A 70783-nucleotide genomic window follows, 5' to 3' on the forward strand; every position below is an offset into this window, starting at 1 on the left:
GTGAAATAACCTTTGAAACACAATTTTTGTTAATTCACAGGTGCTCGAACCGGCACCAGACGTGACATTTCGTTTAGGTGCTACGAATTATAATCATATTTTTTGCCAATTATTACGCACGCATTGTATTCATGTATACATAAATAAGTATTAGTAATACTAATTTAACTTATTTTCAGTCAGCTTTATTTAGTTTGTCAATGAAACAGTTTGTCGTTTGTTAAACGGTTGTTAAATGCTAGAAATATGTAAGGTGTTTTGCGTTACGATCTACAATGTCGAGCATGTGTCGGTAGATGGCGCCATATTTATCTCTGACTCGTGTACGGACTTCGCAAGCAATATTAGATTTGCTTCTGTATATGTGCATCGTATGTGGTCACACGTATTCGTGATTGATGTATGGTATACTGCAGAGTTCTCTGTTGAATAACACTCCTTTTGTAGTACTCATTGTTTTCGATGCAGTGACATCTGAATCGAAACAAACTTTCAATGTCTACCAATTGCAAGGGTCACAGTTGAATTACCACTGGGAGTAACAACTGTATTGAATATTTCTTTAAATAATGAATATATTCTACAAAGTCCTGATCTTATAAGTATATGTTAAAAATAAAGTTAACGTTTACTTTATTTAAAATTCACTTTTTATTGAACGCAGTGTTTTTATTGTTGTAATTTGCTTGATTTTATTTTTTATCTTTATTAGAAAGCGAAAGTCCTTACTCATCGACTTAATATTTTCCATCCAATCAGAATTTACATTGGTTTTCAGCAAAGGTATTTCCTTGGGCCCCATAATTCAGTCAACGTTATGTAATGGTTATCATATTATATAAAATAGAACGTGTTCACTGGACTTCCTTTTCGTATATCTCCTTAAACATTTGCTGAACAATTTGCAGCTATAATCGTTCTTATTTACGGCATATTAATTCATATCGTACACTTGTAACGAAGGTGAGACAACTTAAAACCTGTTTTTTTTTAGTTGTGTCACTTTTGTCTCATGTGTGCGATATGCATATTTACATACAGTCGGGAATAAAGACTAATTGTTACAATTTTTTTACTTCAACAAAATACCTAGAGATTTCCTCATTTTTATTATTCCAGAATTTGACCATTCACCATTAATGTTACGGGGAAGATATTCATCTAGTCAAAATTAATTGGTAGGGATATTTAGACCAGTCAGTTCGAACGATTCTACGCGTATGCTATAAGCTGTCGTACAATATAGTGCGTAGCGAAAAACACGTAACGGCGTTGCAGCAATCGTTTCCCTGTAGTCTTCGATCTCTCGTCTCTTGCCGTGTAAACACGCGACATGTTTCAGCGAAAGGACCCCACACATTTAAACTTCAATTAGAAAGCGCAAGTTGAAACAAGTTTGCCTGTAGTTGTTTGATGATACAGACGTAACGCATTACGAATATTTTACGACAACAGCGTACACATTCACTTCCGGTACCTTCTTATTACACATACGTAACGTATACGTTTGAGAGTACGTACCATACTAGAAGTATGCATTTTTCTCTCTTACTTTTCACGATCTTATATCTGTACATTCATTTTGTACTATTCCCACGCTACATCATACACTCTCTACTTATTTTCTTCCTGATGACAGTATTCTCGGAAACGTAAGATGAGGTACGTGTACATAGTGACGATAAAAAGAAGTTCATCGAGTATTGTTTTCAAGTATGTTGTCACGTCTAATTTTATACTTGGGAAAAAAAGTTAAATCACTGTTCACGATCTGTTGTTATGAACTGTGGAAACGATATGAATATAATATGTACATACATAATGCTGTTGTAGACACGTTACATGCATTGACGTAACTAGGTAGTCTGAAAGTTATGGAAATATATAAAAAAAAAATTCGTCAGTTAGTAAAATCTTATGTTATAAAAAATAAATACATGGGTCGAAATGCAATACGCAACGCCAGTAAATAGAAAAAATACAATACAATTCTCATTACGTTAACGTATTAAGTAAAATTGTATTAGAATTAAGCTATTTAATTTTTACATTCTACGTAACTAATAATGCTGCAACATCAATTGAAGGGTAGGATACAATTAAGGGAACTAGCGCTCGAGAGTGTGCTAAATACTTTTGCAGAAAAAAAAACAGCAAATTGAAACTTATATATGATAAATTTTAATTATAGGTATCTCCATATACCTAATATACTCTTGATTTTAATCAATCTCAAATTTCTCTTATTTTTAAGAATTAAATTTATATTCTTCTATTCTAAGTTTTAGTATTAAACAAATTTGTAAATAATTATTGTGTATATAAAATGTGTAAATTTATTTTGTGCAACCCACACACGTGGTACAAATTACATAGATGCCTGATGGGGAGTGTTATGGGCGAAAGTCGGGGGACTTGGGCCCCTCCAAAAAAAGTTCTAATTACGCCAATGCTTACGTGTTAGTCCTGTTAATATCAGGGCATAGAATTGCAATATGATTTTATTTTAGCCACTGAAAAAAATAATACCAATATCTAATTGTAATTTTCTTGCTAACAGGAAAACTACAAACTTTGTTTACAATTTGCAACATTCCTTTTTCTACGTGAATACCTCCATTCAGATTGTATACAAACAGTAAAAACTTAAGTAAGTGTATGACTCAAAGTTTAGACTAAGTGAGACACAAGTCCCTTCACACTCGGTATTTCTGTTCATTATTTTATCCGAAACATGAGTAATGTACGTTAGATCGGAGTTCATTTTACGGCCACAATACATTTATCTTTGCCAAGTATAACAGATACAACGAACGCGATAGTAACGAACTTGTGGTCACACACATTGCCATCGGATTTTTCTCCCGCCTCGCGTGCCTATAGTGCCTATACGGTTTCGTCTCCTCCCTCTCTACCAACCATCTGTCTGGTCGTACTTTCGCCCATAATAGCGTGAATCTCTTGTGCCATCTCGCTTCCTCTGGATTGCAGACTCACGCACATGCCGAACTATTTCCCTCGTTCTCTCGGCTGTATTTTCGCCTATCCGTTAGTAAGTCGGAGACCATCGTCGCGGTCGATACTGTTGTCGCGGGCCGTACATGTGCTCGAAAAAACCGAAGTGTTATTCTGTGAAAAGTGGCGAATTTTCATCGCAACACACGCGTAATTGATAGAACGACTCGTGGATCGACTAAAAATTGAAAACGCATGAGAAACGGTTGTTTCCGAAATACGAAGGTATCTCGACTCGTGGACGCTATATCGACGAACGACATCCGTTGATAGATGACTGTTAGATGACTTTTGACAGAACGTACACATCTATTGGAAAATATTCTTATTCGTTTCTGGACAGTGAAGTAGCATATTAAAATTGGATTTCTCGTGTTCATGTACTTCACGGACTTTTGTTTTCATTTACCTGCTTCGAAACTTAATATTTTTATCGAAGAATAAAATATGCATTGGGATATTCAGTGTTCAAATTACATATGTCAATTTATTTATTTTTTTATATCAATGGTCAGATTAGGGAACAGACATTATTGGAAAAATGTGGACTTTAATCGTGAACCATATTATATTCATACATTTATAAAACAACAAAATAATTTTATAAAACTGCTTTATTGATAGAGATCTTTTAATTAATACATGTTGTATTTTTGTCGGTAAATTCATCAAAAGTCGAAATGGAACAATTTTTGTTCACTACAAAGAGTTACGTTTGATTGTAAATGAAATATAAATTTAAAAATATAACATATATAAAAGTTAGGAATGCTTTGGAACGAATATAAAAGTGCAATTTTATGTACTTTTATTGTAATCATTAATAGTCCACGAATTCTTAATAACTAAGCATTATTTAGTTTATTTTATGCTATGTCGAATGCAAATGTGTGTTTATTTACTTATCAGTGCATATACTTTTTAATCTATACATTATGTGAGTAAATTATGTAGTAGAACATTCAAAGTGTATAAAAAACACTTTTCGGTCGAGTATAGGTGCGAATAATGCTACACTTACAGCTCAACACAGTATCTCATGTGATACAACTTTGTTACGTACAATTCACGTAATTCGAGAGCAACTTCGTTACGTAAATTGTAAACATAATGTGCACCTGCTCATGTGAAAGTTTTTTCATCTTACACTTACATTTTATTTTACATATACCATGTAAAATGTTTCGTAGTATTAAATGTTCAGTAATATTAAATATTAATATAAATTCACAATATTGCCATACGCCATACATATCTGAAAGTATTTTATTATTGAAGAAAGGTGCTCGGAAAGTTTCAATCCATTTTAAAGAAAGAATGATACGACTGAAATGAGATAAATATATTGCATATATATGTATATGTACAAGGTGGTTTTTAACGATGTCAATTTAACCCCGCTTGCTATCTAACACTGCTGCCAACGTTCCAGTGTAGCACGAAAGACGTTGCGAACTATGTCAAATGAAATACGTTTTGTTGCGTCGGTAATGCGATGTTTTAGATCCTGACATCCCTAACATTAATTTTGTACACATTTGTTTTGAAGTATATCCAAGTATAAAAATCTAACGGTGTTAAGTCTTTTTTGTGCGACAATAGTTCTATATTTAAATTCATGAATTCGCGATCCGATGTTTGCTGCCGCGAAAAGAAGTCTCACCATCATGAAGACGAGTTATCCAAAAGAAAAACATATTAAGACATGCTCTCATGCTCGTGTAATTACCAAGTAAACCAGTCAGTCCTTTCTTCTTATCTGTCTTATTCATGCTACTGATGGACTAGAAAGACGACATTAAGATAGTAAGACATATTGTAATGACTAACGGCTTTTATTGAACTGTATCAACGAAATTGTTTAATACTGTTGAAAACTTTGACATTAGGACAAGAGTTTTTTTTAAGAGCGTTTTAGCTAATTTTCCAGAGTTTATTCCTACTTATCGTCTCCTATTTTTTTTTCAATAGATTTCGACAAAACGAGTACTTATCTCGCTCGTACATTTCTCTTGATTGAACGATCGTTGTTATGGAAAGTGGTTGAACCATTTTCAGAACACGGAAATCTGAGACACCTTTAAGATGCGGGACAGTCTACTGATTGTAGTCCACGTGTTCTCGTGTGTGCAATTCACTTTCGCAGTGTATTACGATTACATGCACGTAGTCGTGCCACACCAGGTTACCAAAATGTTCAGCGGCTACGGCGGGAAATTCAAGTTTCTTACATTCTGGGACGCGGTTAGTATTGCGATATGCAATGACGTAGATTTTTATGTAATTGGATGGTTGACACTATCACCAATCTTACGCAACCAGGTAGCAACTTTGAATAAATTTCACAGTTAAATTGACCGTTGTCCTTTTTGATCTTGGTAGTCGGTAATTTGTGAAAAAATTTGCATACCCGTTCTTTTTCAAATCTGCTGTTATTAAACGATAAATAAATAAAAGTTCGATAATTGACGTTTTATGACTAGTGGTTACGATGAACTGTACCGTATCATTACAATATTTTTTTTTTTTTTTGCGTAGACCGCACGATGATTATAACAGCGATTGTACCACGTCCTTATTACGGTGTTATGCAATGACGGTTTCTATACTTGATTAGGAAAACTGGGGAGAATTAGAGTTGTTATAATAATGAGTAATTGTCTTTTAGAGAATTTAATTAATGAACCCCGTTAGTATAAGTACATAGATGATTTTTGAGTATACGGATACATGTAAATTGAAGAATGAATTAATCGTAGGAGTAATACCAGATATTTTGTATGAACATTTATTCAATGTTGGCCTTTCCCTCGAATTAGAAGTGTTTGCGTTTCAGAAACTCTAATAATTGAATTAATTATTATTAACAATATTTGTGCATCCCTTTCATTCCTGATGTTACGATCAAATATTAATGAATACCCTATATAAAAGTAATGCAGAGTTTTATTTTCTTCGAATAACAGGATTTAGTTAATTTTAAGAAAAAGATTCAATTAATTCATTTGGTACAAATATGAATCAAAAAACTACATATTATTGTGGCCATTCGTTTACAATTAATGACCCCATGACCATTTCACGTTCAACTGCAAGAGCTAAGTAATTTAGAGAAGAGTGACGAGTTCAATTACTTGAGCACTACTACATGTCATCTCCAAATTACAGCACGCGTCACACATGTACCTTGTCTACGACCAAGTGAATGTTGAATGTTAGTACTTGAAATGTTTTCCTTATAATTGACACTACACTTCATAATTAGAATCTTATTTTCCTTTTGCAAAAAACATTTATCAAAGCATATATGCATTTTGTATAGTCACGTTCAGTATAGTCCCCAGATAGCGCATGACGCCTTAAAGACGCCCATTTTACGGCTATTATAGGTCTAAGGCGCCTTTAAGTCGCCTTCAAGGCGTCGTTAAGCGTCATGTGCTATCTGGGCTGAGTCTGAAGAAATACCATTTTTCAATTTTTCAGTAAAAATACGTTTTCCAATGATGTTGATTGTTTGTAGGAAAATCATATTTAATCCGTTCATGGTCGTGTGACCTGACTAATCCCAGATAGCATAAGACGCCCAATAACGCCTTGAAGACAGCTTAAATGCGCCTTAGACTTAAAATAGCCATAAAATGGGCGTCTTTAAGGTGTCTTCTGCTATCTGGGATATAAATAAGCTATGACTACCGTAGTTATAATATCATCAAGCAGTCATGAAATAAGTAATACTTTAAAGACAGAGAACGTAGTATTTTGTATATCGTAACGGTCGCAATTTGGATTCGTATTTTTTTACAATACAGTAACTATATTCAAGTTATCTTGTACCTTCACTCACCTGCACCATCAACGAACGATATTGTTTCTTCGTACACGTGTGATGTACAATTATAGTTCCCACATTGGTGGAACTATAATCCCCGCTCGGTATGAAAGTATAGTATGCCAAATGCATATTATACATAAGTATAAAGAAGTTTTATCTAGATCTCGGTCCAAACTTCGGAGCTCGAGTACTTATCCTGCGAGTGCATTTAAATAACTTTTGGTCGTTATAGGTATATCTAAAGCATAATAATTCGATTTTTTTGGAGATGGTATATAAAAACATTTCATAATCAAGTGTGATAATTAGGATTTTTCACTAAAGGCAAAATTCAAGCAATTCGTAATTGGAATTATTTTACATCCTTTTATGCGTAAAACACAGAAAGAAATGTAGTAATGAGATCTTGAATATTAACATCAATTTTCAAGAAAGATTACTTGGTTGTGTAACATTTGCATCGGACTTGCAAGATTGTCTCACCGATGAAATCGTGGTATTTACATAACTCTTCCTCGCGATTCAGCCTAACCATATTATTGTGACAACTAGTTATGTAAATTTCCAAACAGCATTCATTCGAAGAATGTCCCGAAAAGTTCCAAACTGATTCTGTGTTGGTTAGAGACAGTTTAAGGAAAAAAAATATTTTCTCAAATTACCTGTGGTTTCCGCACAAAACCACTAATGTTGATACACTTCTCTATTGATTCTCTAAAAAATGACACCTTGCTCATGGGTTTCCGTCCCCAGATAGCACATGACGCCTTGAAGACGGCTTAAAGGCGTCTCAGACGTAAAATAACCGTAAAACGAGCGTCTTCAAGGCGTCATGTGCTATCTGGGTGACCACAACCAAAAAGTCAGTTGAGGGTTTTAAGTGAAATCTTTTTCTTTTATTGAAATTAAATGAAAGAATTTTGCATTACTTTCGCCGTTAATTCATGTTGTAATGCTTGCACCTACATGTTTCAGATAATTCAAGCGGTATTTTTCTTCATATGTATGCTGAACGATTGGTTCGGCACGAATGCTGTAAATCCGAAGAAACCGCCGTTTATACGGAAACTAAAGGATTATACGTTTGCGTCCTTCAGTTTTCCGGTCGCAATGGTAAGGATTCACCATACGAAATAAATGACCTTCCACTTGAAGCATGATTTCGCGAAAATACCAGCTATAATCCCAGATAGCACATGACGCCCAATGACGCCTTAAAGACGGCTTGAAGGCGCTTTAGACATAGAATAGGTGTAAAATGAGCGTCTGCAAGGTATCATGTGTTATCTGGGATATCTAACTATTATAATGATTCTCGTGTTTACATACTTTATGTCCTTGGTTCACGTTACAGTTTGTAGGAATTGTGTTCTGGGGATTGATGGCCGTAGATCGCGAATTAGTATTCCCAAAAGCCGTTGACCCTTACTTTCCATGGTGGTTAAATCATTTAATGCACACAATGATCATGGTCTCGACGATGATAGAGATAATACTAGCGCCAAGAAAATACCCAAGTCGATCGAATGGACTGTTTGGACTTTGTATCTTGCTAAGCTGTTACATGATTTGGTATGGAAATTTTACTACTAAATCTGTATAACACGTAGATTTCTCAAAAGTTATGCATGGCATTACCATGATGCCTGTAGTAAATTGAATTATAGGCACTAACACTTTTTAGAAAGTTAGGACTCATCCTGGATAGCACATGACGCCTTGAAGATGTCTTAAAGGCTCCTTAGACCTAAAATAGCCGTAAAAGGGGCGTTTTCAAGGCGTCATGTGCTATCTGGGATTAGGTGCTCTTGCCGAGCTGATCAAATTAACTGTTATCAACCTTATTAACGAATATGTATTTCAGGATGCACATAATCTATTACAAGAGTGGCATCTGGGTGTATCCCATAATGGCAGTGCTGACAGTGCCATTGCGAATTATGTTCATGGCGTCAGCGGTGTTACTCACTGTAATCCTGTATCTCCTTGGACAGACACTGGATAACCTAATTTGGGGTAACGAATACACTAAACACCAAAAGTCTCATGCCAAGAGCAAGTAGCCTCGCCCGGTGGTTAGATACTGCCTTCGATCACATTCGACCTCCTCCAAGGTGGTGGTGGTGGTGAATAAAACAAAACTAAATAAAATATTCTCTACCCTCTCCATACCCCATTACAGCATGCACGTGTTACTCGGATGAATCACTTGAAAATATAATACGCTCGTAACGTGCATGCAAAAAGAAGCGCGTATTTCAAATGGAAAGCTCAAGAAACGATACAATGCAGTCTCGGTTATTCGCTCGCGAGGGTTGGGTCGCTGAAGCATGTAGGTTATGATTCCTTGCGCGGCTTGTTTCTCATATACGCGTTGCAAAAGGGGAAACTAATTGTAACTCGACACACTACACATTGAATAGTGCCTAATGTTCATAGCGATGTAAATAAATAGAAAACACCATGTACGTACACTCCTGCCCAGAAATGTTAGAACATTTATCGCATGTGAAGTAAACCCGGATGACTTATAAAAGTATCAAGTCTCGAATAAATATTACTTAAACAATATTAGTTTAATATGCAATGTCATACTGAGATAACGTTCTGACACTTAAAGGTGGAAGTTAAATTCGTACACACGATGCAATACACAATTACATTTTGTACGGTCGATTGACCTTTGTTATCATGACAATAAACACGAAAATAAATGAATTAAAAATGAAAATCGAAGGACACATGGTACAGAGGAACAACAAATTGTGGTTACATGTGTGGATTATATTATGTATGATACACGCGTGTTGGGAGCGTATGTTATAGACTCATTCTCTACATGCTTTTTCTCGACACTAAAATCGGGATCTATTTGTACCGAGTATAGGAAAAAAATACGTAGCTGAGAGTGTCGGACCAGATTTGAAAGCGTGAAAGGATGAAGCAAGAGGACCGGGATATCGCAGACCGATCAGAGAAATCAGTAATCTCATTCACTGGGGTGATGACGCCGTCGTGAGCTTGAGCATGGAGGATTCACTTAAAGCGAAATAACCTTTTTCTGTCGCTATTGCTGGCGAATCACTCGCAGATACTCGCAGAATCAAGTTCGACAGTTCCCTTTTTATATAGAGTACAAAAATAAGACACTTAGCCGATGGAAAGTACAGAGTTTGTTAATACTTTTTGTTATCTCTGGACAGAGTTGAATAAAAATTGTTACTTTCGATGGACGTTTGTCAATTTGGGAAGTATGCGATATTTATCCGTTAACAGACTCGAAGGACTTGAGTTAAATTAAGGTTCATGGTGTAAGTCGATGTGGGATTGCGGTTTTTATGGATAATTTAGAGCAGAACGGACACAGTTTCCTTGGGTATCAATTATCGATAACGGGTAGACCTTTTCTATAATTATAAAGGGTGAGGCATATATAGCGTGGTGAATGAATATATTTCAGAATATTAATGATATCGAAACATATTGTTACATAAAATTGGAAAATTTTAAATGTGTTTTTCATTATTTTTTTAATGCCTGAAAGTTTGAAGATCCTAAGGCAACTAGTTTTTCTTTTAATTTTATCTTCTAATATTTTTTGGTGTTATTATCTTTAGAGAATTCAGTCAACACTCTTTATATCACTCACACTACATGTGTAGTGAATCTTAAAGTAAATTTTTGCAGGTATTACCAATAGAGTGCAAAAATCAAAGCACTTATGTATATTTAAGTTTTTTTTATTTTTGCAAAATTATTAATTAATACCTTAACAAATGGTGGCATTTTGACATTTAATACGTCATATTTAGGGAAGAAAATTACTTTTTATGAAAATGAATTGCTGATAAATGCTTTTAAAGTAATCTTTAGAAATTTAATTATTCGTTTGTAAGAGAATTTGTTATCTCCAAATGTTGTATTTCATGTAATTTTAAACGAATTTACCATTATCATGATAGGTAGTAATAAAAAATCTAAAATGTTCGTAAAAAATATTTGTATATAATCTAAGTACTGTAAGATGTACACATTGCAAAACTGTAATGTACATAACAATATTAAAGCTAAATTTAAATTGTTCTGTATACAAAAAAAGACTGTTGTGATACATGTGTACTCTCAGTGTCATGGATATCGAATTATTTTACTTTACTATTAGATCGAGATCTTATTTCTATTTCAACAGTAATAAAACGTATAAAAGTTATAAAATGCGTGGCTGTATCCGAGTTATTTACATATCGAGGTTATTCTATTGCACGTTTAAATATACACAATCGCGAGTTACAAATAAAACTACAAATATTATACGATTTTGGCACTAATTAAACTGTCGTACGGATTCGATTTCGTCGATAGAAAACACTGTCACCGCAGGTAAAAGTCAGGAAAGGAAGATTCACTGTAGTAATTAAGAAAGGAAATAGCAGCGCAGTTAATACAAAATATTGAGAGGAACAGTTCGTCGAGTCTTAATCTATTTCGGAGTAGTCAGTTACACGGCGATGTTTTTGCTCTTGCCTAATTGTGGCGAAATCTGTGTTCCTTTCGAACTACAATGCCGACTGTTGATGATTTCGTCGATGCTTTGCTTCAACTCCTCCATTTCTAAAATGTCTAACGGCAGTGATGTTTGCGTCGCCATTTCTCGAGCAGTGGCGGACTGCAAATCTGGCTGTTTCAGTCGCGTCAGCTCTGGACAACACGAGTTAAGACTAGACGCCAAGTTTCCCATTCCAGCCTTTTTATACGCTTCTATTATATCGTTATCGTTTTTCAATTTAATATCGTTGGACTCTTGAAACAGGTGTTTCAAAATGCTATCATCCTGGAGGAAATATTTACTCCTACGACCCTCTCTACTTCTTCTAACACTCTCGTAACTTTTGGAGCTCTTATTGCTAGTTTTACTCTTGCTACGCTCGTGTGGTTCCTCAGGCTCCAACATTTTCGTTTCTTCCTCTAGTTGACTCTCATCGCTGTCGCTTTCTTGGTCCTCCTGATCATCCTTTTCAATGTTCCCTCCTTCGATGTCTATGTCCTTTCCTGTGAACCCCTGGTGTTGCTTCTCGCTGCTGGCGTCTTCGCTATTGCTGTGTCTTGGGAATAAGAACGGCAAAAGTGTGTTCACATTCTTTCCGTCGAATAATTTTGGATTCAAAGTACGTTCGTCCAAGCCAGTGATAGCCGATCGTCTCTTCATATTCGGCACCTGAATCGCTGGTACTCTCGAGTCACCGCCTATAGTTAATGCTGATAATATCTGTGCACCAAGTTGACTTTCTTGTGACGTGGTACTACCTCTTCTAAACAACGGGCCCACTTTCCCTGATCTTGACTTTCTGAAGTCTCGACGGCGTTTTACACGCCGACCGCGCGAACTGCTCGCTACCTTTCGTGTTGTCTTTAGCTCAGCTATTTGCACAGATATCTGAGAATCTAAAGAGTTCCTTCTGGATTCCACCGATACTCGGCGCACACTGAAACTGATTTCAGAGTCTATAGAGTTCCTTCGGTTGCTGGACACGGAACCTGTTCCACCTACCAAAGCGCATCTACGTGTAACTAATTTTGGCAAAGCGGCAGCCCATGTCGAACTGAAATCTTGAGAGGCCACAGAATTTAGATCAAAGTTCAAGCCAACCGGATCCTCGTGTGTATTGTGAAAACTGATGGACAGGCGACCAGCGTTATTAAATGTTTTTCTCTTTGCGAATGCTTGAGCGATTACTTTATGTTTCTTCAGTCGGATTGGTTCTTCAGTCTCGCAATTGAAAGTACTGAGAAGTAATAGATCAACAATGTAGCAGAGAAAATAGTATTTTAGTAGATGAGTGTAAAAAGAAAGTAGAGTCTTACCGTCTAAGAAACCTGGTCCATGTGTCTACGGTTGAACTAGTCCAAACCCAGGAAGACATGAGAATACCGGAGAAAAAAGGCAAAAGTAAGTGCAACTGCATTTTTGCGGCACTTGGTCGGACCTCCATTTTACATTCAGAAATGTCTAAGCATTTTGTCGTTATTGCACATCTGTGGATGACCAATGCAACGAAGATTAGCAGAGTTTTTATTTTATCTACAATCTCGTGACAGTAAAGTCATTCTTACATCATATAATTTCTGAAACTCTGACGCCATTTCCAGGAATGTTGGAATTCATAAATATGACAATAAAATGTCACCAGAACCGCAGCAAACGTGAAAATTGAAAATAGACCCATGCGCACAATAGTCTCGCGTATTTTGGCGCTTGCTCTTTCGGATATAATTTCCTGGCTGGTAATCTTCAATCGAATCAGGGTAATCAACCCTAAAAATGTTACAATATTAAATCTGTTCTTATTGAAAGAGGATTTGAGTCTTGAGCAATTACTGCCATCAAACAAGGAAAGTACTTACAGACTACAGTCTTTAGGAAAGCATAGAAAGAAAACAAAAAGAACTCATTACCCAAAATAAAAAGTTCATGTAAAGAAAAAATAAACATAAAACCTACCTCTGGATAAGAAATATCCTCCAACTAGTAAAACAATCAACACAGGACCAAGTAAAAACCAGGCTCTAATTGTATGGTTAGCGTAACCGACGAAACATATACCAGTCACGCTGTTGCCATCTATTTCCCCTAATGCCATGATAGTAACAGTTAGGACAAGTGGTAAACACCAGGCAATTAAATGGAAATAAGCACCCTTCTTGTCGATCCTGTCTTGAATTTTGCCCAGTGCTTGAAAACTCATGTGCCAGGCATATGTCAGTATCACAAACCACACCATAGCTGCCGTAAGAGAATAATATACGAGAACAAATACTACAACGCACATTAAATTTTCCCCACTGAAAGTACATTCGTAGTTTCATTAACGCTTAATCTGACAATCTTAAAAACGTACAGGAAATTGTTGTACATATAGCTGGTAGTTACCTAGGTTCGCTCATTCTTAATGTTCCATCTTTACGACATACAATCACTTCTCTGCTTCCTGACATGAATTGTGCAAGCCAACCAATGCAAGATACCATAAAACAACAGTTTATATAGAATATGACTAATGCCGGATACTTATTTGCACTTCTCCAATCGATTAAAAATGTTACCTGAAATGATGAGAATGCTTGAGATTGACTTATACAGACGAAATTCCTTTTTTTAGCTATACTTACAACTGTAAACAAGTTGAATGAACCACAGATTCCTGCAGCCCAAGCAACGAAGGAATGAATCTGCTTGTGCTCATCCGGTGTAAACAGCGGGTCATTGCATTGTGTTCCACAACTTTCGACTCCTTCAAAGATTGCAAGTGCATTATCGGTTGGAACTAAAGGCTTCAGGCATTTGCCTGAAATATTAAATTTCAGTTCTCTAATATCATTTTTACATAATTTCGGAAACAGTTCTGTATTTTCACACTTGATAAAATTTGGCCATATCGTTTGATTGAACACAATTCTGCAAGGTCCCGAAACAATCTTGCACATTTCTTGAGAGGGCAAGTCTACTGTATCATTGATACATTTTGGCATGAATATTGAACATAACAAGGGTTGAACAACTGCCCAGCACTTTGGTATATGTCTTAATGCTTGTAACACATGCAATCTTTCCTGTAATATAAAATAACAATATGTTATGACAATTCAAGTCTAGATAGACAGATACTTCTTTAACAAATCATAACTAATTGTGAAAAGCTTACTTCAAAGAAGATTGCAAAGGAAAATAACTGTAAATCATGTGGGTATAAGAACTGCTGAAGCTAAGAAATACCTGAGATGGCTTTAAATAAGGCCCTTTTATACCTGAGCCATCAGGTACATAAGTACAAAAGAAAAAAGTATCTTTTCTCTTTTATTGGTTTGCCTTTTGATCCCAATAAATAAACCATGTAAGAAGTATAAATTTAATGTAAAACTACTTATGTTCTTTTTAATATACCTCTATCATGTCCTGAGTTATGTGTTCAGGTATAAGATCTAATGTGGTTGAAGTATATGGTAATCTTGTACCCATGCATGTGTTCTTCTCTAACTCCACACATTTTGCTGGTCTTCGACAATTCAAAGGATCAGATGGTAATTCCCTTATAGGATACCTGTCTAACAGGTAGCTGGAGTCCTTGATCCTGTGTCTGGGACTTAACTCCATGCTGTTCCATGTTTTGTTTTCATCATTGGAATTTCCAGCGAAACCGTGCGACAATTCCGACGAAATTTGATGGAAGATTAGAAAACAATAGACCACCAGAAATGTCATCTAAAACAAAAAGAAATTTTTATTTTTTTTTTATATTTAATTATAATGTTCAGCAACCGATAATACTGTACTAGTTTATAGTAATTCATTGCTGGATCTTGTAATTAATGCGCGAGTTCCCGGCACACTATCGGCACTATTAAAAACAAAACGTAACACGCACGCAGCATAAATAAACAACGAATGCGTTTCGTGAATAAAAATAATACCTTTGGACCCTTTGTTCAAGACCAGACGCCGATTATATTCCGCCACGGAGAAAGCTCTCCGGTCCGTTCGAACAAAGCGTCTTGCATCCTCTACGCCTGCGACAGCCGCATTCAGCATACGAACGCTCGGAGTGGATCGGACCACACACACGTTACGTTCGCTCGCAGACCACCCACGACCACCCACGACGAACCCAACAGCTCGTTCATACCTCTTTCCGGTGTTCGATGGTGTTCGAATGCACGGCCCCAGCCGACTCTAAATAGTAACTAGCCGTGCTGCAGGTAAAAATGGCAACAACGCGAGAATCCGGCTTCGATATACCCACAGCTTCTATATAATACACTAGACTGCGAACATACAATAGTACGTTACGTACAAAAGTGAAGCACGGCGGCCATTTGCCAATAGGTACAAACGGATAGCGTGAGTAGTTGGTAGTATTTGTGTGGAGAATAGCGTCAATAGCATCAGGTAAGATTTTCCAAAGATTTATTTAGCGTGATTGTTGTTTATCAGTGAACAAAATTTGAGTAATGTAAAATATTAATGTGAACGATTAAGCAGGAGCTAAAAATGCGTCAAAAGTGCGGTTTTTCGAATTGTCAGCAGTATTGCAAGCTTGGAAGTGACATCCAATTCTTTAGATAAGATTTTTGAAAAAATTTATATAAGATACTACTTGTTTTAAGATTTGCTTTAATTGGATTAAGAATATAGTATGATAAGAAAATACAAAATGCATATAAGTAAGGTACTTAATGGTGTATTATATATCATACGAAGCCTAACCTAACCAGTTTCAGTCTTTGTTCGAAATGGTTGGAAGTAATGGGAAAAGAAAATAACAAACCTTCTAAGTACACAACCGTTTGCAGTTTACATTTTACTGCCGATGATTACTTAAAAAGACCTGGCATGTATGTAAAACGTTTAAAACCAGATGCAGTACCATCTATAATTGTAAAAGGAGCTACACGTGTTATGCCCATAGTTCAACAAGAAATCAATGTTACAAACATTGATGGGCCATCAACTAGTTCCAACACTATAATGGACCCATTAGAAGCTATTGTACCATTTATAGCAGATAACACAGATGTATTGACAGGTAATAAAATATACATGTAGTGCACTTATACTAACTGTCTTAGGAGTAACTTTCAAACTAGCATGTCTCTTCTTGCAACAATAGATAAACCTTCCAACGAATGATGTTTCTCTATTATATTTATAACTAACAAGCGTAATATTTAATTTTGTTTATTGAAACAGATTGTATTGTTTTGCCAATTGAATCGGCTGAAAATAAGTGACAGCTTGAAGTAAATTCTGATGACAAACTACCTAAAAAGAAAAATACCAGTGACACACCACGGAAGGTGAAACTGAAAAGCATTGTGAAGACTCTCTGGCAAAAAATCTTGTGATAGGAAAAAAAAATCAAGAGCATGAAACAGTTATTAAGCACTTCAAAAGAAAAAGAATTATTAGAACAGGATCCAATGTTTTTACTAGAACAAGGATTTCAAGATTTACCACTTCACATTTTTAAAACTGAGGTTAAAAATAAGGGCAAAAGTTCTTATGGGAAGCGGTATGAAATAGACATTAAAGAGTTTCCTTTGTCTTTGCATTATCATTCTCTAAGAGTATATAATTCCTGCAGGTGTGCTTGTGTTTTTGTTGCGTTTTATGTTTTCCAATTTGGGCAAATTTTATATTATATGTACTTCTGTATATACATGTTCTATATATGTACTTTTGTAAATACATGTTTTGAACAAGACATGAGATATTTTTATTTTGACTGTGGAATACACGGAACATATACATTATGCAAAATATGCAAAATAAGAAATAGTTTCAAAAACCCTCTAATAATTTCTACTTTAATCCTATTTTTCTATATTATGTAAGCCGAATACGTATTTCCATAAACATCCGCAGCCCAGTTAACACATTTTATAACATTTATACTGTTATTAATATTGAAAAGTAACAAGGGTTTTGTATGCTGCTTTCCACCTTATTTGTAATCTATATATTTCAAAAGTGCTATAGTTTGGTTCTCTAAGTTTGTACCTATTGACAAATGGCCGCCATCCCTACCACGCTACCAATTTGCCTCACTTGCTACGGCCAGGCTCGCAGTCTAGTGTATCATATAAAAGCTGTGTATACATGATACTGTCTCCACGTCACTCGACGCGTGGGTCCGCCGGTAAGTGCGGATGGCACTCGGCGGGCCGGTAAATGTAGAAAGTACCTGGCAGAGGTCTTCGTCGCGCTGCGTTTCTAACAAGTACTCGTTCCCATAGCATATATAGACGGAATATAAGTTACTACTTTGGGCGCGGGGACCGTAGGATTGGAGAGGAAAAGACAGCGGTCGTTAGATATACGTCGGTTACCTTCGGTTCGATTCGGCTCGTTATTAATAGCTGGTGGGCTGTGTGCCGTACTGTTATTTAATGCTTTATACTATTTATTAATTTTGTTACATACATATATCTATACAAACTACATGACATACAGAATTTTTAACGTATAATAAGTATATTCATTTCATCTCTCATAGCATACATGTATGTAACGTGATTGTATACACGAATAGCACCGAAAAGGAATGAACACCGAAAGGAACCACCTCCTTACCGCGAATCTTACTACCCCGCTCAGTTCATGCTCCGTCTATATATGTCCTATGGAGGGAGGAGGGATTGCGACTAGAGTGAATTCTTTTGAAAACGTAGGGATTAGTAAAAGCACAGGCCTTTGCTGTGTCGGTACTACAGTTTTAGGAGGTGGGCCACCAACGCCACTAACTTCTGTAATGTGTAACCAGGTGTAACGTCTACTCTTATTTGTATGTACTATATGTATCTACCTGATGTACCTCGTCTGTGATAATAGTAATGAAATAATTACGTTTAGCGATTACAAATACAGTAGTGAGTAGAACATATACATACTACTTCGAAAATACACTATTCAGATAATAGAATATGTGAATAGTGGAACGTTTGGATACTGAAGGTTCGACTGTATCTGAAAACGAAATTGCAAAACTGACAATGAGAACTAATTCTTCCCCATTATTATTCAATAGGTAGAAGATTAAGATCCATAAGCTGTCTCATTTACATAATCAATATAGCTAAGAACATAACGTTTTTTTTAATAAACCTAAAGAAGACAAATGGTGTATATACTATACCTTCATTGCATCATTTTCAACAAATTTAAATATGAAAAATTACCTCCGCTTTAATCCTCGTCCAGTGGATGTAAGGTGATGCAGGGTCATTTTGACCCAATGACGATGGTAGTTACAACTATTTTATGTATCATTTTCTTAAAATGTAACAAATACGTACATATTTACAATGCGTACGCTGTCAATTTATCTATTAATTATGTAAATGTAGGGATTTATTCGTAGACTGTGTGTGAAGTATGTGGTTTTGCGCGCCAAATTTAACTGCTGAAGTTTGATACTAATATATTGATTAATTTAGGAAATCAGCTTTTATGTTTATCGCTGCCATGCTTTCGTCGAGAATGTTATCGTCGAGTTTAGACGTATTGCATTTATCTGCAAACCATTGATTCTCTACAATTATTTTTCCTAGTGTCGACATCTGTATGTTAGTGGAGCGCAGGTTATTCAAGCGTGCAAGTAGTTAGACAATAGTGGCGTGGAGTGGAGGTTTCAATCGAATGATTTGTTTTCATGTGTTTGTTGAACGTCTGGTGTCAATTAACAGTATAAACAGTATAAGTTTCTTCTGGGTGATGTGCCATTAACACGCGAAACTTTATCTTCATTTAGTCGACCTTTCATTATTCCGGTGCAACAGGAAATATGATAATTGCCCCTATAGTTGATTAGCTGCTGCTGTTGATAATAACATGCTGCTAATATACGATAAGCCTGTGCCGTGTACATCTGCACACCACTCGGAATTAATACCAGCTGATACCAGCGAAACGATCCCTCGACAGTTTGTAGTTGATGTTTGATGGCGAAGCAATTCACAAGGTAACAGATGTTTCATAAAATAACCTGAAATATTTGCTAGGATCATCTTAACCTTTGATATTTACCCACGTATATAGTATACGAATAACCAGGTAGGAATCTTCTGTAATGTAAACATTCATTTTTATCTTACTACATATACATATATAGCTTTCTACGTAGTTCTATGAGTAGTACCGACTATTTAGACTGGATTTTATAAACTTATAGTACGTGTAATTAGGTAAAATTCAATAAAACACATATTTTTAATGAAATACAACATAGACCTTATTTTTTTCTTTACTTAGTAAAACCATTTACCAAGGTGATTTATTCATATTTCATTGATACTTTAATTAATCAATTCAATAAAATATGAAATGCCATAAAAATCTATAATCTGGTAATACCCATTTCTTAATAAAAATGTTTCATTAGTGTAATAAATTATATTACCCTCATTAAAGATAACAATGTTCATGTTCATATAATCATTTTATATTGTTATATTTCAACTACATATGTAGAATATATTTCAATTTACCTACTTCCCTAATTTGTTCAACAAGAATATAATGAAAAACATTAATGTGTATTTTTTAAATAAATGGTCAATATATTTTTTTTATATATAGTGAGTCACAAAAGTATTTGTACTGTCGCAGTTCTTGAATTCGAATGACTAATAATTCTTCAACAATATATACACTGAAATGTTTGTCAATAGGCATATGTAGTGCAATAAGTAAGCTTTCGAATGATGTGTTGCTTAGTGAAAAATAACATTTCATAGTAATGTAAATGAAAACTCATAGTACTGAAGTAATATAATATACAAATTCAGAGTAATATAAATCAAGCCCATAAAAGTATTCGTACTCGTATAAGTTGTATCCTTGTGGAATCAAAATATTTGTAAATATTTGTAAATTTCCTATGGCCCCTTAAATTGAACGAATTAGAATACTTTGATGAGATTACATTTTCGATAATTTGCTTAAGTTTCCACTTACGTATATTATTATTTTCAATTAATGATAAATCATTCAAAAGCTTAGTTATTGCACAATATATCCTTATTGATAAACATTTCAGAATGTATATTATTAAAGAATATTAATCATTCAAATTCAACAATTGCGAGGGCACAAATACTTCTGTGACTCACTGTATTTAATATATAAATATTTTATTTAAAGCACAGATGCTTTATAGGTATATATTTAATTCTTGTTTCAGTTAAGATGGTTGAATTCTTTTACCTGGGATTATACTTATTACTATTTGGAAACTGCATTGGTGATTATTCTGAATGGGATACAAAATGGCAAATGGTGTGTCCTGGATTATATCCCAGGGTATTCACAAGTTATACACCCAGAGGAAATCTTTCCAGTGGAATATATGCTAGTCAGCCACATTTGAGTGGCATTCATCATTGTGTGACTGCTTGTTGCACTAAACCTAAATGCAATGTAGCCCTTACGCATAACAGTACCTGTTATCATGTGCAATGCGAAAATTCCCAAATATGTTTACCATTGTACAGAGTGGATTTAGCCAATGAAAGTCCACCAAGTATGGTCTTGGTTAAGCCTGTAGAGGAGGATGATATGTGGAGTGAATTATTGAAGATGAAGAAGATAAATGAAGATACTGGGTATAGATCTAACTTTCTATGGGAATTTTAGGATTGTTTTCTTAAATATATGCAATATGTATTCATTTCATTTTATTTTTTAGTACAGTGCTGATGGATGGAACAGAAAGAGACCATATATTTTTTGATGGATCAAATGAAATAAGCTGTCTTACTCAAAGAAATTGTTTAGAGCATGAAATATGCATTAAAGATCAGGACAAATCTGATGTTGGAATTTGCCAATGTTCTATTGGATTTAAACGTAATATCGCAGGTAATTCTATTATTATTTCTTTTGGTAATTGTATTATTTCATATTATGCGATTGTTGTTCATTTCCTAATGTATATGGATTACGCTAGGAATTTGTACTCCGGATGAAGACATACAGCTTAGTGTAACACCACAAATAAAGGCTCAAATTCTTAAAGATTCAAGTTTATCTATGAAACCAACAATGAAGCGCTTGTTAGTTTCTGCAGTTTCAAAGGAAGTACGTTTACCAGAAAATGAAGTAACACTGTCTGCCTACACTGTGCCTGCAGAGCAGGACAATGAGCACTACAATTATGCTTGGAGTCTTCTGAGTCAGCCAGAAAGTCATAAGGGCATCATGACTGATCAGAATCGTATGACTGTTAAATTAAGTAATCTGTCTGAGGGTTTATATACATTCAAAGTAACAGTAAACAGCCCAAATGCTTATGGTGAAGCATATGCAAATGTCAGCGTTTTACCACGTAAGTTATTCTTTTTTATATACTTCACTTTTGGTAATAGTGAATGTTATTATCAATAATAATTTTTACTGCTATTTGCAGCAAAGAGAATAAATCAGGCGCCAATAGCTATAATTTCTCCTGCTTCTCAAGTTGTGAAACTACCAAATACCGGAGCTGTGTTAGATGGATCATCAAGTAAAGATGATGACCGAGTAATTTCCTATCACTGGGAACTCCAACAGGGACCCATTGGTTATCAACCTAACCTAGTCGACACACCTACGTTGCAGTTGGATAATCTTATCCCTGGCAACTATACATTTAAGTTAGTATTATACTTCATATTACTATCTGTATGGATATTTAATGGAAAATTAATGAAATTTCTATTTCTTTTTAGGTTAACTGTGGAAGATTCCGATCACATTACAAACTCTACAAGTGCTAATATAACTGTGCTGAAAGTAACTGACTATCCTCCTAGCGCAAATGCAGGGCAAGATATTATTATATATCTACCTCAAAATACATTAACTTTGAACGGTAACTTAAGTACGGATGATCATGGTATAGCGAGTTGGGAGTGGACAAAAAGTCCTTCTGACCAAAACAAAGCAGTGGATATGCAGAACACGAGAACGCCTTATTTACAACTGTCTAATCTGGAAGAGGGAATGTATACGTTTGTGTTAAAAGTAACAGATGACTCTGAACAATATTCTACAGCCGAAGTCCACGTCTTTGTAAAACCGCCGACGAATAAACCACCCAAGGGTAATGATAAGATTTAGAATATAAATAAAATAATAATAAGAATAATATATTCACGTATATATTCTTATTATTATTCTACTTCTAGCATAGATATAAATACTTTAGTTTGTACTATTTTACATAGCTGACGCTGGTGAAGATATAACCATAGCACTACCAGAAACGAAAACCATGCTTGATGGTCGAAAAAGTAAAGATGATATTAAGATTGTATCATATCATTGGGAACAAGTGAGGTAAGCTTAAAGGGTATAGTTGGATAAACGGGTCAAAAATGTCCTTAGACCGATTTGGACTTGTGATATATCATTAGATAGCTTATCACGAAAAAAAAACGTGTACCAATTTTCAACCCTCCACTTTGACCAGGAGGGTAGTATGATTACAAAAAATGCTGAACATATTTATTTCTTATTGAAATCTTAAAGCGATTACATTTATACAAGGTGTCCCAACATAGCAGTCAAAGCTATTTTGGGAGCACCCTGTATTATTAGAGTAATAATATATCATCACAAGTATTATCCTCGAGTGGGTTAAGTTAATACAATTTCTATAATTTATATACTGCTTTGCTGGATATGGAAATATTTAAAGTCGTATAATATACTTACTTCACGAAGAAAATACAAATATTCAAAGTACAAGTAACTTTTTCATGAAAAAAACGTCTAAAATGTCGGCTTTTGAGTTTTAAAACTACGACGTACCCTACCAAAAAATTTCCAAAAAATCGAGGACCATACTTGTGACGATATATTGTCACTGTATTATATAAATGTAGTCGATTTAAGATTTCAATAGGAAATAAATTTTTTTTTGTGATGACTAGTATTTTCAACCAAAAATCGCAAAATATTCTCTAACACCTGGTAAACACTATCTATCAGATGTTTACAGAACTTTTGTATGTGATTAATTAGGGGAAATAGAGGAAAAATCGCATAATCCGAATTTTCCCTATTATTACCCTCCTGGTCGAGGTAAAGTGTTGAAAATTGGTACACACTTTTTTTTCTTGGCAACCTATCGAATGGTATATCACAATAATGAATTTCTTTTAACAGTGGGCCCAGCAGTGGAGAATTTTCTGCTGTTAATGAATCAATTACCAATGTAACAAAACTAACAAAGGGCGATTATGAATTTAAGCTAACCGTGATCGATGATAACGGAAATAAAGACTCTGATACTGTGAAAGTAAAAGTTACACAAAGTATGTTTCAAAGTTTTATGTGTCTTGTGGGATTATAATAGTTCATGTATAATAGAATTAATTTCATTTAACAGATAAAAATGCTCCTCCTAAAGCAAATGCGGGCGGTGATCAGGTCGTGATAGCCCCCATCAGTGCATTAATTATTAATGGAACTCAGTCGACTGACGATTTAAAAATTAGTGAGTGGTTTTGGACAAGAGATCCGTCTAGTCTTGCTATAGGTACTATAACTCACGATACGGATAAGTCACCAATTTTAATGGTAATAATATTTACTTACACATACGAGAGCTGACTAAAAAACATTGCTTCCTTTGTCACATTTTTATTTTTAATAGTTTCTTCTCGTTTTATTTAAATATCTCCATTCATACATTCTTTGTTTGAATGGAGGGAAAACTTTCTAGCACTTTTGCGTACATTAAAAGTGTATAGATAACCTATACCATTTATACTTTTTTAATTTTAGTTAACTGACATTGTCCCGGGCAGATATGTTTTTAGATTAAAAGTAATGGATGATCAAGGTCTCAGTAGTGAAGACACTGTGTCAGTCATAGTAAAACCAGGTATGTATAAAAAAAGACAAAGGATATATAGGCATCCCATAGTAAAACTGAAACAAAAACGGTTTTCTTCAGATCCACAGTTATTACATTTGGTCGAATTGACATTAAATATCGGAGCGAATATGCTAACAGTATCTCAAAAAAATTCATTGGTAGTTAAACTACAAATGTTACTGCGAGATGAAGCGTCGATTGTTGTTCGAAATTTAAGAGCGGAACCACATACCGGCAAAGCAGTATTAGTGTTCTATGTGGAGAAGAAAGGAGGTAAAACAACCATGCCAGGACCTGAAGTAGTTAAACGGTTGAAAGAAAAATTGAAACAAGATTCCGGGCTACTTCAGTTGTCTGTAGCGAATATCGATACTGCTGTGTGTCAAAATAATTGTTCGGGTAAGTAAATTTCCTCCTATAATATTAATAACATATTCCTTTTATTATACTTATGCTCGTATATAGGTCATGGAGTGTGCGATCAAGAAACTAGATTATGTATGTGTGAGGCATTCTGGATGCAAAATTTAGTACAGAAATATTTCGGTAACGGCGACTCCAATTGCGGTAAGTTAAAATGCCTCGAGCAATAAATATGAATTTCTGGAATTTGAAATCATGTGAGAAATATATCATTTTCTAGATTGGAGTATTCTTTACGTAATAATCGCACTGTTATCGCTGGTTGTGTGTTGGGTTGGTCTCATTTGGGGTCTGGTTTGCCTGTGTCAAAGAATATGTACAGGGAAACGACGTTCGCTTCGAACCAAGAAAAAACCACCTCGTTACTTTCTTTTGCAACCGGATCAGGAAGATGACACTAGTACGTGTATACACAATAGTCTTCCAAGCACATTAATTCAAGGTAATTTCATATCATTAAAATTAATATAATGTTTTTTTTCTTTTTGTAGTTTCGGCACAAAGAATGGTACTATCCGAATCAGATACGGACTTGGACGACGTTCTGTTCGAGCATCGTAAGATGGAGAATAGTAGTTGTTGGGTAAAAAATCATCACACACATAACTTATAATTTATAGTATAATCATAAATAAACTGAGATCTGTATATAATGAAGCGTTCGCTTGAACATGTGGAACGCTAGAGAGCGCACGCTCGGAAGAGAGGACTCCCAAGGAAGAAAGGAACTTGGTTGCGCACGCACACACACGGATAGCGGGAAGAGCAAACTGCTTCAATCCCCCACTTTTGCTGTTCCTAGTTTTAAATCTTTGGTACAGGCTTTATGAGCCACACATTTTAGGCTCTTCGTCATTACGTCCGCTAAATTTTCGTTGGAGGCGACGTACGCCAATGCGACTGATTTCTTTTCGACTTCTTCTCTTATAACATGGTAGGCTATATCTATGTGTTTAGTTCGTCAGTTTTCTATACGACTTTTTGAGAACTCTATTGCTGATTTGTTGTCGCAGTATATATTGCTAATTCCCGAGAAGAATTCGTAAAGTTCTAGTTCGTTTAAAAACATTCTTAACCATATTGCTTCCTTTGCAGCAGACGCTAACGCGATGTACTCGGCTTCCATGGTCGACATGGATATACATTTTTGTTTGGATTACATCCATTGTACAGGGTTGGATCCTATCATTACAACCATACCTGTAAACGAATGCCGATCGTCCATATCGCCTGCCCAATCTGCGTCGAAAAAAATTTTAATTTCGGGCTTTTCGTCTATATCGTAACGCACAACGTATCTTTCGGTTTTATATAAATAACGCAAAATATGCTTAGCCTGAGTCCAGTCTATTTCGCTCGGACATGAATTGAACTGTGACAATTTTGTCACGGCAAACAGAATATATGGTCTACTTCGCAAGGCTATATACATTAACGATCGATATGCTGTTATTCCGTTATCGTTTAACTGATCTGGTGATGAACTCTTTAAAAGTTTTAAACCGGGTTCTAATGGGGTTGCCGCGCCCCTACAATCTTTCATGTTATACTTGCGTAACAAGGATTCTAAATATGGTGTTTGACTAAGTATAATTGAATTATCGTTTCTCTCTGTCTTAACACCTAAGGCATGATTTATTTCCCCGAGATCTTTGGTTTCGTATTTCTCACTAATGAGTTTAACCAAATTTTCTATCGATGTTAGTTCTTTTGCAAATATAAAAATATCGTCTACATAAATTACGGCTATGGTCCAGTATCCTTTAATGTAATAGCAATTGGATGAGCGTAATCTCTCAAACCTTTGTTCCGTGAAGAAGCTATCCAGTTCAGCATTCTAATTTCTGCCTGACTGTTTGAGTCCATAAATGGGCTTGTTTAGTTTTACAATCCTTTCTTCCTCACATTTATTCGACGGAGGTAGCTTCATAAGTATCTCCTCCTCAAGCTTTCCATAAAGATACGCGCATTTTGTATCCAACTGTCTAGTGTGCCAACCGAAAATACCTGAACTTGCTAATAGCAACCTTATTATTGAAAAACTAGCTACTGGTGCATAGGTTTCGTGGTAATCAACCCCCTTTTGTTGGGTGAAACCTTGTGCCACCAATCTGGCCTTATATCTAAGTACGTTACCATTACAGTCTCTCTTTAATTTAAATACCCATCTACTACGTATAACCTCCCGGTCTGCTGGTACGCTGTCTAGGTCTTCCAGGTTTTTCTTTGTATCAGGCTATTCACTTCATCTTCTATGGCCCTTTCCCAGTGCTTTGCTTGGGGGGACGACAGGGCTTCGTCTAGGGTATTCGGTTCTGTAATCTCCATAAGGTTTAGTTCTATGCTTTCCCTGTCTTCTTCTTCAATGTTGCTCATTTGGTCCTCTTGGAGACGAGGTTTGCCTTTTCTTCCATATGGATTCCTTACGACTTTCATTGGACTTCCAACTTTCTTTTTCGGCTGAGCATTTTCCACCCCCACTGTCTCGTTAGTCGGGTTATCAACTGTGGCTGATGTTCGCTGCTGCGTTACTTCCTTCATGCCCGCGATCTGTGCATCAGTTTGTGATTCATCTTCTTCTCCCGACCAAATGTCGTTATATGCATAGTATCATATTCATAATCTATGTTTTCGCAGTGCAACCATTCAAAACCCATCTTATCTTCTACGAAACGTACATGTTTGGTTACTATTACATCCCGTTTCTTCGGGCACCATAGACGGTAGCCTCTCGTTTGCGTTGCGTAGCCGATTAATACGGCTGGAGTGGTTCTATCGTCTAACTTCCTCTGTCCTTGCTTTGGTAAATGTGCGTAAGCCAATACTCCATACGCTTTTAAGTGTTTTACACTTGGAGTTATTCCTGACCAAATAGCAAGTGGTACTTGATCCTTATTGGACGTGTGAATTACTCGGTTCCTGGCATACGCTGCCGTAGCGACGGCTTCAGCCCAAAATTTCTGGGGCAATCTGGCAGATTTCAACATTGATCTGGTTAAGTCAAGTAGTGTTCTGTTGATTCGTTCAGCTATCCCGTTCATCTGAGGAGTCTCTACGTTCGATCTTTCGTGCTTAATACCCTTTTCTTCAAGGTAGGTTTTTAGATCTTGATTACAATATTCTTTTTCATTGTCGGATCGAAATCTCTTGACTTTCTTTCCCGTTTCGAGTTTCGCGCTGGCTATATATTTTTTAATATAATCCTTAATTTTGTCCTTCGTTTTGAGGAATACAACTGTAACATACTTTGAATAATCGTCAACGAACGTTGCAAAATATTGTTTCTCACCTAACGACTTGGTAGGCATCAGTCCGCAAATATCCGAATGAATCAGCTCGCAAACATCCTTCGACTGTCTATTTCCAATCTTTCAACAAGGCATTTTTGTTGACTTTCCAATGTAACAATCTTCGCATGCGTTTTCTCCAATTGTTGTATTTTCTAGTCCTCGGACTCGACTTGCTGTCTTTTCAATTGTCTTCATGTTTATATGGCAGAATCCATGGTGCCATAATTTACTATCTTGTATGGCTATGCTATAAGATTCCAAAATTTCTCTCTAGTTCTTAATCGTTTTTTGCACGAACTACGTACAAATCATTTTGTCTGTCAGCTATGCACATAAGTTCTCTGTCTCTGCTTGTATCATAAATACTTGCTTTTCCGTTTTCAAATACGATTTCTTTGGCTCTTCGCTCGATTTGGGAGACAGACAATAAATTTTTTCTAATACGAGGTACATAATATTATGTAATGTTATTTCCTGTGTTCTATTACCAACGAAGGCTCTTATTATGATATCACCTATTCCTTTGGTTTCCAGTGTGAGACTCTTTTCTCCATTGGATTCAGCAGCTGTGTTGATTGGTTCCAAGCGAGTTTCCTTGAATTTTATGAACCAATCTCTTCGCTTACATACATGGTGCGTACATCTACTATCAAGGATCCATGTATCTTCCATGTCTATATTGTTAAGTGATACCAAAAATCTTTTGTTGCTTTCTTTCCTCTGGCCATTGTGGTTCTGACTTTTAGTTTTGTTTTTAAATCAACAATTCTGTATATTATGACCTGTTGTCCTGCAATGTGAACAAATGTTGTCTGTTTTGGTCCCTTGCGTAGATTCAATGCTTCCATGCGGTCTTCGTTGTTGTCGGTGCATATGGATTTGCGCCTATCATACTCAGTCAGTAGTATTTTTGTTATCTCTGACGAGGTAAACTGTTCATCTGCTAAGTTAGCTAAAGCCATGTTTAAGTTTTCATAGTCGTTTGGCAATCCGGCTAGTAAAGTGTACGCTGTGTCATCGTCTCGTACTTCACAGCCTGTTTCGTAGAGGTTTTTGACAACTATTTTAATTCGAGGATACATATGACGACATTAATTCGTCTTCCTTCATCCTAGACTGGTGAAGTTGTTTCTTTAAAGAAACAGAAGAACTTCCTTTTAAGTAAAAAATCAGGAGTAGTCCGCAGTATGGAGTGCATATCTATTTATTGCAGCATCACACATAACTTATAATTTATAGTATAATCATAAATAAACTGAGATCTGTATATAATGAAGCGTTCGCTTGAACATGTAGAACGCTAGAGAGCCCACGCTCGGAGGAGAGGACTCCCAAGGAAGAAAGGAACTTGGTTGCGCACGCATCGCACAAAGTTCGCACGCACACACACGTATAGCGGGAAGAGCAAACTGCTTCAGTAGTCAAACAAGAAACGGTAAATCTCGGAATGGCTTCGCTAAAGTCGGTTCTAGAGTGAAAACATGAGGTAATGGACCGTCTTATAAATTAATAGATGCATCGATCATTAAATTATAATTAAATTTCATATTTCAGAAAGATATAGAATCTGAGATCTCATTAAGCCACGCACACTCGTGTACGTTTGGCCAAAACATAAAGTACTAGTCACTTACTGGGCTGTAATGTTAAGTACGTACCTAAGTAAATTCCATATAATTTCTCGAACTGAAGAAATTGCCACCTGCGTAAATTAATTTAATTGAAACAGATGTACTTAAGTACCGGCTAGACAAATAATGAGGACACAGGCTCATCATCCGTGATTACATCTTATTTGACTTTTACTCGGGATAATATTATCATTTGTCTGTATTGTGTACTTGAGTTTCAGAATTTTTCATTGTATAATCGTGTAGATGCACCGCTGTTTGTATACGCTGGCGGTGCTATAACACAATGATCGAAATTCGTTTGATCATGGCCTTAGAAAGTATTGAAAGAATTTGTATTTATGTACAGGTTGCTCGATAACTGGCGTCAGAAAATTTAAGGAATAATTCTACATAATAAAGTAAGACGAAAATCAGGAGTAACCAAATTATCAATGAATCTTCATTTTTTAGTTATAACCATTTAAGAAAAACCGAACAGATAATCCTACAATGTCATAAACAGTCTAATGGGGACCACAAAATTCGACGATATTTGTCAGTGCTACAGGAATCAACGAAAGTCGAATAGGAAAAAATATTGCTGAATCGTATATCTCGTCGTTACTGTTACGTCAACATCTGTAGGACACAGGAACGTTGAGAATGCTGTCGAAGACAAACATATTAGGTATTAGAGTCGCACGTGTTTCTTTATGTGTCCTACATATAAAGATTCACGATTCGAGGACATTTTCCCTATTTGTCTTTCGTTGGTGGAAATCATGGTCTTCGAAAAATGGGGATCGATATGCATAAGATTGACCTCCCAGGAAGATTTTAACAAATTCTCTTGCCTCAACATTGCCCTTGAGGATTTCATGAAATAGGTAGGCTTAATACTGTGCAAGAATTTTCAAAGTGACACAGGTTCCCGTAGCATTGACGGACATCGTCGGATTTCCTAGTTTCTCTGTGGTATGTTTGTGGTGTCCATTGAATTTTGATAGCACTGTCTCTTTTCCCAACTGCCTTGTGGTTACCTAGTTCTAGGCAGCGTTCACCTTGATTTTTAAATGCTTATAACTAAAAAATGAAGACTCAACAGCAATGTTGTTCCCCTTGATTTGTGTCTTATTTTATTTTGTAGAATTACTCCTTACATTTTCCGACACTTGTTATCAAACACCCTGTATAGTAATCATTCCTTATCCATATATTCTTTATATGTAATACTTGCTCTTTAATATGTATATCATCGATCCTATTTTTACACGTGTATGGATAAATAATAAAATTTCTTATCCACATAGTTGAGAAGGATGTTAATTTAACCTGGAGTATTTGTATAAGTTTAATTGTCAGATTCTCGTTTTATTAATTCTGTATCTACGTGACAACTAACAAGCATGATTTGGAATTCGGTATTAAACAGTCATGGTTCCGATTCGCATGCGCCCATTTTAACGTTATTTTTAACTCATTACGCTGTGGCAAACGTGAACTAGTGCAAATGGTATTTGTGTGTCGTTCGTCGACGAAAGTTTCCCTGCATTCTAACTAGCATAGATTTCTCTGTATCTCGGTAAGTGTATTTTGCTACACACTGTTATTTTGTAAATTTTATAAACGTATAAAGTTTATATTACGCTATACCACTTTGATCATACACTTTTAGATAACATTTATATGTTGACGTGTTACAAATTTTAAATGTCTGGTTTATATGTTTCTAATTTATTCATGGCAAATATTAGTTTGACAGCATTGCAGTGTTTATGGATTTTGTTAAATGCTCCAAGTACCAATCTATAAAAAGTTGTTGCGGCGAGAGGGTGTCGATGGATAGCCAAAAAGAGAATAACGAATTTTACACTAAAGATTGTACATTCCTCGAGCAAAAAAATAAAGTAGCAGATACTCAGCCAGACGTTAGCATTGATTCTTCGGGTTTTGCGCAGAGCGTCCGGTAAGAGCTATTTTTAATTTTCTTCGCTTATTAGTAACGCATCATTCAGAGACGATATTGTACTCGAAACTTTCTGAAATGTACAAAATGTTTATTATTGCTAGACATTCTAAAGATAGATGCTTTTATACCGTTGATTTCGTACACTGAGTTTGCGCAGCTCCTAGCAAGACGATGAATCATTCAGTGACGACAAATTTATACAACATTTATAGAAAGCCATAGAATGAAACTACAACTTTTCACAAGATATATTAAAAAATAAAAAAGCATTATATATGTAACTAATTCATACTGTTTAGTAATTATATTTTTTTTTCATCTAGCGATGATGATTATTCGAACATACCCATGTCTGGGAGTACAAATATGACAAACTCTATGTACCAACCTCCTTCTGAATTATTTTGCAATATAGAAGATCAACAAAGTAATGACTATATACAAGAAGAAACATTTTCTTCCCTTGAGACAGGGCAAGATAAAGACTTCCAGTGTCCTAGATGCAATAAAAGAATGCAGGAGCCGAGACTCCTCCCATGTTTGCATCCTATATGTTCACCATGTATTTCAGAACTAATAAACAAACGTAAATGATTTAGGTCTAGTGCAGTCTTTGGAACTAATTATAGGTTTCCAAAACATGTAATCTGTATGTTCTTCCATGTTACAGGTTCTTGTAATTCCCCCCAAAACATTAGAATGGATAGTACTCAGTCAGGAGATCGAGAGAGTGATTTCTATGAAATGTGTCCCTTATGCGATTTCAGACTACCAAACGGTAGTTCTCCAGTTCCTCCGCCGCATTATCTTCTTCAGCATCGGTTAGTTATGGATGCTATACGCTGCAGACTTGCAAACAGAGTTCTTTGCGATGTCTGTACAGATGAAGTTGTTGTAAGCATTGTATTCCTTTCATTATAGTCAACAATTATTTAGTCAAACACTTCAGTACCTATATCAAAATTACGTTTTCAAGGCGCTTGTTCAGTGTTCCACGTGTCTACGCAACTTCTGTTCAGACTGTGGAATGGAACATCGACAACAAGTCACTATGGAACTTAAACCATCGAAACATGTGACAAGACCTCTTTGGGAAGCTACCAAACTGCGACGTACTGCACTGTGTCAACAGCATCCTAGACACGCGTTGAGATTTTACTGCATTGCGTGCCAGCAGGTTTATAATTGAAGCTTTAAATCACATGTAGACTGCGGAAGTTTATGGAAAATCAAAATTTTAGATAGTGATATCTACAAATTAAAATAGGGCAGAATGTTTCATTGTGTAGTAGAGGCTTTACTATATTAATAATAACATATAAATAGTATTAAATTTTATTGAAATATTTATTTTAGTGCATTTTCCAAGTTATGAAATGCTATAAATGCATAAGTATCCACAGTGTAGTTATATGATAATCAGACTGCAGATTTTATGCATTTATAGCCTATAGGACTTTTATTGTGAAATAAAATAACAGACAAAACTTTCGTCAGATGCTACGAGTTTTCCGTATTATTCTGAACCCAACAAGGGAAGAAAGAAGTTCCTACTATTGTTCTTATCTTCATGAATGACTTCATAAAATGTCATTTTGCATCAAAATCCGCAGTCTAATAACTAACCGCTCATATACATTTCCTGATCAAAAAAGTTGTTCCTTTCAGGTGACCTGTAAAGAATGCATGTGGAGTACACAACATCGCGGACATGCAAGTGAACATGCAACCGGAGCTGGAAAAAGGGTTGTTTTTTATTTAACAACAGTGTTGCAAAAAGGAAAGGCACTTTTAAATATGCTTCTGAGACAGTACCATCGAAATGCATTTTTAAATAGTACTTTTGATGAAATGAAAGGTATTTTCATTTCGATGGACTACCGGTATGTTACACTGCTTAGTACTGAGTGCTTGTTAAAGACTTAAAGACTGATATACATCCACTAGTACTATAATCAGAGAAAATGAGCATGAGAAATGGTCTAAAACAGAAGATGTATGAATAAGGAAATCGAATTACGTACATGTATAGATATGAATTGTCATGTGATGTTACAAGTTGTAGGTTTAAAGTTTAAAGGAATAAGACTGTCATTTGAGGTACAATTGTTTTGACATTTATAAGAAACATGATAAAATATGGAAAATTATTTTAGATGCAACAAGGTCAATGTTCCTATTTCTAATCATGTAAGCGTTCTGCTATCGCAGAAATTGATTTTTATTATTTATTTATGCAGCAATCGACAAAAAAATTTATTAGATATGAAATCTAAACATTCCTTTGTAATTAAATTGAAATAAATGTATTTTTAAAAACAATTTAACTTAATAATAGTTAATTTAACATGACATAAAATGTCCCTATTTCTGCTCAGCGAAAATGGAAGTGCCGAAACCAAACTTTGGCAAACAATATGAAAGCATCCGTAAGTTTTTTTAAGCAAAAACGCAGCGTCGCCGTCTAACTCACGATTGCAACGGAACCGTTAAAATCACGTTTTCTTTACACACATTTATTAAATTTGTTTCTATTAAAATGCTGCCATGTATTGAACAGCGGGCAGTAGCATTTTCTACGGAAATACTGAACTGATTTAAATAATTTCTGCATAACTAATTTATTATGTAACTTTTTGCATTAAATAAAAAATATACGTACTGAGCAGAAATAAGGACACTGACTTTACTTTAAAAATGTATATATGCAATGAAAATTCAGTTTAGTTTTATAATACCATTTGTGTGTAATAAAGGCTTATGTACAAAAAGAATGGTACACATACAGGATGAACCTTTAGCTGGAGGGGTTGGGAGGCAATCTGTCTGCTTTGTCATTCAAATGCCATGACTATAAACGTGTCATTGGTAAGTTACTTCTACTGAGCGGTTTACATATGTCAATGGATATATCTCTCTGCATCCACTTGGAAAAAGTGAGATTTCGGCGAGAGTTCTCGCTCTGTTTTACAGATATCTACAGACACACGTAGACCACTCAGCAGGAGTAACCTACCGATGACACGTTTGTAGTCACAGCACTTCAACAACAAAGCAACGTGCATGTTTCTTGATCCCTCCAGCGAGAGGTTCACCCTGTACATACATGTGTAAATGAAAAAATAAAATTTATTTCTAACCAATAACATCAAAGTAGCAGTTGATGCACATATGTTTGAAAGACCAAGCAACGTCCGTGTCTTAAAACTGATCCACAACAGGACCAATGGCTAACACCAGGATGTCCAACATGACCATGTCCACATCCTTGATATCCACCTTTTAATTAAATTATAAGTAATTATTTGTGCTGTATTGAATAGTCGTTAATTCTGGTAATATTCAAAGAAATATATATTACCAGGCATAGTTCCTCCACAACCACAGGTTGCTTCCTTTTTACCACCACTTGAACAGAATGTACAGCAATGATATATACCACTATGAGATGGCTTTAGCACAGATACCCTTGTGCTTTCACTAGAATTTTCTGAAAATGTTACTTTTAATTAAAAGAACTGATATAGATAACATTACTAGACTATATAAGTTTCTGCAAGTTGATATATTTACTAATTAATTTAAAAAAAACAAGAATGAAGGAGAAATTTATTTCCTACATCTTAAGTCTGATTGAGCCTGAATATAATTAAAAATGTTACCAAACTTGATGTAAAGATTCTATTTTGTTACATTTTGCATAGTTAGTTATGATATTAACGCACTAAATTCCGTGTCTAATAATTATGTATACCACTGTTTAAGGTATTTTTCTTACCTACTAATGTATTAAAGACCCCTAAAACCTTAAATCTGTTTATTATTGTGCTAGCAAGAGTCAATATTTCCACATCTGATCCATCCAAAATTAACTCATTTGTAAGAAAAATAGCATCAAGAAGATATCGTGCTCTTTTCAATCTATTAAATTCTTGAATTCTTTCTTGGGCTTGTCTTGCATAAGCCAATGTAGGATCACTTTTCCATCTGTCTGTTCCATCATACATAGGATCATTCAAAGACCTATTTGAAATAAACAATAATCTTGTAATATTATTAAATAAAATTCTAGTACCATATTTCACTATGAATTGTCATGTGATGTACATTTCAAAAGATTATTCCAGTTAAAGTAATATACATTTCATGTCACTGCCATTTGAGGTATATCCTTTAGAAGTACAATTCATTAAATGCCTAAATTTTCTTACATAATCACAATGATAATTTATAACTAAGGTTTTGTTTTACAACATACACACATTTACAGATAGTTAATTCAAATACAGATTTACTTTAATAAATATAAAGGTACTTAGTAAACTTAAGATATAACCAATACTTCATAAATGTTTCAAAGGTAAACAATACCTTTTTTACAAGTATATTCTCAGTGTTGTATTTAATTGTTTCAATTGTAAAATTCAAAAAAATTGGTTTCACACATCCCAAGAATCATCTCAAGACGTAATAATTGTCATTATTTGTTCTTGAAAACGTAAATAATCTTTTTTTCAACAAGTTGCATCCAACCGTGTAACACTTTTTAGATGCCACTGATAAAAACAGTTAACGAAGGTACAGCTAAGACACACGATACCATACGTACGTTTTACAAATATTTATTAATTATATTATTAATCAGCTTCTATTGAAAAACTAAGAATACAAATCCTGATTAAAGAATTTATCTTCGAACAATTCCTTATTCCTTATTCCATTGAACACACGAAATCAGAGTTGCCACTTACGTGCGTGCAGTATTTAGAGACGGCGTGCGAAATCACTAACGGTGATTTATCACAGTGATCGCCGAAACACGATCACGGTCGTGATTTAATGTCATTCACGATCGTGATTGCGATTTGTTTATCTTGAGTGAATTTGCTCACTGCGATAGTAAGTCCTTGATCTTTAAACAGAAAAACGTATTCAATATGATTTTACGATGAATTACATTACTATTCGTGTTTGTAAAAATCAGTAGAAAAAAACAAGAAATTATAAAAGAATGATTTGCTAGGTAACATGTAGATTATAATTTATAATCATTAATTTATTCATTATTCTTCATTGTTTCTAATTATTCCTTCACTTTATACGATATAACTCGAATTTTTGTTATGATGTTGTTAATATAAAATATACAGATTATGTGTCGCGTGTAAAGAATTGTTAGGTTTCTCCACCAATCAGAAATGATCACGAGAAATCACGAATCGCTGTGAAAAATCACCGTGATTGGGAACGAACGTGATCGAATAACGAGTGATTCACAAGTAGCAGTTCACGCCATTTCTAGCAGTACCCCTTTCCTTCATTTCCCTGATTTCCGTCCACACGATTTTGGATTTTCCCATGGACATAGGAATATATTTAATTATTCCTATGTCTATGGATTTTCCTCTCCTTCTGCGATGTGCGAGCAAGACAGGAGCTACTCCAGAGCTACTTCTGTTCTTCGGTCTCGACTTCATCCCTACCATAAGACTGCGCAGTCTATTATATATGCTATGGTACATATATATCATTGAAGTGGGATGAGCGGGTGAACAATTATTTTGTCCGTCAGTCTACGGTGCGATTAACAGTATTTGAGAATTGACAGTGATTGACAGAAAACGTCAGTCATGGCATATCCGGTAATTACATTTTCACATTCTACATTCCTACACAAGATACACATATTTTCCACAAATAAATAAAATTTTCATTCGTCTGTCTCACATAAATTGAATGTATTGTTGGTATTTAAATATTTTTTTACTAACTGTTGCTGTAACTGTAGGATTTTATTTATCCATGCATTATTTAGAATTCATTATTTTCAACTAAATATTATGAATTTTCAGGCGGCAATGTATGGTAAAGCCTATCCTCAAACACAAGTTAATCCAGAAGTGCAACAATGGTTTGCTGCTGTTGATAGAGATGGCAGTGGAAGAATTAGCGCATCAGAGTTAAAATGTGCACTGGCAAATGGGCAAGGTGGCACATTTTCAGATACTGCTTGTAAATTAATGATAGGTGAGTTCTTAATCCATTATTTTTTATTATACAATAACTATAGTGGTTAAGGATATGCATATATGTATACACTGAATGATTTTCATAGGTATGTTTGACAAAGAAAAAAGTGGCACAATAGACTTGAATGAATTTCAAGCACTCTACAATTATATTAATGCATGGCTGGGTGTTTTTCGTGGTTTTGATCATGACAATTCAGGAAGTATACAAGAAAACGAATTGAGTGCAGCTTTAACGCAAATGGGATATAGACTCAGCCCAGAATTTATTTCATTTCTCATAAAAAAGAGTGATCCAGCTGGTCATTCTTCTATCACTGTGGATCAGTTTATTGTATTGTGTGTTCAGATTCAAAGGTTTACAGGTAAGTCAATGTATAAAAGTAAACATATCTGAAAATGTATAAGGTAATAATTATAGTAATATATTATTTGATGTTTTGTTTATAGATGCCTTTCGAATAAGAGACACAGACCAGGTTGGAACAGTTAGTATTGGATTTGAAGAATTCCTGGGTGTAGCACTTGAATGTAGTGTATAATAATTGCTTTTTTTTAACTATAATTAATTTTTAATAGATTTAACCTGACAAGAAGCACTAAAATTTGCTTATAGCTTAGTTCTCTGAGAGATGTACTTTAAGATTAAAAATCAACTATAACTTCAGTACCTTTCATGAAAAACGTAATTATCTATTTTTAAAATATAGATAGAAATAATTTTAAAGTAGTGCTTTAACCAAATGTAGGGTGATTCTAAATATTTGTCTAAAAGTTCTAAAATGTATTTATTTATAAATGAAATTGTATTATATTTTGATATACCTCACAAACTTTTCACAGTTTTATTGTAATCAAACTTTAACACGTTAATAAAAAGGTTCAAAAAAGAAGTAATTTTTGTGTAGATGGCGCTGCGTCTCTGTGTGAGTTAGAGCATGTAAGAGACAATGATACTGTTGTGAATCTCGCCCTCATCTTGTAACGGCGTCTAGCGTAAGCTTCACAAGCGTGAAATTCAAATTAAGATATATGATTGTAATTAGAAAAGGAGATAGAAGTGAAGTTATATTTAACTTATATTATATTTTAACAGTCGAATTTCACTTTTACTCCTTCTCTAAAATATATTAAATCATGGCAAATATGTTAAACGCTTGAACATTATAAAATGAATAGCTAGAAGAAATGTATTAACAAATCAGGAATTATTTCATAATTTAATAATTATTTTATTGGCTCCTGGTATCTAAGGACATATTGTAATTAACAAAATGTAACAAAAACGATCGTTTTGCAAAGGAGTCCATTCCAATATTGACCTTCAATAAATAAAGACGTATTCTTTAAATAAAGTTGTCTCTTAAAAAGGAAGTCAAAAGATATTCTTACGAGCAGAGTTCTTTAGAACTCCACGGGCGAGGATTCACGTCTGATATTTTTCTTGAAAAATAAATCCCTGGAAAAGGCCGCAACAATACAAAGAGGAGATATAATAAGGGGCGACACTCTAGATTTAGAAAGAGATGAAATTACCATGAACGTAAAGGACAGTGCCTTGTTCTGTGGGGGTGTGCCGAAAGACGGAAGGGGAATCGACCGTCAGCCATCTTGTGAGGCTAAATTTGTAGTGCACTCTGCTGATACTGTTGGTTTTTCATAAAATTTTGCATTTGGGGGTGCTAACTTCATAGACCTATTCGACCATGGGTCCATGAAACTACCCAATTAATTTAAAGGGCCATTCGACAATGATCGGAAAATTTCGGTAAAGTTCGAATATTCAAACGCGATTTATTTTGTGTTACTTCTATATAAATCTATTCGTAACCTATTTTCAAATATATTTTCTGTTTGCGGAATTTCGTGTTTAATGTTGTTACTTATTGTTTAGTATTGTTAGTTCAAGGATGAGAATTTGTAAGTATGTAATATAAACTTTGTAGAACTTTTAAAATATTTAATATTGGATGATTTACTTATGGAAATGATAATATGCTTGACTTATGATATGAAACGTTTCAAACTTTGACTCGAGGTGATGAATATTTGAGGTTTCAGTTATTATCCATTTAGTTACTATTATCAATTATTTACCCTTCTTCCCTCGCAGTCCCGAAAGACGCCGACATCGATTCTCGGCCAACAATACAAGTACACAGGTACAGTCACACATGAATAAAAATTCAAACTATGTTGTATATTAATCTATATTTGTATGTTTTGTCATTAGAAATGTTAAATAGCATATAAATATATTATCACAACATATTTACAGAGTATTTATTATAAATATTATGATATCGCAATATAATCGTATCTGAAATATCTTAACAGATAGATTTGCTTAATAATTATGATATGATTTAATCCTCACTACGCTTACACACTTGTTAGTAGGGCTATAAAAGTATAAATAATCTCACATAACAAGATACAAGTATCAAAATAATTTGAATGGAGGAATGAATGGACCCCTTCATTTTAGAAATGTTTGTGGTAGAACATTGTTCCAACTGCGTCTGATGCACATAGTGTAAATTGTTAGAAAATGTTTTGTAACAACAGATTCTTGTTACAAACTGTTTGTCTTCTTAAAGCTACTATGTCGCACTGTATAAGAAATTCCTTGTGTCTAAAATATGAAATGAGTTTGGTTAGACTAGTCTTGTGCGGTTAGCAGCGTTAATAATTTGTAACGCTCTTTTTACTCTATACTAAAACATAAATTAGTGCGATTTTTTGCAATTTTTTCCCGCCTCAACTATGTGTCTCTCTTCAATTAGATTTCTTTTACGTATTCTACAGTCTTCCGCTTTTAGTCAATATTCACATATTGACCTGTAACTGTAGCTGTCTGATGATATCTGCGTCTACCAGCGAAATCTTCGTTCTCTTCATTCAGCTGAGCTGAACATGTTTCGACTCCTGGATGGACTGGTGTAACAACAATTTGTTCGTAGTCATAAATTGTCCTCCTAAAATAAAAGTTAACAGTATTGCAATTTTCTTAACAGTTCACCTATGGAATAATAGCGAGTAAATTTACTTAATATACGGTCGCTAAGTATTGACAACCGAAAAGTTTGTTAATACGTTTTCGGGTAGAAAAATGTTAAGATATTCTTTAAAATATAGTAAATTATTATGTTTCAAATATTGATTACCCCATAAGCCTCAATAGTGACGTCTTTAGCCAATTAAAGAATTTAAATTCCGATGAAACTCCAGGTTTAACAGCGGGATTAGCATGACCAACGTAACTCCATACAAGGAAAACAACGACGATATTGGCAATAGCATAGCCCCAATGAACAAGAAACATTATAAGTAACTTTATAAGGCACTGTAAAATAAGTACTCGTTAAAACTATGTTTACAAAAAATATTTAAGGAACATACATGGAAACTTACACCTAACAATGAAAGCCATCTGTTACAAAAGGGACTGTACCAGTTTCCTAACTTATTGTGGATGTGAATTTTTCGCTCAGAATTATCTGCAGGGCTAACATTTTCATCGATGCTTGGCGAGGAGTCTATGTACACGTTATTTTCAGAGATGCTTGGATTCCTCTATAATTTGATAATTAATCTTTTATTATTTTAACACAATGATTTAACAATTGCATATACTTACGAGATTTTTATGTCTTATTCTTTCAGGAAACAAGCTATCCAAATCATTGTCCGCATCTGGTAATGAGTTATTTCTACTCGCAGAGCTGTAATTTCGGTCAAATGTTGGAGATTGTGTTCGAAACCTTTGTTCCCGAATCAATTGTATATCAAAGGTTTGTGCAAGAGCGAAATACGCATAATCCAAACACGCATAGGTCAGGAGAAAAGGCATTGTAACAATTGGCGCGAGTGTATTAATCTGGCCAGTAATAATGAACGTTAATGTAACAACAGCGACCACTAACATCGCATATACAGGTACTTTGTTCGGTCCTCTCTAGAAATTTTATTTTATTTTATTATTATATAACTGAATAGTCGAATAACTCAATTCAAAATGTTCTTGACTCACTCCTCTTTGTAAACAACTCATTCCTGGTATAACATTTTGACTAGCAATGGACTGAAGAACACGGGGTGTACCGTACATAGCACCCAGACAACTACTAAATGATGACACATAAAGACCAGCCAATAACAATACTGAAAACGCTGACACCGTCGATGCAATCATAAAATTCGTCAGAAGTGCGTTACGAGTGCAAGTTGCCGCAAGAAACATGGTAAAACATAAATATAAAAGGGTTCTGAAAGTAGATGAAAAGTTTAGTACCAAATTTATGATGGATATGTACATTATGATCCATATCTGTTTAATTCTTCTTCTTAAATATGTAGTCATGAAACCTACCCAGTTCCAACGGCAGCTAAGGTACCATTAGGAATATCAGTGGATGGATGTCTTAAGTCTCCACTCATATTAATACCAGCTAAAACACCTGTTACTGTAGGAAAAAATACACCAAAAACTGTGAACCAACTATATCCATTCTGATAGTTGGGAAACGTGTTATTTTGTAAATTTCCTGATAACCAGCCCTCGAACCCTTTCTCTACAATGTTTATAGAATTATATAGGTGTTGAATTAAGTATACAATATTACAAAGCACAAAGTATCTCGTCTTACCACTATTCACATGAGTAAAACTTCCAACCGTAAAGTCTACTCCAGCAAGAAGTAAAATTAACAAGAGAATAAATTGGAGTTTTATGACCCACTTGACACCAGCTACATTAATAATAGACAACAAGATAACAGCTGCACAAGCAAATCCACGTTCTGTCCATGCGGATTCTAAGTGTACCAAACCAGCCATAGATTCTCCGAAACCTAACACATTGAGTGCACAACCTACCGCCTAAAACAATGTTTAACAGAAATGCGGTAAATAATGTTATTCCTTTCATAAACTACATTACCTGTCCAAAACAGTATAGTAATCCAATAGATCCACCAAATCTTGATCCCAACACATGAGATAGTAAAAAATAAACTCCTCCGCTTTCAACTCGACAACGCTCGCATATTCCCACAGCAGACAATACAGTTACTAATGCAATACACACTGAAAGATTTACAAAATATATAAACTTTTCCATGTTTCTAAATTTAATTGTTATTGACGACTGTTATTTTTACCTGTACATAATATTATTAGAATTGCATTAAGAACACCAGCTTGTCCTACTATCCAGCCTGATCTTAAGAACACAATAACTCCAAAGATATTTATAAGACAAGATGTAAATACACCATCCCAAGTTCCAAATAATACAGGTTGGGAGATAAAAAAGTTTGATTTCCACCAAGGATCAGAACTCTAGAAGGTATATAAACAGAAAATTATAAGTATTACTTTTCTTGTTACAATCACTCACATATTCTTGTGCAAATAACTCGTTTGCTCCAGTCTGATACATTTCCGGTCCAAGTTCTTCGTACTCTCCATTATTCCTTCTCATTTCATTATTTCTTTGAGTTTCTGCATTATGCAAGCCATACTTGGACCAATCAATGTCTCTATTGCTTGTGGCATCCCCATTTGTAATTTGATTTCTTTCATTGGTCTCCATGTTTTTATTCATATAAATGCTTTGTACAACAATTGACTACTTTTATTAACAATATCAGTCTTATTTCTTCAATTCCGCCTTTGTAAATGTAGTATACAATATATTGGTAGACAAATAAAGCTCTGTCTAAAATTCTTCATCTTTACACAGTAGTTTATAATAAATATAAAGCATTACTTAACACTTTTGAAGTACAATTTTACAGCTGACATGAGATTAACAAAACAAAAATTAAGTAACTTTATGTCAAACCAAAGAAAAAATGTTGAATATATTTAATGTTTGTTGTTACTCTTTATTAGGATAGGTTAGTATACGATTCATCTGCTTAAATGAAGCAGTGATTATTATATTATTTAGTCCTTCACAGTACTATCGTGACTTCGTGAATTCATTTTTTTTGCTATGTTCAATTAATCTCTTATATCAGTCTTATCGCCGTAAATGTATCACCTAGTGGTGACGTGTTTTCCACGATAGAATTGGATAGAATCAGATGGAATCAGATAGAATGACTATTTTTGATGTTTCTAACGTATTATATATATATATACATATTTACATACATATATATAATAGCTAGGCGCTGCGATTGGAGCCAACGCTACCGCGGGAGCTCGGCCGGCAGACTCGCGCTCTGATTGGTTAGGGTTTTTAAGCCTCGGATAACATTTTTGCTAAGGAAAAAGTTGTTTCAAATCATCCCAGAAACCCCTCATTTCCGGGAGTTGAAGCTACTTGGAGACACTCTGTATACAATTGTTTAATTTAGTCGTTACTACTATTGTTATCACGATTTATGTATGAATAAATGATAAAGTAGTGAGAAACAAACTAATTGAATTTAATGAAAAACTTACAATGTATATAAGATTTGGTGGTCACAGATTATTCTATGAAAGAATTTAATAAACATAATTTGGTTTTAAAATATACATTTATTCGTATCATTTATAGGTTATAAACAAAGCATATCCACATAAACGTATTAACCTAGAAAGACATTCATTTACGACAGTCATTCATTTCATGAAGGTAGAAAATCCAGATAATTTCAGAATTTATTGAGGTCATTGTTCGTTCGTAACATAACGTCTAACACACAGTCTGAAAATACAGCTACACACTTTTCATTCATGTACTCTGTCAAAACATTCACACAAAACAAAACATACGCTTTTTTTCCAGTGTTTTTTAGAACTAGATTCAAGGTAATATAACAATAATTAATAGTTCTATCTCACCAAATATTAATTTGCGTATTTACAATAATATTCATGCTCCTCTTCTCCACTTTTCTCCATTACTGAATTTGGTCATTTCTCGACCACTCACACCACACGTGCCAATTCCTACTCGGCCGTTTACGTTTTCTGGTGTGGCAAATATACTCTTTTTAATTACACCTTTTTTCGAAGACTGCGATAAAAAATGAATTATGAGTAATTGGATCATTCGTAAATGAATAAAACTGTTTACCAGTACTACCTTGTTTGTAAATGCTAGCCATTTGTTCTTCTCCATTTCACGTTCTTCTTCAAGCTCTTTGAATCGCTGAAGTTTCCTTTGTTTCTTCTTTTTAAGATATTCTCTCTGTTTATTAGGATCTGAACCTGCTACAGCAGCTGCTTGCATTTTTCTGCAAATTAATAAAAGTATTACTCACTAAAAATGCATTTTTATCTCCAGATCATACTGCTACATGATTACTTTTTTTGCCAAATGTAAAAAGTTTTAGGGATTTTGAAGTAAGTAAATGAATATTAAGTATCATAAACACCGTTTAAATTGTATATTAAAGGAGTTAATAATTTAATACATGTCGGTAAATGTATACACTTATTTAATATGTCCAAACAATTTTAATGACTGTAAATTACAGCTATAAATTCGCTCAATTGTTAATCTTATGTGTTATTTTAAATCTCACTGTATATTTTCTATTATGCAATTGTAAAAACCCTATTTATTGTACTTAACTTTCAATTTAATTTGGCTCAGGTACTACAAAATATAACCATATATACATATTTTCAATATTTCAACAAAAATTTGTTAGTTCGTGTTACCTTTTCCTGGTGTCCGGCGATGTACACAGATAGTGTAATACCACAAGACAAATGAACAATAATGGAATTTCAGATCAAGGCACACCAAACAGTGGAGTAATTATCATGGCCAATTTGGGATAAAGGAGTAAGGAGAAAAGTCAATGATTAGTGATTATTATTTCCTATAAAACTTAAGATAACCCAGAATGTATCCCAAAAAGTGATACGCACTTGAAATTAGGGGATTATGTTAATACTAAACCAGTAATATATAAATGAAATATTAAGAGCTACTTTATGAATTACTTACTTTGATTTTTGATCTGCCCAGTCTGATGCTGGCCTTTTGGCTACTGACTTTAATTGACTGAGCATTGTGACATCTGTGTTTTTATATTCATTAAATGTTACATTAACAACACCTTCTTCGCTTATTGCATCTATGGTTGCCTCATAATATCTGAAAAAGTATATGACAACAATGAGGGGTATGCTGTTTTTTATTAACCCGGGAGTAGACGCTCTATGATCAAAAAGATCAATGTTGTCTTTTATAACTTAGGTATGTGCACAGAGCATCACCTCAATCACCTTGCGACGTAAACAAGACAGATCATGCCTGCAGCAACAGTGGAAGACTTTGGATCATACTTTAACACATAAAATCGTCGATTGGAAAGATCAATGCGTGCCTACTCCTGGGTTAACTATAATTCAGTGATTAATATTTTCATCATTGTTGACTTTACCTAAATGTAACAGTTGAACTTAAAATTATAATCATATACTATTACTTTTAGATTTATCAGTGTAAAACCTGAAGAGATTAAATAAGAAAAGAAATAGAGAACAATGTTTACCTGATACTGTTTATTGATTTATAGACAATCACGTATGATATAAATGCATAAATATCTGTAGCCTATTCATTGGTAGACTGCTAATGTTTATGTAAATACATGTTCCAAATACTGAGATATTTTGGTAGGCTTGATTTATTTATTTGCTGCATCGATTTATCGACAATTATGAATGCATAGAATTTACACTTTAGTTATTAAGTACAAGTGTTAACTTTATGGATTACTTACTTGCCATCCTCGCTCCACGGTGCCATGCATTGGTCACCGACCTTCCATTTATTGGCCAGAACTGCAAGTAAAATAGGATCTTTAGCATCCATGCCATTGGCTTGCCTTTTTTCCTGTTGTTGTGATTTAACTAGATCATGTGTTAGCTCTATTACTTCCTCGAGATCAATTTTCAGTTTCAGGAGTTCTTCATTTGTGGGATCCGTAGTGAGCGCCGCTTCCACCTGAATCGATGAAAACCAAAATTCATTTGTCACAATGAGCCCGTAAACAACAGGAGAATTGCCAAAAATGGACTCGCCATTCCACCATTTGCGATAAGGTTAAGCAAAGAAAAAAATTTTCACCTGCTGAAGCTGCAGTTTATAATTCTGTAAATCGTCCATGACGAGGCCTGTGCCAGCAGCGTGTTTTTATTAGCTATTCTTTCCTTTCTGGATGCTACTGTTGGCTACTGTCAGAAAAGCGAATAAAAGCGAACACTAATGAACACCGTGAACACCCTCTGCCCTCTCCGTTATGTATATACACGAACTTGATAAACTTGAAATAACCCGTAAGATGGTGCTTCTATACCGCGTGACTTACAAAATAGTAAAGATTCACAAATCTCTTTTATATTGATATGTATCAAAAGTCTTTTTATCTGACTGAGAATAAAATATTTTCAGTTAATTGTTCATCTATCTTCTCTAGAATCACTATATACGCCAGACATATTAATTGTCAGTCACAGTCATTAAGGGTTAAGCTGCATACAATATGCATTTATGGGAATATAATTTGTATGTTCCAGTATTTTTAATTGACGCTTTACATAATTCTTTAAAATGTATGTATGTATGTATTTATTTATTGAAGACCCTAGGCTTTACTCAAGCCCATGGATCTAAATATTACAGGAATAATCAAATATGTACAGTAATTTTATATGTTAATGTTATAAATAAGAAATTTTTGAATTAATTGTAATTCTTTCACGCGAGGTTTGACCAGAAACATATCAAGAGATAAAGGTAGTTGCCATCCACATCGTTTGAGGTTTCTAATTAATGTAGTTCGATGACGTTCTAATAGGGAGCACTGCCATATCACATGGTTTAAATTTTGCGCGGAGAGACCGCAATGGCACAGTGGACTGCTAACAAGATTGATTTTATGTAAGGACTCATTTAAGTTGTAATGATTCGAACGGGCTCTGCAGATTGAAACGGTCATGGATCTTGTTAAGGTGTAGCGATCAAACCAGGGTGTTGTGTCCATATCGAAGAATTGTTGAAAGTATTTTTGTCCAGTCGGCGTGTTATTAACAGCGGATGCTTTGTAAGTCCAAAGATCGAAGGATCTGTCTCACATTTCCTTTCTATATAGCTCATTGAAATCTTGGGCTGGAATTTTCCAAAGTGGATGAGGCAAATTAGAAGTGGCTTCCTTCGCTAGAATATCGGCCTCTTCATTGCCTGCAAGTCCCACGTGCGAGGGTACCCACATAAATTTGATACATCTGTCGGAAAGGCTGGAATCTGTAATGCTGGATAATTTCTTTTTGGTGTCTAGTATGTATCTGTTTTTGTGTAGGGAAAAGGAGTTGCTGATGGATTGTAAAACGCTCAGAGAGTCTGTACATATGAGGAAGGATTTGCCTGGGTGTTCTAACGTAAAGTCTAGAGCTCTGTTAATGGCTATGCTTTCTGCGGTGAAAACTGAAGCAAGATTGTTCAAGCTGATGGACTCAGCTTTAGCAAGAGATGGACAGAACCAAGCTGCGCCTACAGCATGTCCTTCTTTGGTTTTGGAACCATCTGTGATAATTGTTGTGAGACCCGGGTATTTTGTGGTAATTATTTTGAGAAAATCTGTGTTTATGTCAGAGCTGAGCTTAAGTGTAAGACCAGATTCTAGATCACAGTCAGCAGCGTGGTAAAGAACTAAAGATAGATCAAGAGGAATGAATTGGCATAAATTATTTGCTATGACATCTCGATTATTCCAGACCTTCCCAATGATATGGGCCAATAGTCTGGGTTGGGTAACTTAGCTGCAATAGGGTTATTAAAGGAACTATGGTATTTACAGATAATGTTGTATAAAAAGTGAGAAGGGTTAGCTATGATTTTAGTGATGCATTTTTGACCTAAAAATAGGGCTCGATGTTCTATAAGAGGAAGTTTAGCCTCAGCTAGTGAGACATTATTAGGGGTGGAGTTCCTGAGGCCTAAAGCGAGCTGAACAGCAGTGAGTTGAATTTTTTCAAGCTTCTGCTTCAGGAATGAATACTTAGGAAAAATGAAAGGAAGGTAATATTCCATTCTTGAGCGGATTAAACCTTTGAAAATAATGATTAAAGTTTTGGGATCTGTACCCCACCAGGTACCTCTTAGATACCTGATTATATTTAGAAGTTTTTGAGCAGAAGAGCAGATAGAGTTAATGTGTTGATGGAAATTTAAGTCTTGGTCAATGCGGACACCTAAAAAATTTACTGATTGGGAGTTGTAAATATAAGTGTTGGCAATGTTAATTGTGATAGAGCCAGGTGGGTGGTTTTTACTGTTGAAAACTATAAATTCGGTTTTGCTTAGGGCCAGATCTAAGCCGAGTTGGCAGAGATTAAGTTGTACCTGAAGGGTTGTATTTTCAATGGTAGTGATGACTTGTTGACAAGAACCCAAGGAACAGAGCACAGCAGTATCATCAGCATATTGCAATATTGTGGTATGAGAAGGAATACCCTTATCTATGTCCGATGTGTAGATGGTGTAGAGGAGAGGACTGAGGACACCACCTTGAGGGACCCCTTTGTGGATGGTAATGTATAAGATGTAATGGACTGCCTGAATCATCTGAAATAAAGAAATGTGCTTTCCTGAAATTTGTGAGCTTGTGAATGAAGATACGTGTGTTTATAGGAACTCCTAAAGCTGAAAGCTTATTGATTAGAATGTTTGGTAAAACATTATAGAAAGCTGCATTGACGTCTAGAAAGGCTGCTGCTGTGGTTAGTTTATGCAAGGAGGCTATATCTGTAAGCATGACTAGACTGGAAATGTTGTCAGAGGTAGAGTGATGTCTACGGAAGCCTGTTTGTGTCGGTGAAAGGAGATTTTTGTGGTTTAGCCACCAAAACATTCTGCGATTACTCAGCCTTTCAACTAATTTGCACGTACAAGAGGTAAGTGCAATGGGACGTAAGCCAGTTTTGTTGGCTTTAGGAATGAAGAGAATGTTGCTTTCTCTCCATTCTTCCGGAAAGAGGTTTAATGCCAGGAGATCATTAATGATTTCCATAAGCACTAATTTTCATTTGACGGGCATAAGAATCATGTTATTCTCTATTCCATCCATTCCAGGTGACGACTTGGTGTTGATCCTCTTCATGGCGATGTTGAGTTCTTGAAAGCTGAATTTATTGTCAAGAGATTGACAGGTTGAAGGTCCAGTGTGGCATGTCGAATTTATGGGCACCCAGGCAGGACAAAGTTTGTCGATGGCTGTGATGTAGTCCGTGTATTGGGGTTGCTGTTGAGCAGACGAGGAAGGTGAAGACCATTTGTTTTTGAAAACGCGAATTCTCTTCTAGAAAAATGCTTCAGCTTCTAGGCAATTAGTTATGCTTTTCGTTGTTAAATGCATAGACATATAATAGACTTAATAGACTGAGCGGTCTTATGATAGGGATGAAGCGAGACCCAGCGAGACCGAAGGACAGAAGTATCGATGGAGTCATTCCTCTCTTGCTCCCACATCGCAGAGGGAGGGGAGAAAGCGACTGGTGGGCGATGGGGAGAAGGGATGCTGCACGCATGTAATGCCACCTCTGTGAAGTTAGCCGGACAACTTTAACTTTTTAACTTTTCATTATACCCAATCGATGCGTAATCGTTTGGTGGTCATTGGTGGCCTAATTACAACATTTGGTGGTACTTAATTACTATAAAAAACGAAAAAAACGATGTAGTCAGCTGGCAGATCAGGGTACAGGCACCGACTAGGTATAGGATAGATCTATCATTTTATGGGACTTCGTGTCTCATGTTCTGAAATACCGATTGTGTAAAAAGTCAGGGATTTTCTGCTGCCCTCTATGTTATGAGAACGGTAAATTTGTGAATTACGTTAAATCCATTTGAGCTCAACTAGTCTAACTTCTACAGTATTGTCGAGTCTAAAGTACGCAATGTTGTCAGATCATGAGTGTTCGGTACGTCGGAAAATCATCGAACGGACCATAGTCGTGAACGGATTCTCTTCCGTCCGTTCGCTGTAAAGTAGACGTATTAGAAAGGAGTCTTGGTTTCCAGTCCCGACGGACCAATTGGTTTTTTTTCGCGTACAAAAAACTTATTGCGTTTAATATTGTTTTTATGAATATGTATATGTATTATTATGTACATTTGAGTAAATTATTTCACTATTCCATTGTTATTACAACAGTTTAACAGTGACAACGAACGCATGTATATTTTCAAATATCGGACTAACAGTATATTTTTATTCTATATTATTACATATAAGTGAGTAATATGTATCAAAAACGTAATAGAAACACAGATTTTTATTACACCACAAACATCGCATAAAAGATATTTCGTTATATTGACATTCGTAATAATTATAAATGTTGCGGGGAAATCAATATTATTGACATTATGGAACATGTAACGAAATATCACTGTAACACTTCAAAAAGTTTTAATCAAAGAATCGTTTAAAAAAAAGTTTAATCATATTCTAATCAAAGAATTTACAGAATAAGGAAAAAGAATCTAAAGTAATTTTCAGTAGTTCCATACATCTTTATCTCGAATAATTTTCTAAAACATTCAAAGTACTAGATATTTTTACACTTTGAATCTCATATCGATTTCTAAAATAATCCTAGTTCGATGTAATATAGAACGTGGTTTTATGAGATAGATTCGAAGTTCGCAGCCATTAGCTCGATATTGTCTTCAGTTTACAGTACTTTACCGAAGATAATACCGATTGCCCAGGCCTCACATACATTTAGAATAAATTGTCTTGTAGTTAAGTGAAAAAATATATACTTTTCCGTTTCATGTTTCATGACTGTCATATTTATCCTATTATATTATTTATCATATTATACCTTAAACTGAAGCATCGGATATTTTTATTCCAGTCAAATCATATAGATACACGCAATATGAATGGAATATATAACACTTCATTTGTGCTAATAATACTCAGAATTCATGCTTTATCGGTAACGTCAGGTATTGACGCTCAAATGGTAAGGGGGCTTCTGATGCCTTCGAAGCATGGGACAGAAAATTACATTGCATGTACATAGATCTATTCTTATATCTCGTCTGTGATAATACTCAGAATTCATGCTTTATCGGTAACGTCGGGTATTGACACTAAAATGGTAACAGGGCTACGTAGCCCTGCGAACGTGGGACAGAAAAAAGCATAGGATGATAGGTCTATTCTATACCTAGTCGGTGGTACAGGTGTACCAACGCACGTACAAAGTCGATAAAACAGATAATTCTGGATAGATTGTCTTTTCGGACGAATCAATCGATCCAGAAATATCTGTTATATCGACTGTAAACGTGCGTTCGTACACCTGTATCCTGTATCCGCCAGATGACTACATCGTTTTTTCGTTTTTTATAGAAACTAAGGCCGGGATTCATAGGCCGGCATTCATAGTCACTACTTATTCTTAAGCAAATGCTTAAGTTCCCAGTTATGAATATATACGTGTATACGTATGGACTACACATTCATAAGGGAGGACTTAAGCATTTGCTTAAGAATAAGCAACGACTATGAATCCCGCCCATAGTGACTACTTATTCTTAAGCAAATGCTTAAGTCCTCCCTTATGAATGTGTAGTCCATACGTATACACGTACACGTTCATAACTAAGAACTTAAGTATTTGCTTAAGAATAAGTAGTGACTACTTATTCCTTCACTTTATACTATATAACTCGAATTTTTGTTTTGATGTCGTTAATATAAAATATACAGATTATGTGTCGCGTGTAAAGAACTGTTATGTTTCTCCACCAATCAGAAACGATCACGAGAAATCACGAATCACTGTGAAAAATCACCGTGATTAGGAACGAACGTGATCGAATCACGAGTGATTCACAAGTAGCAGTTCACGCCATCACGTATAACTGTCGAATTCGGACTGACGCTTGTCCGTTCTAATTCCGTGAACAGATTGCAGCAGCAATGGCAGTCTCTGCAGATACTATTATACCCCAAAATTAAAAGACGTAGGCAGTATGTAGTTACTTTCTGTAGAAATCTGTTGAAACAGACCACTACAGTTAGTACAAGATTCTACAATGTTTATGCATTTATAATTAAGCTATTACATTAATTAGTTATGCTTTTCGTTTCTAAATAACGCTACAAATCAATAAAGTGTAGAGACCAGATCAAATTACAGAGGAGATACACACAACATGCAAGTTCCTCTGTTTTAAAGGAACCTGCATTATTAATAACACTGTCCAACAAATTTCAACTTTTTTTCAATGTTTCGATACCCATTATGCGATTCTTATAGTGTTGCTGCGCTGATTACGAAGGTGCAAACCGTTTCTCTCCTAGACAGATAGTTTTTGAGAAATTTTATTTCGAAAAAAAATTCGTAAATTTCATATTCATATAAATTTTGTGATGTAACCATAAACGGTATTCTATTTCTATTTCCCAAAAGATTCAATAGGACTTTCCTGAATACAGAGATATTGATTTTAAGTACATTCTGTGATTGTTTAAAAATATTTAAACATCCATTAAAGATAGAGGGACACCTATTTTGTACCAATTTTCAATTGAACCATTTCAAGCAATAGCGCAGATTTTTTTCTTAAGGACACGCGCATAAAAAGTCGCAATATAGACTTTGTTTTCAAGTTACATACAAATGCGAGGGGGGTATCGTCGAGCACGGAAATAAGGGGGAAAAGAACGCCAACCGCGAGCCACCTATTATACGTGATACCACAGACGAGATGTAGGAATAGACCTAAGTCAGTAGCCCCCGTTACCATTTCAGTATTCCATTCCTTGTTAACGAAACCGGGGCAATAATGTGTGTATGTATCGCTAATGAAGTAATGTGTGTGTGTGTGTGTGTGTGCTGTGCGTTATCACGATGTCGAACGTAGTTTCTGAAATCAGAAACTTTTATGTAGAGGTGCGCTCGAAACAGCGTGATTTTCATGGGACACCAAGTCCCATAAGATGTTAGGTCTATACTTATATGTACACTGACGTGCAAACATGGTTTACGCTAGGAGAAAAAGTGTCGTAGAGGAAGGACCTCTTACCATTTGGTATCGAGAATTAATGAAATTTATGCCAAATCAACATTCGGTTTAACATTTATTTGAGTACTTCAAATAAATTTTACCAAGTGGTGGGAAGCCCTTTTCTTCCGCCACTTTTTCCCCTAGTGGAAGCCGAGTTTGCTCGCGGGTGTACATATCTCGTTTGTGGCGATACAGTCACAGTTGACAGTAGGTAACTGCGTTATCGACAGTGATCGCCGCAATATTACCGCCCACCTTGTCGAATGTGTACATGATTCCGGCAAAAGATGCATTAATTCTTTTCGGTACATTCAATCGGGCACGAGCTCGACGTGTATTGCTACGATCGAAAAGCAGACGAAAATAGTGATGTACGCTGTGATAAATTTTCCACCGCGATCGCGAATTGTTTGAAAGTTGCCATGCTTTGCGTAGTTACATCGAAGTGAAGAAACGGTCGAGATGGAGTAATACGGCGCACAGGTAAGTAGTTGTTCGCACGAACGCCCTCTTTTTCGGGCACACACGATACACCGATTGATTCGGAAACGATTAGAATATTGATCACTGATGATCAAATACAACTGTTGGACCGTGGAGAATGTGAGTTGCGGTGCTGCGTGTAACGAGTACTACGAGTAGCGATGGGTAACCAAGTCGGGTTCAAGCCGACCAAGCCACCTTGATAACCAGTTGTGTAGACCGACGAGTAAACTCGGCTTCCGCTAGGGGAAAAAATGGCGTAAGAGCAAGGCCTCCTACCATTTAGTTTTGGGAGTTACTGAAATGTATGCCAAATTAATATTCGGTTTAACATTTATTTCTGTACTTGAAATAAATTTTGCCAAATGGTATGAAGCTGTTTTCTTATGTCACTTTTTCCCCTAGAGGAAGCCGAGTTTGCTCGTCGGTGTACACTCGCGAGCAAACTCCACTTCCACCAGGGGAAAAAGCGGCGTTGAAGAAAAGTCTTCTACCACTTGGTAAATTTATTCCAGGTAGCGAAATAAATGTTAAACCAAATGTTAATTTGGCATTCATTTCAGTAATTCCAAATACCAAATTGTAGGAGGCCCTTTCCGTACATTGCTTTTTCCCTTAGAGGAAGCCGAGTTTGCACGTCGGTATACTCTCGCGAGCAAACTCGGCTTCCGCTGGGGGAAAATGTTGACGTAGTAGAAGGGCCTCTTACCATGCTATTACCTGTTGGTATTTGGAATTACTGAAATTTATGCCAAATTAACATTCGATTTAACATTAATTTCAGTACTTGGAATAAATTGACCAAGTTGTCTATAAAAAATAATTGACTTTTATTCTACGCCGCTTTTTCCCCTAGTGGAAGCCGAGTTTGGCTATGATTTTTTAGACAAAAGTTGTCTAAAAAATCATAGCCATGTGTTTCTGCATTTGACTTGGGTTTTGCAGGTAACACTAGCTGAAAAAATGGTAAAGCAAATTGGTAGAAAGTCTTGCAATATGACCTATGTCAAATTGAGGGCAAAACCGGAACAAGGTTTGCACAAGCGAATTTGCTACATATGTTGCTGCCAATTTGCTGCAAATCTTGCATCAAACTTGTAGCCATAACTTTATTACAGGCATTGGACCAAATTTGTATGTTATTAAATATAGTCTGATTTATGTCAGGTTTGGACTTATTTTCATCAGGAGAATCTCCTAAATTTATTCATAACATTTTTAAGAAGCTACACTGAGAGGAGTAAAAGTTTAAATTTTTATTCATGGGTGATTCATTCTGTATGTTGCATTGTAACTCGAGCGTCGGTCGCCGGAGGTTTATAGGGATCGGTCGGGTTACCCACGCGCTGCGATTGGTAGCCAACGTTCCCGCCGAAACTCGACTGGCAGACTCACGCTCTGATTGATCGGGGGTTTTCGTTAATATCTCATCAACAAAGCCTCGGATAACATTTTTGCTAAGGAAAAAATTGTTTCAAATCACCTCACGAATCTTCCATTCCCAAGTCCTCCAACATTTTTGTTACACCCTGTATTTTGGTACACACTTTTTAATTCGCTTCGAGCCCTCAAATGTGGAAAAATAGATCGTTCAGCTTTCCAGCCATTGACTATCCATGATCAGTCTGATCATGTTTGATCAGTGGTCAGAGGAACGAGGATGTCATTTTCTTTGTTCATCCTTCGCTATTAGGGTTACTCTTCGTCCTTCTTTAGTTAATATAAATGCAGTTAGAAATTTTAGTATTAATATTATACCATTATATATTGTATCGTACCTCGCCCCCCCCCCGTTAATCTAATTTAATTTAATTTAATTTTCTTAAATGTCTTAATTTAATTCATTCCGACATAATCGTATTTAACTTCTGATTTTTTAAACTATTCATTTACTTTTAATTCGATATATTATCGATCCATTTTCTCCTCGTTTTTCTTGTTAATATGTGTCTTCCGCATTCTCGAATAGTCGCTATTAATCGCTCTAGATTCAGTAAGTGCAGCAAGCAGCTAAACCTGCGCGGCGAGCTTCGGAAGCCTCGAGGTCCTCTGTGATCTCGCGGTTAGCCGTGATGGTTAACCAGCCCCTGCGCACCAACCTCTTACGTGGTCGCGTTAAAATCATCTCTGGTGTCAGAATGCGAGATAATTAGTTCCGGAAAATCGACACTGTATTTGTCATAGCCGCATAAAAATATAATATTATTTCATATATTATACATAGATATTAGTAGTGTAATTAACGTTTGTTTTGTACATGTGTTGCGGCTAGATTGTGCATGTTTGTGTGTACTCAAACGATACATTCTGATCTCCACTTTGTAATGGTAAACAAAAAAACAGGACATTCCATTTAAAAAAATTTTACCATTAGAGAAATTTCAGAAGAAAGTACCCTGAAATGACCTTCAATCTCAGCTTAATTTCCCCCCTAAAATACACTAGCCTTCTGCCGAACTATTTTTTTGTACCATGACCACGACAAATGAGAGAATAATTAAAGGTGGCAGAGGTAGGTGGGGCATTCTATATAAGACCCACCCTTATAGAAACCGAAAAAATACCGGTATTTTCAGTTGTACCTTCGCCCTATACAACCCTATATAAGCCCTACCCTTATAGAAACCGAAAAAATACCGGTATTTTCAGTTGTACCATCGCCCTATATAACCCTACACATATAAGCCCTACCCTTATAGAAACCGAAACAATTCTGGTATTATTTCGGTGTTCGGTAATATATCGGTTTCGGTATAGCTTTGATGGCATAATACCGGTATCAAAATTTATCGCCGGTTTAAGTCCCTGGTTCATTGTCGAGATAAGAAGAAACTACTTCATCCGTGCCCACGGTCTTGTAGCCTCGGCTAGGTGTCGACCGGATCGAGGGTTGTTGTGCGTGGGTAGCACGGTGACGCTGGGTGACGGTTTTCGAGTGTCGGCCAGGCAGGAGGGTTAAAAACGGGGGTTGTTCGTCGATGTCGGGCGGCGGGGATGGTCGACGGGACGGGAGGGTGGGTGGCCAAGCCGAGGGGTAGGAGGTCGGTGGCCCTCGGTACGGGATCCTAGTCGGATGCCGGATCCGCGGTGGAAACTTCAGTGCGCGATCAACCACCGACGTGTGTTTACGGTCGGAGCTCCAGCGGAAGCTGCGAGGCCTGGCTGCTGCGGGGGGTGAGAATTCCCTTTATTTTTCTTTAACGATTCACCGATCGCGTTACCGATCGTTTGCCGATCTTCGATCGTGTACCACCCGCCATCGATTCGAGAAAGGATTTTTATCCTTTTAATTATTCAAAGGATAATTATGGTTCCTCGATCTCGTGCAAGTGAAACGTGTGAACTAGAGGATATTTCGTGAACGGATAGGGTCGTTTGGACGATCTTGTCAGCGGATCCAAGGACAATCGGCCACGCGTACTCGAGGCCGGTGTACTCTGGGTCTAACGAGCTACTCGTTGGACGGTCTGATTGGAATTTTGGGCGACCGTTTCTGTGAGATATCATGACTTAGTGTTTCGTTGTGTGAACATAGCGAATGCAGTGTCGTGTGAGGACGTTCGAGGTTATATTGAAAAACGGTGCACAGTTGCAGAAGGGTAGTCTGATTGAAATGTTGCCTTAGGATGAGATCATTCGAAGAATAATCCTTTTACTGGTTGAACCTACTTTGTTTTTTATTTCATGTATATACCACTGTTTTGGTTGTTCTAGAGTTGATCAGTGATTACTGTGGGCTATGCACGTTAGCTCGTAACTTTCGGAACATTGAAGTTGAAGAAACGTTATGAAATTGTCGGAGATGTCAAGTGGAGTATTAAAGTCCAATGGGAATAATGGTTACGTTAATATGAAGTAATAAAATATTTGTAAAATATTAGAGATCATTGGAAAATATTTTTTTTAAGCTGACAGGGTATGTCAAATGATTTTACGATAAATTAGTTTTGTTCATTGCCTTTCTTTTCAACATTCAAGTGATCTCAATTGTTAAACTGTATGTATTGTACAATTCTGCATTGTCAGAATTTATATCTCGAAGGTAAAAATTTGTTTTAGGTACTTTTAGTGAAGTACAGTTTTGTGCTACAAAATGAATAAAAGTTGGAAAATGAATGAATTCTGTAACAAAGGCATATATAATTTGATGTTGTTGGATCACATAAAATTTATTTTGAGCATTAAAATCATTTATTTTAGTCAATAAAAAGAAAATTGAACTGATAGCATATTTTAAACTATTATTTGAAATGCACGTTTAGTTATAAATTATAATTGAATTCTGTCCATTACATTTTAAATATCCAGAAAATTACGGTACATCCATAGTTTTGTTTTGAAAAATTTCTCCGAATATTCTTCATCCTTGTGTATATAATTAACATGTTGACTCACATATTGTTTATTAATAATCTGCTGTACAAAACAGTGAGCAAATATCATTTATAATTATCTAAATATAATGAACAGTAAAATATTAGGCTGACACCATAGGTGTTATGACATGTCAATATTTTTATTTTCAAAATTAAAATTTGAATAAAACATACTTCGTTACGATATTCTTTCAGCAACAACACTTTCCGTAATCAATCTGTGTAAATAATTTCCTGTTAAGCAGTTCAGGTTTACAATTTGAGCACGTGGCTGGAACACGTGGACTTGATTCACACCAATGCCAATTCTCCTGAAATCGAAAACACCAGTGCAATTTATGTGCATTAATTTCGAAGTATTCGATGTTCATAGTTCGGTCTGGAGTCTTTTAAAGTAATCAGACATTCTGTGACGTCAATGCGTCAACTTGATCGTGTTTGCTCATTCTAGTCACTTTTTATTGCCGCGAAGAAACTTTCGGAGAAGTTGTTAGGAAGTTATGAAGTTCGGTGGCTTTTCGGGGTCAAGGTGTCGATATCGGACATTCACTTCGCCTTACAGCGCTGCAGTGTATTCAGAGAATTGTTTCAAACGTGATCTGTTTCGATTAAAATAGTTTATCATGATTAATTACTGGGTGTTCTGTTTACAAACTGGTTGAAAATTGTGGAAAATTTAAATTGATCATTAAAAAGTTAAATTGAAATCAACCTACAGGTTTCTGATGTTTATATTTTAATTTCTTCTTTTGAATACCACTCTGTTTCATGTATATTTTTAGGTATTCATTAATATTATTTATCGTACGTTCTTTTTATCGAACTGACTAGATTTTTATAATCACAAATATGCTACTGAAATCAAGTTTTTAAATCTGTTTTTTTGATTTTGAAAGTGATCCTTGGAATAATTTCACGTTGCACAATTCACAAGCTAAACTAAGTTTTCATGCACCAAAAGATATTCTTTAGTATAATAAGAGTAGATACATATTTTTAACGAAAAACTTACTGAAAGCAATTTCAAATGTCGTTTTTTTATAATAGTAAGACGGCAATCTCCTCTATAATCGACTTAGGTAATATGTAGGTACTTTCCGCAAATCTGAAATAAGAAGAAATTTTTTTGGACAAAATTATTTGAAAACAATTATTGTTGATCATTAAATTGTATGTTTTAAAATGTTTTATTATTTATGTTGTAACAAAGTATTTTTCTGCGACCTATACACTTCGATAAATTGATTTGGCAGGCAATTTGTTACGCGCTCGTCATCGTTAAATATAAAATCAAATATAAAACTGAACAGCAAAAAAATAAAACCATACACGATATCCTTGTTAAAATGTTCCATTTTTCAATATAAAATCGAATTCCGTGTTAAAAGTCCTGCATTATTTATATTGTCTTTTTTAAAATAGTTGATTCAAGCGAATAATTACTCTTAAATTATTAATCCTGTTTCCATATGCATAAAGTAAATGTACCTTGAACCCAATAAATTTTAAACTACGAAGAACAAATGTTCCAAATAATTAATTCTACAGAATCATTTTTTTAGCGAATTTAATAAGACTAGTGGATTACATACTTCTACACCAAATATTTAAAATAACAGCATTGATGTTTATGGTTGAGTCAGTTCTCCCGTGGAATAAAGATACATTTCTTAAGTTATTATTAATTAAACTCGTGGTGACGGTCTCAAAGTGGGTTTCGTAAACACAAAGATTATTTGTTTTCCTAAAGTCGCGGTGAAATACTATTCTGATTTTAAGATTTAACTTTTCCAAGTTAATTTACACTTAAAATGAACATAAAATTCCTTTTACTTCTAGAGAATTAGAGAAAGTAAAGTAACTCTGTCGAGCAGAGTGTCCAGAAAATGATCGGGCATAGTGTCAAAATATTAAGAACAACTGGTTTCGAACAATTTAACCGTCACTTTACGTTCCCATGTAATTTATGACGAGGTCTGCATTCACGGGGAATATTTACTTTCTTCCTTTTCCTTTTTTATTCACTGGGTTTGATTCTGATCTGTCATTTGGAACGAGCGAAGGAAATAGGTCAGCCGAACTGTTTTCAAGGGGCTGTCTCCCGCGTGAAAATTCGCAGTACGTAGTAATCGTTTGACGCCGCCGTTTAAAAAAGGTTCAGCCCCCATTCTGGGGATGAGCCACATTTCAAACGAAACGGGGGTGGAGGGGGGCGAGGAGACAGAGAGAGGGGTAGAGGCTAGGGATGAATCGATACAAGTAAATACGAGTACATTATTCGATACTTGTGTTTCGATACCGAGTAAGTATCGATACCTTGGCGGTATCGATTCAACCCTACGGTCGACCAAATGATTCTCTCTGGCCGGATGTTGAACGCGTTCGCGAGAATTTTAAGTAATCGTGTCGATAAACGGGGATGGATACGTTTGAAATAAAATTAACAACGAAAGAAGTTCTTGCTGTAATTCATGGGAGAATGTTTAATTCCACGAAACATTAATCGCTTCAATGAAAACATTTCAACGAATGAAAATCCCATATCAAAGAGGCAATACATTAAAATTTTTAGAAAATCAACTACTGCGGATAGTGGGTTAATTTCGATTGACAAAGACTTTATTAGGTTATGCAACTTGAAGGATCAAGCGATTTAGAAACATTCGTTTGGTTTGAATAACCACGAGGGTTTTAATTTCAAACGATTAGAATCACACAGCTTTGTCAATCGAGCCGATGTAATTCGATGTAGCGTTCACTTCGATTAATTTTCATACGGTCAATTTTAAAGTGTCCATATTTTTAAAGGTATGTCCATAAACAGGATAAACAGGGTTATATCCTATCATTTTTTTTCAAATTTTTGAATAGTTCCCCGGTATAAAAACAGGGAATTTATTTAAAACAATTGCAACATAATTTTTATTTGGTACTCTTATGTCTCCACTATAAGTACCCGCAAAGCTTATTTTGATCAGTTTGTTAGTTCAATAGTCATGATTTATTGAAAAAAAGTTGACCCTACATTTCAAACAGCTGTAAATCAACAATTAAAAAAATGTTCAAAAATACTTCGAGATACGTTTATATATCGCTGAAGATTACAACATACCCAAATTTGAACAAAATCCAAAACGGTGCTCCAAAAAGTGTCCGATTTCGCGTGGAATGACCCTACGGAGAATAATATACGTTATTTTGCATAATTATTCCGTGATAAAATTTTAATCGCGAACACAGGAGGCTTTAATGAGCAATAATGGAATTTACAAAATCCTTGAATGGGACAGTTATAATGATTTTTCCGCGGCAGAAGATTAAAAGACGCATACATTTCCATTTTATGGAATATTTTACTCGATCTTCTCTGCTGTATGTGGCGGATCAATAATTCTGAGATTCCCGCGCGCGGTTCCGTGGGAAGAATGGTTTTTCGGAATTCCTCGTAAAACTGTACACCACGGCTGTTTTTATTCGTGGCAGTAACAACTTTATTCGCGCACGAGAATCTATAAAACGACCGTAAACCGTCTTGTAGTGGCGTAAAAAAAAGGAAGACATTTCAAATTTTCGTTTTTGGATTATCCTGTTGGCATCGAACCGTGGTCTTTAACGTTTTAAGAGCTCTTCACGGAATTGTTTCTCGAATGAAAGGGCACGCTGATGGATGGAATTGTTACCAAACGTGACTGTACTCAGCTAACGTCAAACGCTCACTGTGTACTATAGTTGGGTCAATCCATGGAAAATCGATAAAAATTGGGACTTTTTGTCACCAAATTTTAAGTGATTGCAGAACGGACCCCCCAGTAGTAGGAATAACGATGTGGCTCATGTTGCATTCATCGAGAGATCACTGTATAATGTTTTTCAAACAGTCAGGAATATAGCGTCGCGACGCTCGATATGACCGCTCGGTTTCACGCGCTGAATAAAATTGATTGTATAACAGTCGACATTATCGGTTATTCTGTCACGAAAGACACGTCCCGCGAACGTGGCGCTGCCGTGAGTCGCATTCGATACACGCATTAAGCAGACCCGTTTAAAATATTAAACACGATGTGTATCGAGTCGAGCGCAAACGATGACACTGTTATCGATACGGAGTGATGATTAATTTACGCGGGACTAGGCCCTGCGGGTGTGTTTTTAGTTTCGGGTGATGTTTATTCTGACTATTATTGACGAAAATTCAGAATAACGAAATTGTATTTGAGGCTTTATTTTCAATTTATTAATTGTTGAAAATACGGTCAAAATACGCGGGAAATACGTCTGGCACGATAGTTTATATCACTTGGATTGTTGATTCCTAACTGGTACACGGGATTGATGATTAAATGAATAGAATGACTCATCGTGTCAGACGTATTTTATGCGTACTTCGCCCCTATTTACAACAATTAATACAGTGATTCTTCGATGAGTGCGACACGAGCAACAGCGTTATTCCCACTACTGGGGTAGTCCCTATGTGGAACCAATCAAAACGAAGTAAACAGAAGCTAAGCAGAGCAAAATGACGGTCCGAAGACCCAAGTATGTCGCACTTATTGGGACATTACTGTAACACCCGTTACATCGATTAGTACGCTAAATCGATAAGTTCTATCAGCAAGGAAACGACACACAATTCCACTGGACATTTATGACTCGAGCAGAATAATTCATTTTCCATTGTAGTTATGAATTAACGCGGCAGTACGGTACGATAAATTATGGATGGCAAACCTAGACCTGGCGGCGTTAATCAGTAATTCATACTTACGCGTTAATTCAATCGACCTGCCATTACACTGCGAAATAATTTCAGATTTATTTAATCGATGAATCGGCAAGCGTACTCTTGTAAAACCCTGTCCGAGACGTGTATTGCGTTCGCGGCTAAACTTTGTTGTTTATTGGCCTATTTGTTCGTAGGTGCATATTTCGTTATCGATTATAAATATCAATACAGTAATGTCTCGATGAGTGCGACGAACCTGAGCCTCTGCTTAGCTTCTGTTTATGCAGTTTTCGTGTTACACTCATCGAGCACTTACTGTACTTTATGAAATATTACGTAATCCATTATAAACAGAAATTATTAGATTTATCACCTTAGAATCCCCTTGAGGCATCAGAACCTGAAATTTGTTAATTAGGACTCCAGACATCGGTTACGTCTGTATCTAGCATTTCCTCTCACGCAACTTTTCAACGTTACTCGGTTGAGGTAGATGTGGATGTTAATGCTACATCTTCACATAATTAGAGAAGTGTATAATTTGCGTTGATTTAAAGATTTTGGGACCCCACACATTCTACCGAAAGCAATTAATTTCCTTCTGCCATGGTTGGAAAAGCTTCCGTTCCTGCGCCACGTTATTCGTCACAGCGGAACGAAAATTGCAAATATTCCAAGTGTCGTACTAACGAGAGAAGAAATTTATGGAATGTAAACAAAATTATATCGTATATTAGGGACATTGAAACGTCATATTCACGCGGTATGTAATTTAACTCATTCGACTATACTGCATGTATACAGTCGGGGACAAAATTTAATGGACAACCAGTCTATTATGGATGAAGGGATCGTAATTCTGTGATTTTTCCTAGATAATTTCTCATCATAGTTTACTTATTTACGAATAAATTTTATAAGCAGTTTTATAGAATAATGTGGTTTATTTTTAATAAGTGTAAATACAAACTAATTGTTAGTTATGTTGTTTCGTATCGTGCGCGGCTGGTCGCAAGTGGAAATAAGGGCAGAGAACACAGGAAACGTAATCTGGTAGGTAATTCAATATAATTGATAGCAAAGAGCTTTGACAGTTGTTAAGGTTTTCGGTACGGACGACATGAGTGTACATATGGTTCATAGAATGCACGCTGTGGCCGAAAGTAGTTATACATAACGCAGTATATAAAGCAGACTAAACCTTCGACTCCAACAGAAGTTCTTACGCTATTTCCGAACATATTTTGGACATTGATGACCCAGCATATGAGTCACATAACATTACACGTTGTACAACTGCATTTGTACTCAAAGCACCTTTGGCTCCAACGGAAAGTTATTACGCTATTGCACGCGTAGAGAAGGCAGACCTGACCTTGAGCTAATTTCGGACATATTTTGGACATTGATAACCCAGCGTATGAGTCACATAACATTACACATAGCACAACTGCAGTTGTACACAAAGCACCTTTGGCTCCAACGGAAAGTTCTCGAAAGTTCTCACGCAATTGCATTCGTAGATAAAGCAGACAAACCTTCGCCTCCAACGGAAAGTTCTCGAAAGTTCTCACGCAATTGCATTCGTAGATAAAGCAGACAAACCTTCGCCTCCAACGGAAAGTTATTACGCTATTGCACGCGGAGATGAGACAGACCTGATCTTGAGCTAATTTGGAACATTTTTTGGACATTGATGACCCAGCATATGAGTCATATAACATTATACGTTGCACAACTGCATTTGTACACACATCACCTTTGGCTCCAACGGAAAGTTCTCGAAAGTTCTCACGCAATTGCATTCGTAGATAAAGCAGACAAACCTTCGCCTCCAACGGAAAGTTATTACGTTATTGCACGCGGAGATAAGACAGACCTGACCTTCAGCTAATTTCGAACATATTTTGGACATTGATGACCCAGCATATGAGTCACATAACATTACACGTTGCACAACTGCATTTATACACAAATTACCTTTGGCTCCAACGGAAAGTTCTCGAAAGTTCTCACGCAATTGCATTCGTAGATAAAGCAGACCAAACCTTCGCCTCCAACGGAAAGTTATTACGCTATTGCACGCGTAGAGAAGGCAAACCTGACCTTGAGAGAATAATTTGGAAATTGCTGACACAGCATATGATATTACCCAACCCAGTGCCCAACGTCATCGCGGGAACTCGGCCAGCAGACTCGTGCTCTGATTGGTCGGGCTGTTTCGTTAATATCTCGTTAACAAAGCCTCGGATAACATTTTCGCTAAGGAAAAACTTGTTTCAAATCACTTCAGGAACCCCTCATTTCCGGGAGTCAAAGCTATTTTGGGACACCCTGTATAGCATTCAAACATAAACATAATGGCACCATAAGGAGCACTTTATTTAATAACAGAACGTTACGAACATATGTGACAACCCAAATCAGAAAATAATTCACTACACTACTTATTATGACTACTTTTATGAAACTGCCGGAAAACAGGGGGCAAGCGTTCATTAGCACCGGCTGCGTTAGAATGTGGCGCGAGTCGGCGCAGTTATTAATGAGAATCACAAACGTCGATTGTTCTCGCACGACGGGGTATCACATGGAACGACCCCAGGACACCGATTGACACCGCTCTAGCCGGTACGACGTCGACAGAGGGGTAAAATAAAAGTTTTTCGTGCTCTCGGCGGAGACAATGGCCACCTACTTGCCTTTTCGGAAATACTTTCAGCCAATCGGTCTCTGCCTCCTTCCTCCCTTCCATGCTCCCCCGCGAGATATCCCGTCGGGGAAGTAAAATACTCGGAAGTCCCCTCTTTCTTTCCTCCCCCATCCACCGTTCCGCCAACCCTTCCAATGGGAATTCAGTACCGACGAAATGTACTCGAACGGCACTCGGCTGCGTATCGAGTCGATGGGTGCTACGACGAGATTGATACGAAAGATCACCGTGATATCGATGGCGAATATAGTAGCGTCGGATCGAAGTATCTTTACACAGTGGGGACGATTTTATCGGGAGTATTGAATGCCAATTCGACGAATATTCCACGGAGCTGGCAGTTTTTCGAATTTACGGTGTTCGTTCGTCGCGACAACAGATAAATGGATTTTTCTCCTCTCGTAATTTATATCGGGTTACAGGAAAAGTACTCGCAGCCTCCCATGCTCAGGTACTCCCGTGGTTTTTGCAGTGAATTTTTAACGGAAAAAATCGATAGAGTACAGTTTAGGCGGCCGCACTGCCGAGTAAACGTTTGGCATCTGTAGTTAATCTGTGATATAATGGAATATGACGTAATGGATTTGTTATTTGAAGAACAAACACAAATAATTGCATGTATTCATAAAAGATCAGGCTTCGAAATTTCAGTGAAAATGGTTGAATATATTAACATAAATATTAAATCAACAATATAAGACAAAATATATCGCAAGATATAAGGCACGTTTTATCATATAAAAAAGTCTCAGTTCATATTGATTAATTTAGTTCACGATGTCCTTAGACAATTACGCCTACAAGAACACAAGCCGTAGTCGACCAAGATCGACTATGAAACATTTGATATTTAATCCAAAGCTGAATTCATCTCATTCAACTTCATACTACATCCCATTTTAAAATCAATGCAAGCTCGCAGGATAATGAATAAATTCGTCGGGAGTGGGATTTGGAGGAGATGACAGGCTAATAACGGCTCTAAGACCGTGGAACGCCATTAAATTTAGCATAAAACTAACGGGCGGCGCATTACCGTAACTGTTTTAAAAGGAGGCAGAAAAATAATGATCTCTCCCGAGGCGCTTGGCCGTAGTCGAGTCGTTCCCGCGAGCTTATTAGAATTTTTTGTTTGAGATATCCACTTAATTGACTCCGTGTGAAGGGATAAGAATAGGGGATATTCAGGGTGGTTCGGACGGGGAAAGGAAAGGCGGTAAAGGGGTGTAAGTGGTAGAGAGCCCGGCACGGGTGGGGGTGGGCTCCATTATCGTAATTAATACCATTACAATTAACGTGCCAGAGACGTCGGTACGTTCGTCGGGCGGGCTTGGATTCCTTTTACTGCACTTTTATCGTGACTAAGCTTTTCCGGCTATGTAACGAGCGGGAACTCCGCTCATGATTGTTCTTGGATTTCGGTACGCACGTTTCGCGGACATCGTTTCTCTTGGTCTCGCTTGATATTTTGTACTGGGAACTAGAACGTTGTCGGGACTTGTTAATTTCTTCAGATTACGTTTTCTTTTTCTCGTTGACAAAGTGTTGACACAGTGACCACTGTGTGTATGGCCAGGAAAATGGAATAGAGGAAGTATGCCGTCAGAAACGTAATAGTTGTAATGTTTTCAGCGGGAAAAGTGGAATGGGTATGTCTGAAATGCTATTAAAATGGGGTGAAAACTCTCCCAGATTGGAACAGTGAAATAGAAACCCCCACCAATTTAGAAAAAGAGAATAGGAAATCAAATATACCAGAAAAGGGAATAGTGGTTGTTTTGAAGCCATCTAACAACACAAGGACCATCCTCGGCTAGACAGGTTTCATTAGTACTGTAGAGCCTCCCGTATCCGAACTAATAGGGAGACATAAGTAATTGGATTAAGAAATTTTCGGATAATAGAACACTCGCTTCTATGATACTATTTATGTAAATATATATCAAGAAAATTGGCAGTTTGTTTAAATCTTTATAAATCCCATATCATTTCGGCGACTAAATTACAGAAAATTTTCAACATAAGTAACTGCGTAGAGTTCGATCGAACAAAAGATAGTATACATTGTATGTAAGCACTACAATTTTGCAACAGAAGAAAGTATTTGTTGCTAGAAGACACTGCTCGGATAACAGAACATTCGGATATTAGGGTATTCCAATAATGGGTGATTACTGATCAGTAGACTTCGGATGTTTATGCAAAATAATATTTTCTAAAGTGATTCATGAAGACAGGAGCAAATGTAGAAATTTATTTTGCCTCTCAAGTATCTTATTGGGTTCAGAATAAAATAGAAAACTCGTTAGATCCGACAAAATTTTTGCCCTTTATTTTATTTCACAGAGTGCTGGAGGCTATAAATGCATAAAATCCACAGTTCACTGATCAGATACGGAAGACTCTACTGTACTAGAATAAGAGCAGGTTCCCATGTGGTCTGGCAAGTGCATTAGAGCTGATCTCAGTCGTCAACCAGGTGAAATAAGAATAGGAACTATAGAATATAGATGATGAGAGAGCCTGTGCGCAGAACATTGATCCGTTGTGTTAAAAAATTGATGAAGTTGTCGGCTAATAAGCAGCTTACCGCGTTTTACAATTCCGACTAGTATAGTACTAGTCTTCGTCAACTTTAACATGTTGGTAATCCATCAAAGATATTCTCCAAAGTCCTCACAACTAATTTTTTCGAAAGTGTTGATGCTTTTTAGTGCACTTGTATACAGTGTCATCAAAGTTATATTCGGTAATTAAGAATACTCTAGTGTCTCCGATCAGGTGACTTTAATCGTAATATCACTCCGAGAAAGAATTGTGACCTTAGGTGACCATTTCAATGGCACAGAGGGGAGTGGCTAAGGAACTTGGTGTGAATCTGGTTGCAGGAAATAAGATTTTGAAACAGAAAAGGGAAAGTGGATCAACTGAAGCGAAGAGGAAAATGTGGAAGAAAAAGGAGGACAACCCTTCGCGATGAGGCTGTTTTAATGAGAAATGGTCAAATAAACCCCAGAAACCCTAGTTTTGAACTGTAACCACATTCAGCCAAGGCTGAAGTCATAATTCCATGACTTTGGTACGTCTCGCGGAGTGAAATCTATGTTCATATTGTTTCACACAATACTGTATATTCTTTCTTATGTTGCTGCTAATTCTTTAATATATTCCGACGTTTTTTCAACTGTCCACTGAATGTTCAATTCAACAGCTTCCACGCTTCCATTACCGTAATCAACATGGCACGGAGAACGCGTGCCGGAAGCCTGAATTCCTTTCAAGACGCGTTTATCACCGGGGAAGGCTTGTTCAGGCGCGTGAAACCCCTCGTTTCGAAAAGTCTTGAATTTCTAGAGCGGTGTCTTGAATGCGGCCCGTTTCATTCCATCTCGTTTTACGCCAGTCATCCTTCCATTTTTATTGCCTGCTGTATTGTTGCCCCCCGTGCACAAGCTTCACCCTCTTTCACACTCTATCTCTCTCCCTCTCTGTCTCTCCCGTCCATTCTCTCTTCTTCTCCGTCCATCGAGCACATGTTTTACGGCGATTAACGTTCCTCCAAGTGTAAACCCGACACGTAACTCTCATTCATTAATTCGCTTGATAAATTAATGTACGACATTCTGACGGCTGATTAATCTTCCATGTCTGAGCGGCACCGCGATCGATAGATCGGAAACGTTAGACCGGCAACGATCCCGGCTCCCTCGTTAATCGTGAGAACAATGGCCCGCGGTCCCTGGTTCAAGATAATCCTTCTCGCTGAGTGATTGACGAAACTTATATCGAATCCTCGAACAATTCACTTTTCCCTGTAGATTGATTGTTGTTATGCTGTGCAATATGAAAAGATCAGAAACCGCTTCAACGTATCTCTATTCCGAAATATTAATACAGTGGACTCTAACTATATTACCACTAAACATATTGCCACGCGAGGCACTTCCCCTTCACACGTACAGTGGACAATAATTATTGGGTTGATGCAAAAGTTTTTCCCATTTGACAAAAATTGAAGATAAATTTTATTTACTAAACATTACATTTAATCAATATAGTATGTACCGTTCTGTTCGATGACCTTTCTCCATTTCTCCGGTAACTGTATAATCCGGTGCTCATAGAAGTTCTGAGATTTCTGGCTAAAGAACTGATCCTACAACGGGACGAACTTGGGAGTAAAATGGCAATGTATAATAGGGGGTTGTACAGCGGTCTCTAACTTATATTTGCCACGATCGAGGCTGTAGGGGAGTAAAATGGTAATGAGTTCATAGCCCCTTCCATGTTAAGTTTTATCGTTATAGCCTCGGCTTCAGCGCCTGGTGGGAGAGCGAATTTGTGTGCGCCAAAGTATATGTGAAGGGGAAGTGCCTTGCGTGGCAATGTGTTCAGTGGCAATATAGTTAGAGTCCACTGACTCAAGCACACAAATTCGCTCTGCCATCCAGCTTTTGCAGAGGCGCTGGGGCCTAGGCTATGACGATAGAACTTAGCATAGAGAGGGTTCTGAGCTCTTTGCCATTTTACTCCCCTACAGCCTCAACCGTGGCAATATAGTTAGAGTCCACTGTACAACGATCTATTATGCAGTCGTCTTGGACAGTATGTTAACGACCGATCGTATTTAATATAATTAGGCTGCGGATTTTCATGCAGAATAAAAGTTTCTAAAGTAGATTTTAAAGCCTGGAGCAATCGTAGAAATTTATTTTCCGTCTTAAGTATCTTATTGGGTTTGGAATAAAATAGAAAACTCGTTGAACCCGATGAAAGTTTTGTTTTTTATTGTATTACGCAGAGCCCTATAGGTTATAAATGCATAAAATCCGCAGTTTAAATATAATAT

At 36.0% G+C, this 70783-nt stretch overlaps 8 protein-coding genes across 12 annotated transcripts in view; 4 read left to right on the forward strand and 4 right to left on the reverse strand.

Moving 5' to 3' along the window:
* Positions 1-9494, forward strand: part of LOC107191402 (androgen-induced gene 1 protein-like) — a 16839-nt gene extending 7345 nt beyond the window's left edge. For all 3 annotated transcript variants that reach the window (XM_015580444.1, XM_015580453.1, XM_015580435.1), the window contains 3 exons: positions 7823-7960; positions 8202-8419; positions 8712-9494. In XM_015580444.1, coding sequence (XP_015435930.1) covers positions 7823-7960; positions 8202-8419; positions 8712-8910 — 555 coding nt within the window. In that variant the 3' untranslated portion in view covers positions 8911-9494. The remainder of the gene's footprint in view (positions 1-7822; positions 7961-8201; positions 8420-8711) is intronic.
* A 1444-nt stretch (positions 9495-10938) lies between these two features.
* On the reverse strand, positions 10939-15475 carry LOC107191391 (protein smoothened). The gene is made up of 8 exons (XM_015580423.1): positions 15314-15475; positions 14787-15104; positions 14015-14455; positions 13776-13948; positions 13347-13687; positions 12959-13160; positions 12710-12880; positions 10939-12630 (listed from the first exon to the last, which is right to left on the reverse strand). The coding sequence occupies exons 2-8, from the start codon at positions 15102-15104 to the stop codon at positions 11346-11348; spliced, it is 2931 nt and encodes a 976-aa protein (XP_015435909.1). The 5' UTR covers positions 15314-15475; the 3' UTR covers positions 10939-11345.
* Positions 15476-18998: 3523 nt separating this feature from the next.
* Positions 18999-30188, forward strand: LOC107190273 (dyslexia-associated protein KIAA0319). 3 transcript variants are annotated; one of them, XM_015579059.1, is made up of 16 exons: positions 18999-19359; positions 20581-21001; positions 21085-21257; positions 21346-21723; positions 21805-22030; positions 22106-22479; positions 22604-22715; positions 23547-23695; positions 23770-23960; positions 24168-24267; positions 24340-24660; positions 24727-24828; positions 24905-25084; positions 25176-25267; positions 29271-29460; positions 29529-30188. In XM_015579059.1, exons 2-15 carry the CDS (start codon positions 20586-20588, stop codon positions 29457-29459), a joined length of 3003 nt encoding a protein of 1000 aa, XP_015434545.1. In that variant the 5' UTR covers positions 18999-19359; positions 20581-20585; the 3' UTR covers position 29460; positions 29529-30188. The 3 variants fall into 3 exon arrangements, with proteins under 3 accessions (XP_015434545.1, XP_015434562.1, XP_015434553.1); XM_015579076.1 differs by lacking the exons at positions 29271-29460; positions 29529-30188 and adding an exon at positions 29196-29268 and having other exon boundaries at positions 25176-25286; XM_015579067.1 differs by lacking the exons at positions 29271-29460; positions 29529-30188 and adding an exon at positions 25370-25463.
* Positions 30189-31112: 924 nt separating this feature from the next.
* On the forward strand, positions 31113-33482 carry LOC107189920 (tripartite motif-containing protein 45-like). Its single transcript, XM_015578611.1, has 6 exons — positions 31113-31169; positions 31342-31553; positions 31880-32142; positions 32227-32450; positions 32533-32733; positions 33225-33482. The coding sequence occupies exons 2-6, from the start codon at positions 31363-31365 to the stop codon at positions 33480-33482; spliced, it is 1137 nt and encodes a 378-aa protein (XP_015434097.1). The 5' UTR covers positions 31113-31169; positions 31342-31362.
* A 1185-nt stretch (positions 33483-34667) lies between these two features.
* On the reverse strand, positions 34668-35949 carry LOC107191137. The gene is made up of 4 exons (XM_015580106.1): positions 35928-35949; positions 35335-35579; positions 34918-35046; positions 34668-34835 (listed from the first exon to the last, which is right to left on the reverse strand). Exons 2-4 carry the CDS (start codon positions 35561-35563, stop codon positions 34705-34707), a joined length of 489 nt encoding a protein of 162 aa, XP_015435592.1. The 5' UTR covers positions 35564-35579; positions 35928-35949; the 3' UTR covers positions 34668-34704.
* A 1178-nt stretch (positions 35950-37127) lies between these two features.
* LOC107191039 (peflin) lies at positions 37128-38173 on the forward strand. The gene is made up of 4 exons (XM_015579989.1): positions 37128-37198; positions 37409-37583; positions 37672-37950; positions 38036-38173. Exons 1-4 carry the CDS (start codon positions 37187-37189, stop codon positions 38125-38127), a joined length of 558 nt encoding a protein of 185 aa, XP_015435475.1. The 5' UTR covers positions 37128-37186; the 3' UTR covers positions 38128-38173.
* Positions 38174-39990: 1817 nt separating this feature from the next.
* Positions 39991-43364, reverse strand: LOC107190563 (solute carrier family 12 member 8). Its single transcript, XM_015579389.1, has 10 exons — positions 42987-43364; positions 42748-42928; positions 42528-42673; positions 42235-42466; positions 41958-42159; positions 41619-41853; positions 41226-41543; positions 41000-41161; positions 40753-40931; positions 39991-40563 (listed from the first exon to the last, which is right to left on the reverse strand). Exons 1-10 carry the CDS (start codon positions 43191-43193, stop codon positions 40404-40406), a joined length of 2022 nt encoding a protein of 673 aa, XP_015434875.1. The 5' UTR covers positions 43194-43364; the 3' UTR covers positions 39991-40403.
* Positions 43365-44355: 991 nt separating this feature from the next.
* On the reverse strand, positions 44356-46837 carry LOC107190814 (survival of motor neuron-related-splicing factor 30). Its single transcript, XM_015579701.1, has 5 exons — positions 46671-46837; positions 46324-46547; positions 45543-45692; positions 44670-44820; positions 44356-44600 (listed from the first exon to the last, which is right to left on the reverse strand). The coding sequence occupies exons 1-5, from the start codon at positions 46707-46709 to the stop codon at positions 44457-44459; spliced, it is 708 nt and encodes a 235-aa protein (XP_015435187.1). The 5' UTR covers positions 46710-46837; the 3' UTR covers positions 44356-44456.
* Between the last annotated feature and the right edge of the window lie 23946 nt (positions 46838-70783).

The sequence above is a fragment of the Dufourea novaeangliae genome, unplaced genomic scaffold (assembly GCF_001272555.1).
Source record: "Dufourea novaeangliae isolate 0120121106 unplaced genomic scaffold, ASM127255v1 scaffold11, whole genome shotgun sequence".
In the NCBI taxonomy this organism is placed as follows: Eukaryota; Metazoa; Arthropoda; class Insecta; order Hymenoptera; family Halictidae; genus Dufourea; species Dufourea novaeangliae.

What these genes read in the sequence shown, in the direction of transcription:
- LOC107189920 (XM_015578611.1), top strand. Translation starts at nt 31,363, where the DNA reads ATGGATTTTGTTAAATGCTCCAAGTACCAATCTATAAAAAGTTGTTGC. An exon ending in TTCAGAACTAATAAACAAAC is followed by an intron (nt 32,143 to 32,226) that starts GTAAATGATTTA and finishes TCCATGTTACAG; the next exon opens with GTTCTTGTAATTCCCCCCAA. An exon ending in TCTGTACAGATGAAGTTGTT is followed by an intron (nt 32,451 to 32,532) that starts GTAAGCATTGTA and finishes TACGTTTTCAAG; the next exon opens with GCGCTTGTTCAGTGTTCCAC.
- LOC107191391 (XM_015580423.1), bottom strand. Translation starts at nt 15,104, where the DNA reads ATGACATTTCTGGTGGTCTATTGTTTTCTAATCTTCCATCAAATTTCG. An exon ending in TTAAGAATGAGCGAACCTAG is followed by an intron (nt 13,688 to 13,775) that starts GTAACTACCAGC and finishes ATGTACTTTCAG; the next exon opens with TGGGGAAAATTTAATGTGCG. An exon ending in TGGACCAGGTTTCTTAGACG is followed by an intron (nt 12,631 to 12,709) that starts GTAAGACTCTAC and finishes ATTACTTCTCAG; the next exon opens with TACTTTCAATTGCGAGACTG.
- LOC107190563 (XM_015579389.1), bottom strand. Translation starts at nt 43,193, where the DNA reads ATGAATAAAAACATGGAGACCAATGAAAGAAATCAAATTACAAATGGG. An exon ending in TACTATACTGTTTTGGACAG is followed by an intron (nt 42,467 to 42,527) that starts GTAATGTAGTTT and finishes ACATTGTTTTAG; the next exon opens with GCGGTAGGTTGTGCACTCAA. An exon ending in GATGGCTTTCATTGTTAGGT is followed by an intron (nt 40,932 to 40,999) that starts GTAAGTTTCCAT and finishes CTTATTTTACAG; the next exon opens with TGCCTTATAAAGTTACTTAT.
- LOC107191137 (XM_015580106.1), bottom strand. Translation starts at nt 35,563, where the DNA reads ATGTATGATGGAACAGACAGATGGAAAAGTGATCCTACATTGGCTTAT. An exon ending in GGTCTTTAATACATTAGTAG is followed by an intron (nt 35,047 to 35,334) that starts GTAAGAAAAATA and finishes TAACATTTTCAG; the next exon opens with AAAATTCTAGTGAAAGCACA. An exon ending in TTGTGGAGGAACTATGCCTG is followed by an intron (nt 34,836 to 34,917) that starts GTAATATATATT and finishes TTTAATTAAAAG; the next exon opens with GTGGATATCAAGGATGTGGA.
- LOC107190814 (XM_015579701.1), bottom strand. Translation starts at nt 46,709, where the DNA reads ATGGACGATTTACAGAATTATAAACTGCAGCTTCAGCAG. An exon ending in TGGGCAGATCAAAAATCAAA is followed by an intron (nt 44,821 to 45,542) that starts GTAAGTAATTCA and finishes ATTAATTTGCAG; the next exon opens with AAAAATGCAAGCAGCTGCTG. An exon ending in GGCTAGCATTTACAAACAAG is followed by an intron (nt 44,601 to 44,669) that starts GTAGTACTGGTA and finishes TTTTTATCGCAG; the next exon opens with TCTTCGAAAAAAGGTGTAAT.
- LOC107191039 (XM_015579989.1), top strand. An exon ending in TGCTTGTAAATTAATGATAG is followed by an intron (nt 37,584 to 37,671) that starts GTGAGTTCTTAA and finishes TGATTTTCATAG; the next exon opens with GTATGTTTGACAAAGAAAAA. An exon ending in TCAGATTCAAAGGTTTACAG is followed by an intron (nt 37,951 to 38,035) that starts GTAAGTCAATGT and finishes TTTTGTTTATAG; the next exon opens with ATGCCTTTCGAATAAGAGAC.
- LOC107190273 (XM_015579059.1), top strand. Translation starts at nt 20,586, where the DNA reads ATGGTTGAATTCTTTTACCTGGGATTATACTTATTACTATTTGGAAAC. An exon ending in GAAAGTAAAAGTTACACAAA is followed by an intron (nt 23,696 to 23,769) that starts GTATGTTTCAAA and finishes TTCATTTAACAG; the next exon opens with ATAAAAATGCTCCTCCTAAA. An exon ending in GTCAGTCATAGTAAAACCAG is followed by an intron (nt 24,268 to 24,339) that starts GTATGTATAAAA and finishes GGTTTTCTTCAG; the next exon opens with ATCCACAGTTATTACATTTG.